This window comes from Vitis vinifera, chromosome 9 (assembly GCF_030704535.1).
Source record: "Vitis vinifera cultivar Pinot Noir 40024 chromosome 9, ASM3070453v1".
Classification (NCBI taxonomy): Eukaryota; Viridiplantae; Streptophyta; class Magnoliopsida; order Vitales; family Vitaceae; genus Vitis; species Vitis vinifera.
The window spans coordinates 20,663,257-20,735,345 of record NC_081813.1 but is presented as its reverse complement, the minus strand read 5'-3'; positions in this window follow the sequence as shown (position 1 = coordinate 20,735,345).

The window sequence follows — 72,089 nt, the reverse complement described above, 5'->3', positions numbered from 1 at the left end:
ATTGAATGGTTAAAACTTATGGATTTGTATTCGGGTTTTGAAAAATATAAATTATTCAAAGATAACTTCAAGATAATTTTCTATCAAAATATTTTTTTAGGGCTTGAATGTTGTATTAATTGAATTTAGATTAGGTATTCTCTCACTCCCTAAACCAAGTAGTTTTATCTAATAGACAACTCAGCTAGGTCTTTGCTTCTTTTCTTTTTTATTGACTCAAGGTTCGCTACAACCCCTTATCTTTTATGGAGTCGATATCGTAGTATAACACAACAGAAAGGTCCACCTTTGTATTCCAATTGTATACATTTTTATATCCTTTCTTTTTTTCACAATATAAAATTGAGGTGTTTTCTTGATTCTTAGTTAATAATAATTCCATGTCATGGATGACATTATATCATTTCAAATGTTCCTTCTCAGAACATCTGTTAAGAAAGAACGACAATAAACAACAAAACAAGAAAAGAACATAATAAGAACACAGATTTACGTGAAAAGCTTTAGACGAGAAAACCTATAGGTAGAGGAGAAGAAAATAGAGATTAGATCAATCTCATAATTTTACCTTCACCACATATGTCGCACTGTGAGCCTTTCGAATTGAACAAAAAAAAATTTGGATCACCAAACTCTAACAACATCTAATTTTCTTTTCTATTTTCATTAAAAAAATTAACTAAATAAAAACTTGAGAATAAAATAAAAATAAAAAACCTTGAAAAATACCATTAAAACTAAAAAACTAAAAAACTAAGTAGATGAAAATAAAATATTAATTCCCAAGACAAAATAATATTTTTATTTTTATTTTTATTTATTTATTTTATCTTCAATACATATTTTTTTAGCTAACTCCTTAGTTTTTCTATTTATAATTTTGTACATCTAACTCTATCGATATTTTTTTTTAAAGTTAAAGCATTCAAACTATCATAATTTAGTCATTTACAAAATTTGATTTTCGTATTTTTTTGGTTGAAGTATTCTTAAATTTATCTATTCCAATGTTATTTGAGATAAAATTACCTTTTATTGTAACTAAACCGAAACATATTATTTTTGTTATGAGGGTAACATTTCATGATAGTTTTGTGATAGCGAAATCAACATTATTTTTATTTTCATTTTCATTAAAAATGATGAGATGAAAATAATAGTAACATTAGATCATATAGAAAGAGTAAATATTACATGGATATATTTGAGATATCGGAGAAAATTAAAAATTTATTTTTAATTCAAAAATAAAAACAAGACAATAAAATAATATCATATATCATATAATAAACAAATTGATGGATTACCAATCTCGCAACAGACATTGTCCAAAGGTTCCCATGAGAGATGGTAACATGTCATTAAAAACCAAAAACCATTTTTTACTACCCAAAGAGTTGGATTTATATTCATTGTATAAAAAACAGAAAAACTGATTACTACCCAAAAAGTGTTATTTTGCGCCTTTAATTCATTATGTTTTAAGCACTTTTGTGTAGTAGTTCTCCATCTTTATTCCAATTGGCATGTTAAGGACCTAGCAATGACTTCTAATCATATTTGTGGCTAGTTTTAGTGTTTTGACAACTTTTTGGATCATTAAGACAAGCCAAGTAAAGGAGAGAAGCAAAGAAGAAAAACAGAGGAAAACAGAGGACAACAACTGTAGTCTTCCTTCGCACTTTTGGAGCACTTCCCGAAGTCCATTTTCTACATGCTATATACCATTTCAAAGCTTAGGAAGTCAATAATCCAATGCTTTAAACCGTGTATGATTTGGAGCTGAAATGAGGAAGATATGGCCTTTGGAAGACAACTGCACCAAGAATGTGCGAAATTCGCACAACACCTTCCCTTTGTGCAAAATTTGCACAACACCTTCCCCTTGTGCAAATTTCGCACCAGCCCATGCGTGGTGCGAAATCTCCTCTGTTCTGCCGACTCCACATGAGATCTTTTCTTTTAGATATTTTTTTATAAATTTCCATTTTTCTCTTTGTAATCCACCAACCATAAGATTTCTTAGCTAGGAAGGTTGGAAAAAATTCTCTATATATATTCCCTTGCATCCATTGTAAAATAGATAGATATAGAAGTATGTAAAATCGATCAATATATAGAATATACAGAGCCTTGCTCTGTTTTTCCTTCTTTTTTTTTTTTTTTTTTTCTTGAAAGCTAAACAACCTCTGAGGATGTTTTCCCAGAGGATGAGAGGCTAAACTTTAGTTTCTTGGAGTGAAGGAAGCTAGGTGAAAAGTCCAGATGCTAAAGTGGAAAACTCTCGTGCATTAAATACATGTAGTTGGAGTTCATAAATGAATTTTAAATCTAAAGTTTTGCTTTAAATCCCTTATAATCACTTTGAATGGCCAATACATGGTAAGCTTCAAGTCTCTGTGGATACTTATTGCTAGATCCATATCAGTCCATTAGTTATCATGTACGAGCCATTGGAAAGTGGCTCAAGGTGAAGACCCATAGTGTCTAAAGCCATTAATGGAACTTGACTATCATTTCTATTGACTTTTTATGGATTAAATCTTCATTGTTAAACCTATACCGGTTCGGGAAACAGCCATCCTTTATGTTGTTGTCCCCAATGCGAGAAGAAAAATCCGGAATTTCCCACTTTGCATTTTGAACTTGATCCTAGCAACCTCTAGCTCCGGGAGACTTTCTTTCTTCCATTTTTACTTAGTTTTATGTTAGTTTAGTTTCAAACACCACTTTCAAAACAAATTTCATTTTCTTTTAAACCTTAAGTTTTTGACAAAGGAACTCATCAGACTCAATTTCTAATCTTGAGTATATCACTGGTAGAATGAAAACCCATCCCAAAGTTCGACCCTAGAGTCACTATGCTATAGTAGCTTTGCTATGCTAGTATGAGGTCATAGGTTTTATAAATGTTTTTGATTAAAAGACCCGACTGGGCACGGATCAAAAACCAACCTATAATTTTTATTTTTGTGTGTACGGATGAATAAAACAAGTTTAGTCTATCATTTCAAGTTACTAAATAATGCTATGAAATATTTAGTTAGGAATTAAACTAAATTTTATAATGATATAATCTTCATGATCTGCTTTATTATCTGAAAATGGTATCAAAATTTCTTTATGGCATTTGCTGATTGAATTAACAAACAAATTTATATTTATTTTGCTTTTTATTTCATTCATATTCAGTTAAATCATTAACAGAAATAAGGTGGAAAATTGGAATTATTATTCAAATATTAACACTTGCCTGCCCATGGTAAATGCAATTGGCCTTTTCTTTGGAGAAAATGAAAATCATAGTATAGTTTTCATAAAATAAAAATCATTGTAAGGATCCTAAAACCAACTAGTTGCTATATAAAAATTGTTTTGGGAAAAAGGAATTTTATATTATTAGTAGTCAAATTTGTAATCATATTTTTTTGGGGAAAGTGAATTTTATATTATTAGCAGTCAAATTTGTAGGAAGGTTTTTTTTATTTTAAGAAGTTTCAATATGCATTCAATTTTTTTTCCCTTTCTTATTTTTTTGGATTGAAAAATAAATGTATTGGTTGAATTATCTTCCTTTTTTACTAAGTCACGTTTAATTAGTAAAATACAGTGATGGAAATAACATTTTCATTCCTATAACACCAAATATTTGGTTATGAAAACTATGAAGGAAAAAATAAAAAAGATTTTCTTATTAAATATGAAAAGGAAAAACGGAAAATATTAAAAAAAATTTCCTCATTTTCGTAGTTCCTAAAAAAATGTTAAGAAAAAGATAAAAAATGCTAAAAAAAAAAAAATTCATTTGGAAAATGATGACTGTTCCATGAAAAATACTAAGAAAATAAAATATAATTTAAAGTTTTCTAGAAATTTATGTACTTTCAAATTATTTAATTTTTATATACAAAATTTAAAATAAGTGAAATAAGTTTGAAGTAACATATACAAATAATTTATTAACTTTGCATTTATTTTCTCCTTTACTTTTTCTTTTCTTCTACTTTTCTTCTATATTTTCTTTCTCTTGCACTTTTCAAGAACCAAAAATAGCTTAAAATTATGTTTGATTTTTGGAAAGTATTAATTAAAGAAAAAATATATTTTAAAAAGTATTTTCTTACTTTTTGTTATTATATGGAAAATACAAAAGACAATTAAATATAATTAAAATTAGTCAGAAACTTATGTCTTTTTAAATTATTTAATCTTTATATTAAAGAATTAAAATAAGTTAAATGAGTTCGAAGTAGTATATAAGAATAATTTATTGACTTTAAATATATTATTTATTTATTTATTTTTTTTTTCTTCTACTTTTTCTTTCCATTTTTTCCTTACATTTTCTCACAAATTTTATGAGAACCAAGCACAACTTAAAAGTTTGAGGAAAGTGGAAGTAAAAAAAAAAAATCATTTATGTACTAACACATGTAATAAAAGAACATGACCTTTCATGGGAGTGAAGGTGACAACTGTTAGCCCCCTGACTCTAACACTACAATACTAAGGGCTTTAAGGGCAGGAACCTTGCATCCATGAGGGATCCTAGTGAAGAGACAAGGTGACTAAGGTTTGGAAGTCATTACATAGGCAAAGTGTTGAAGGAGGCAACACTTGTGTTGACACTACATGGTGCATTAGGCCGCACCAAGCCCACACACAGTCACACGCACAATCGTGTGTATAGGGCCCATGCACTAGGCGACACGCATTGCGCCCTATGCAGTAGGTCTTATGCACAATGCCTATGCTCTAAGGTCTCCTGCACAACCTATGCACAACAAGCAAGTTTTGTGCACAATAGTAAGGCATACCTCATGTGAGGCTTACGGGGATATGTTTATCTAATAAATAAATCCATTATTCCTCATCAAGCATGGTTGATGTCTTCTCAAAAAACTTCCAAAATGACTTAAAATGCTCTTTAAGGAGGGATGAGGTAGGTGACTCAAGGTGGACATTAAGGGGGCATTAAGGCATGGCCTTGGGAATGACCATGACATAAGTATGAGCATGCTAGCATGCACACATGGGCTCCAAGATATATGTGGCGTGCATCTCGCGCCCGCAAAAACACTGAGGCATGGTGAGACCTCTCCATCCTTGACATTGACATGAGGGTGCTAAACCTTGTGCACTGATGTGGTTTGATGAATTATGGGTACAATGCCATGGCATGTTGCTAAAACAAAGGAGGGCCTTGGACATGGGAATGGTATTGCCACAGCCACAAAGATGCCTTAGATAAGTAGCTAATGCATTCTATAGGGACGTAATGCCTTATGCACAGGAATAACAAACCATGGGTGTAATGTCATGGCATGTTAATGCACCCAAAAGGGTCTTGAACACGACATGGTATTGTTGTAGCAACAATGAGGCTTTGAATGAGTGGTTGGTACATGGCACAAGGGCACAATACCATGTGCAAATGAAAAGCATTAGATGGCATAGAAGCGCAATGTCCTGTGGAAACACATGATAAGCCATGGACACAATTACCATGGCTTACTATTACAATCGAGAGGGACTTAGGCATGCCATGGGGTGTCACTATAGCAACTAGATTGATACAAACATGGTAGTGCATGGCTAACACAAGCAAGGCAAGGAAAGGCCTTGCAATGGGCTGGTTCGTGACATGGATAACAAGTCTATGGTGCCATGGGCACCTAGACATGGCATATGGGTGGCACTAGTGCATGGGATGGAGCACATCAATGCATTAAAGGTGGACTGAACACCCGAGCATGGCTAAGGTTGGTGTCTTAGCATCGTGCATTTTGAAAAAAAAAATGATAATAGTTTTGTAGGGTATACAAGTGGTATTAAAGCACGACAAGGAAGAAATGGGCAATGGTAGTGCAATAGAAGCCTTAAGGAAAATAATTTCTTAGATTGAAGAATTGCTAGGAGAACAACCAAATAAGGATGACATTGTGGCCTTATGGGTAGAACACATAGTGGGGAAAATGCAAATACAGAGGAACATTTTGGAAACACACATGAGTTCTAACATTTTTACTTATATTTAAGGGTGTAACTTGAAAAAGTTGGTCTAGCCTAGTTTGATGTTTGGGCTAATTTGGGCAATCATTTTTAATATTTGGGTTGGGCTTGAATTATGTTTTTTTTTTTTTTTTTTAGTTTGAACTAAAATGGGTTGGACTTAGGCCAAGGTTCAATTAATCCAAGTTTAATCCAAACTTGATTTAATGTTACATATATATTTATTTATAATACATATTATCTTTTATAGTAATATTTATCTCCTTTTTATATTTTTAAGAAAAAAAATCAAATTATATTATATATATATATATATAGAAAAATATATAAATTTATTTTTAGTTATTTATTATTATTTTAAAATTTGGTCCTATTTGCTATTTAAATTTTCATATAAATATATAGAAAATAGTTTTTAAGAAACATTATACATGATTTTGAATTGTACAATCCGACCAACCTAAATCTAACCCAACAAATCCAAACATAACACAAGTTTAGAGAAATGAGGTTATGTTGGGTTGAAGGATAGACCAGGTTTGACTAGAGTTGATTATTTCTTAATTTCTAATCCGTCCAAGTTGCATCTCTAGTTTTATCTCTATTTTTATCACTATGTCATTTTAATTAGTCCTTTTATTTCTATATTTTTTTTATAATTATTGATATACGTGTTCAAATTAATATAATATATATATATTGCCATGATACATAATGATTTTTTATTTTTTAACTAGTATAAACAAATTTCTATTCTAAGTGACTTGAAAAATGACTTTAAGATAATTTTAGGAGTAATTTATCCTTTTAGTTTCAGTATATTTCAAATAATTAATAATATTTGTTAAATTAACTTTTTAAATAAATAATATTCTTAATTAATTTTTTCATAATGAATTAATTTATTTTTGTAATTAAATTTGCTCATTAGGTTGATTATAGATATGAAATATTAATATTTAAATTATGGTTTCATGATTGAAGCATGGTTAAAAAGCATGGTTAAAATAGTAAAAATAAATTATTTCTTTTTCATCCCTATTAGACTACCAAAAAGGGAAATAATTATTTTCATTTTAATTTCTTGAGGAATTTAAATCTAATAGGTCCTTTTATTTCAAACTCCGATTAGTTAAATTCATTAATTTCTATACATTTTGGTTCCCAGCCATAACAAAATTGATTCTTTTTAATAGTGCTTCTAAAATTCTTCTTAAAAGTATTTCTAGTAGAACTGTTATTAGTAATACTATTAAAAACTACAAGGTTTCTAATTAAAGTTACTAAATTTTGAAAGTCCTTGGCTGAAAAGGAAAGGCGATCCACATATTCTCAATATACTTTTTAAGTAATCTCGGCATGTGAGAATTTTAGAGTCCATTTGGCTGTATGATTTAAAAATAGTTTTTTACTTTTAAAAACAAAAACTATTTTTTAAAACTTCTAACACTGTTTAGTTGTTATTATTTAGAAACAATTTTTAAAAATAAAGTAAAATAGAGAACAATTTTTAAAAACAAAATAAAAATATGGACATTTTTGAGCATGTTTGCTAAAACTTGTTTTTAAAAACTGTTTGTTTGTTTGTTTGGTTTTTTATTTTATTTTAAGATTCTGTCTATTTTTGCGATATTAAACTTGATTTAGTGAAACTAATAAAATTATAAATTATGTTTAAAATTATTGACTACTTGTTCTCCCTTTCCTAATTTCAAGATCAAGGACATATTTTCAACTTCAACCAATTTTGTGCGAAGACAAATGTTTTGTGATGATAATAAGTTTATAATATATGATAATGTCACATAAAAGTTTTGTGATAAATTAGATAAATTAAAGGTTTATGATATTATGACACAAAATATTTATTATAAATAAATCATATTATTTTCGTTTCCATTTTCATCTCATATAATCAAGTCAAGAAAATCGTTAGGGGAAAGATATAGAAAAAGAGATTTCTTTTCTTTTCTTTTTTTAATCCACACAAATGTAAAGATATGAAATGGTTGAGATATTGGAGAAAATTACACCAAACTAAATGGGAACAAAATCGTTAGGGGAAAGATATAGAAAAAGAGATTCTTTTCTTTTCTTTTTTTAATCCACACAAATGTAAAGATATGAAATGGTTGAGATATTGGAGAAAATTACACCAAACTAAATGGGAACAAAATCGTTAGGGGAAAGATATAGAAAAAGAGATTCTTTTCTTTTCTTTTTTTAATCCACACAAATGTAAAGATATGAAATGGTTGAGATATTAGAGAAAATTACACCAAACTAAATGGGAACATGAAAGATACGAAAATATTTGGAATATGGGAGAAAAAATTGAGCTAAGTAAATTAAATCAGCCAATGAAAAGTAGGGTTTCAAGGAAGTGTTTTAAGTGATTTGAAACTATATTTGTTTTCTTAGTGAATGCAAGCAAAAATCTGGTCTTATCACACGCAAGTATTGAAATTGTTATTGTCATAACGACATTATTTTTATTAACAAAATAAAGTAATTTTATATTTAAATGAAACCTTAATAACATCAATAAATGTAAATCAATTAACAAGTTTAAAAAGCAAAAGTTAGATTTGTAATTGATGCTCATTCAATCTCAAAATTGTCAATTTTGAAATACATGAGTTCTATATATTGTGAAATCTAAAAAGATTTAGAGAGAAAAAAAAGAGAATAGAAAATTTAGTGTTTCTTATTATGAACTTTCTTAAAAATAGGTATAACACTATTATAGTCTAAATTGATGGGATAAAAAAAAAAAAAAAAGATTAACGTATCCACAAACACATGATATAGTTGCAAGGAGTATCAAAAGTTTGCCAATTAAAAACCTTTCAGAAAGATTAATTAGGAGCATAACCATACAATTTTTCAAAAAGTGAAAAATTAGAAGTGGGGAATGAGGGGATTTTAGTAATTAAGTGAACTGTAGCAAGAACCACTTACCCTAGAATTCTATTGAAACAAATATTTCCTTCATACAATCAATAAAATTAATTAAGTTTTAGGATATCTATAGAAACAAATACAATTACCTTAATAAAATATTTCCTTCATTCTTTTACTGAATCTGGTTGTTTTGAGTTATTTTATACTTGGATGAAACTTTTATATAGCAAAAAGTTTGATTTGTAATTGAGGCTCACTCAATTCTTCATGGGAATGGCTGAATCTATCATTTGAAATTGCTTGATGCTTGCATTCATGATAAAGAAAAAACAAGTATATTGTAATTTTATAAATTGAATGATAAATAGAAAAAAGAGGGATAAAAAAGAAAAAAGTACACATTATAAATAGATCGCTAAGCTGCGGTTTACATACATTTCTTATTTTTTTATTTTTATAAATGAAAAAAAATATTAACTATTGTCTAAAATATAAAAACTTTTTAAAACTTATGTTAAAAAGATACTGACTTTTAGATACTTTTTTTATTTTCTATTTTTAAAATGAAAAATAATATTAATTATTACCTAAAATATAATTTTTTTAAAGACTTATCTTAAAAAATAATGACTTTTAAACATTATTTAAAAAATTGAGATATTTAAATTTTTCATAGTAAAATTTTAAGGATATAAGGTAAGCCTATACTTTTTTATAGCTATTACTTAAAAGAAAAACTACTATTTTCTATTCTTAGTTCTAAAAAAACCCATAAATATTTTATTTATAGAAAACAATTAATGAGATACTTTTATGAAAAAAGGTTGTGTACATCTATATTATTAAATTTATTTTTACATTCTATGAAGTTTGAAACAATAGATTAATTTTTGCTAAAATGTTGGAGTTTAAATCTAGATGTGATAAAGTTTGATACCATTCATCAATATTATTTAACCCCAACATGTTTTTCGTGGATTTGGGTTATATATAGTTGTATTGAATCAAATTTGTATTAACTTGTACAACCCATTTAACCACAATCCATATAATATGAATTTGATTCAAATTGACCTATTTTATAATAGTACTGTGGACCCCGCATTTCGGCTCAATGCGTTTCCCACTCGATGGCGAAACTCGATTTTGGTTTGAAAATGATTTTATTTATTAAAAAAGAGTTGACTTGGAGTCGCCACTTATTTTTGTTTTATTTTTAAAAGGGTAAACAAAATAAGAAAGAAAAACCCTAAGTGTGACTCCTTACTTTGGAAAAGGTGGTCTGTGAAAAACCGGATCGGGTTCGGGGGTCAGGTTACTTATCGGGAAGGTACGGTAAAGACCATAGCACCCCTCTAAGTCCCTAAAGTCGGGTCTCTACTAATAAAATGAAGCAATCAATGGCAATTGACGAGGGAATCAATGAATACTCAGAGTGATCCTGCACATGTGGGAATCTAAACATGCATACAGAAAATGACCCAAGCGGGTGTAGATGCGTACCTGGGCAGTGATCCATAAAGCGCTATCAAGAAGTGAGGTTAGCGCACAATTAAGGAATAATTTCGAGCATGTCATAGAGCAAAATAAAATCGATCATGCATGGTAATTAAATCAAACAAATAATCAATCAATCATAAGGAAATCACATATGTTAGGCCCCACCAAAACCCGATTTATATTGCATGAATTAATCTCACGAATCCCATTATTTCGGAATTATGAAGATTCATCATTCTTGCTTGTGTAAAAATCAAAAGAAATAGAACATTATTTAAAAATCGGAGTGAAATTAAAACTATTCGAGAGAGAACTGGGTTTTTGAGATTTATTTGGAAATTAGAGTCTCGAAAATTATTTGAAGATTAGAGTCTTGAAAAATTAAATTTAAGAATTGGGATTTTGGATATTAAATTTGAAAGAAATTAGAATTTTGGAAATTGGAAATTAAGTTCAGAAATTGGAATTTTGAAGAATGTTTAAAATGGAATTTCGAAATAAAGAGCTTAAGTAATAATAATTGAATAGATTAATGTGAATTTTGGAATTTTGGAATTAGAAATTAAATTGGGAGTTGGAAATTTTAATGAATTGTTTAAAATGAAATTTTAGAATAAATAAATAAAATAATAATAATTAAATAGATTAATGTGAATGTTGGAATTTTTGGAATTAGCGGAAGCGGAAATTTTAATGAATTGTTTAAAAATGGAATTTTAGAATAAATAAATAAATTAATAATAATTAAATAGATTAATGTGAATATTGGAATTTTTGGAATTAGAAATTAAAATCGGAAATGGAAAATTTAACGAATTCTTTAATAATAATAATTAAATAAATTAATGTGAATATTAGAATTTTCAGAAATAGAAATTTAATTCGGAAGTCGAAAGTTTTAAATGAACTGTTTAAAATGGAATTTTAGAATAAATAAATAAAATAATAACAATAAATTAATGTGAATATTGGAATTTTTAGAAATAGAAATTTAATTCGAAAATCGAAAGTTTTAAATGAACCATTTAAAATAGAATAAATAAATAAAATAAAATAATTAAATAGATTAATGTGAATATCGGAATTTTTGGAATTAGAAATTAAAATCGGAAGTGGGAAATTTTAATGAATTGTTTAAAATATAATTTTAGAATAAATAAATAAAATGATAATAATTAAATAAATTAATGTGAATATTGGAATTTTCAGAAATAGAAATTAAATTCGAAATTCGGAAGTTTTTAAAGAATTATTTAAAATGGAATTTTAAAATAAATAAACAAAATAATAATGATTAAGTAAATTAATGGTGAACATTAGAATTTTTGGAATTAGAAATTAGGAAATTTCAAAGAATTGTTTAAAATATAATTTTAAAATAAATAAATAAGTAAACAAATAAAACAACAATAACACAATGCTAATAATAAATAAAACCCCTACTCTATGCTAACATCTTTGGCTCACACGTGGCTCCATTAAAACTCCCTTAAAAGAATAAATAAATAAAAACCTTTGCTTCCACACTTTCTTCCTGCAACCCCCCACTAACCCATTCTCAGAAAATGCCTCAAGCTCCAGTTCAACATAAGCCCAAGTCCATAAGCCAAGTCCAAGTCCATTCATTAAAATAGCTTTGGGCTCCATCTCCATCAAGCCCAAATCTATAAGCCTAAGCCCATGTCCATTTCATTAAAAAGAGCCCATCTCCATCAAGCCCAATCCATGAGATATCAATGGGCAAGCCCAAGGCACCCAATGCCTTCACAAACTTGGGCCTGGTGCCCCAACTCCAGCCCGAGCCCAAGCTTCAATCTTCTTCACAGCTTGGCTCCCTCCCCCGCGCCTGGCTTCAGCACCTTCGCCACCTTCCCACGGCAGCAGCGGCGATGCCACCATGTCGGGAAAAATTGCCAGAGAACGGCAGCCGACGCGCATCCTCTTCCTGGCGAGTCCATGTGCTCTCCTTCTTCTCCTCAACTACAAGGGCGGCGGCAGCAGCAGGAGCACCACCAGCAGTTGGAGCGGCAGCAGAGACAGGAGCGCCACCTCCACCGGAACCAATGTTGGCAATGAGGCGAACATGTAAGCGGGGGTGCAATGCCGGGTACCGCACTAGTGTAATGAACGGGTTAAGGATAGTGGGTTTAGGGGACATATATACGGGTAGGAATGATGTAGACTGATATGGGTGTGGTGTTAAGGTGGAATGGGAACATGAACAGTGAGCTTAATGGGTATTTGGATGAGTAAGACTGGCACACGCACGTGGGGCTTCAGGTGCAAGGGAAAATTAGCAATAACTGGGTAGGGAATACATGAAATGGATAGTGGCAGGAATCAAAGATGTGAGACGTGAGTGGTGTTGGGCATAATGGGTATGCACGGCCATGAAAAAAACAGAGCATCAACAACAAATGAGCAAACACTAAAACAGAGTATCCAAATGAACTCAAGAAAACAATTGCATGAGCCTCATCTTATATTGAAGTCAGAAGGTTCACGTACAGGTGGGAAAACCAGGTTGAAACAGGACCCGAAGATATGACTCAGGCATCCAATGGAGAGATAAAAAGGAATCGGGTCACTCTTAAATGAATTTCATATGAAGAACAAGGCACATATTATTGATAACACAGTCACAGCAATATCAAGTAAAACAACTGCAATAGGTATGTGGTCCAGAAAGTGCACCTGAAAGGCTTCCCTCCAGCAGAAAGTGAGCAAGGAAAATGCTGTGTTTTTCCCGCCCCCTCTCCCAACAGCCTTGCCCTCCTCTCTCTCCTTTTCCCCTGTTTGTCTTCCTTTGCAAGCCATCCTCGGCTGCTGCCACACGTCCCATCTGGCCGCCCCATCCCCTTAATTCCCGGGGTGGTCAGAAGATTATATACAAAAAAAAAACAATCTCAGCTTTCTTCTCTCTCCCGGGGGGTCTACAAGTACTAATTAAATTAATTTAATTTTAGACTATTGAATCTATAATTGACTTATTTGATAATAAATAGATTAATCGAGTTGTAAACAGATTTAGTTAAGACACTAATGATATAACATTATACAAAACCCAACTCAGTATGATTATTAAATAAAATGACCTAATTGTTAAATATGTCACACATATGTTATCTAATTATTAGATTGTGTTTAGGTTTATACTTTTAATCCAATTATTATTCATGTTATGTTTTAATTGACCTATTTAGTGGAATATTTGAGTTTTGACGTGATACGAACAATCGATTATGGGTATGAAATATTTCATTATTTCAATCTCCATAAATTGTGAATGATTCAAATGATCTATTTATATTTGTGTTAGGAAAAATATAAATTATTTAGAGATAAATATTTTTTTCCAAGAAGTGATCAACATATTAATTGAATTTAGATTTGAAAATTTTAGAATCTCAACTTAAATATGAAAGAAATGGTTCGTTTAATTTCCTCGAAGTCCAATGTTTTTTTTTTCTTCGAATACTTAATATAAATAATAATTCCTAATAAAATAACAGTGATGTTAACCTAATTTTTCATACTAAATTAAGTCAATTCAACATATTATGGTTGTGCCCATGTGACTTGTAATGATTTTGTTCTTAGAATTGAATTGCATGTGACATGTGCCAATGTTGTCTCAAAGGGGATTTTAAAACAAATACAGTAATTGAAAAAAATAATTTTTAAAATATATCAATTCAAAAAAATATTTACAAATTTACCATACCATTAAAAAAAATCATAATTTGAAAATAGTTTCAAAGCTATCATATTTTAAAAAATATTAAAAAAATGATATTTTTGTCAAAATCCTCTCTTACAAGTTAAGCCTTGGCCTTCTATACAATGCTTTGTCAATTTTTTTTTAATTTATATATATATATATATATATAAATTAGTGAGAGGGAAATGGATAAATTATTTGGCTTATAAATTATTTTCATAAATTGAATGGTTCAAAAGTCCAAATTATGGATTTGTATTTGGCTTCCGGAAAAATATAAATGATCGAAAGAAGAATCATATTTGGTTTAAAAAAAAAAATTATATTTGGTTCTGAAAAATTTGAAGGAGAATATTGAAGAAATAAATTTGGGGAAAAAGTGTAAGGAAATAAAAAGTAAAAAAAAAATAAAAAATTGATTCAAAGTTAATAAATTATTTTTATATGTCAATTTAAATGCATTTCACTGGTCTTAACTCTTAGATATAAAAATTAAATAGTTTGAAAATATATGTACTTCTAATTAATTTTAATTATATTCGATTTTTTTTTATAGTTTTTATAGGATAATAAAGAGGAAAAAATAATTTTTCTTAGAAATAATTTTCCTTCCTACCTTCGAGAATAAAAAATAATCTTACAAAATAAAGAAACAAACTTATAATTTTAATTGTTTCTAAATAAAAATGGATAAATAAACTATATTTAAACTAAATTTTGATGAGGTGAACTTATGGTCATCATTATAAAGAAATCTTCATTACATATGCTTATTGAATTAACAAACTTTTACTTCATATTCAGTTAAATCATTAACAAAAATAATAAAAAAAAGTGGAAAATAGTATTATTATTATTATTCAAATAATAACAATTGCCCATAGTATATGCAAATGGCTTTGGAGAAAATGAGAATCATAGTACAAGTTCTCGTAAATAAAAATCATTGCAAGGATTCCAAATCCAAATACTTGCTTGGTCATAATATTTTTGGAGAAGATGAAGTTTACTTTATTAGTAGTCAATTCGTAGGATGTTTTTAAGAAGTTTCAATTTTTTGTGGATTAAAAAAAAACCATATATTGGTTGAATTATCTCCGTTTTTTATTAAGTCTTATTTAATTACTAAAATAGAGTGATGAAAATATTTGGTTCTTTAAAACTATTAAGGAAAAAAAACTAGTAAGATTTTCTAAATTTTCCTCATTTTCTTAGTTCATGAAAAATGTTAAGAAAAAAAAAATGTTAATAAAAAAATGAAAAGAATGTTATTATTATTTGTTTGGATATCATAAAAAAAGACTGTTCCTTCCCATTTTTCTTAAAAAAGGGTAGGGAAAGTTTGAGGAAAGTGTATTCTTAATAAATTTAATTTTTCTTTCTTAAATTTTTTTCGTGGACAATTAAACAAGAGAGAAATCTTTTCCTTTTTTGTCTATTTTTTTAATATAAGTTTATAATTTCATAGAAAACATAATATTTTATTCCGAGAAAATATTAAGAAAGAAAAAAATATTAAGAAAAAAATGATTTTTTCCATCCATGGGAAAATGAAAGAAGATTAAATGTAATTAAATTTAATTTAAAATTTATACAATTTAAAATTCTTTAATCTTTATATAGAAGAAGAAAAAAAAGAAAAAAAAGTTTCAACAAGCATATAAAAATAACTTATTAACTTTAAATATATTTTAAAATTTTCTTCTCTATTTTATTTATTTATTTCATTTTCTATACTAAATTAAGGGAAAAGATAAGAAAAAAAATTACTAAAAGTTTAAGGAAAACGGAAGTAAAAGATTTAATAATCTATTTACCAACATATGTAATTAAAGAATATGACTTTTGTGAGAGTTGGGTTGACTCTAAATTGACTTTTGTGCATAAAAGTGTTTTCATAATTATGCAAAATTGTAAAAGAGTAAGTGAATAAGGTCTTTAAATTGGGCTAATTGATTAATTAGTAGGCTCTATTGGGTTAATTAATCAATTATAACTTGTTTTAGGCTAAATTAAGTGATTCAAACCCTCAGTGGGCTCAAGTCACTTAAGCCCATTAGAGAACCCTATAAATACTCCCTTAGGGATTAGGGTTTTTATAACTTTTTTCATAAAGTTGTGTTTCATCTTTAAAGAGAAAGAGAGTCATAGCCTTCACCCTCTCCTCTTCCTTTCCCTTCTCCCATCTATCAGAAGTGTACCAATATCAAGGAAAAGCCATTGAGTAGAAGATCATAGGTATATGGGGCTTCCAAGGACATCAATGTAATTCTTCAATACTTGGAATTTAAGGTTTGGGAACATCCAAACCTAAAGGTTAGTACTTTAATCCTAAGGATTTAAAAAAAAATAAAAATTGGTATTGCTTCCGTTACTTAGATCTAAGAAGCCAACATTTGAGTCTATGACCTACTATTCATTGTGTTTAGTCTCCTCATAAATTAGTGTTTGTAGTCAAACAAGGTAAAAGTTATCAAATTTTTGAGATTACCTCTACTATCCTTAAGTTACATATTCTCTTATTGTATGTTCAACTAACATATTTTAACTCTTCAAGAACTTATGTCAAGTTCCACTTATGAAACCACTACGACTATGGTTTACATGAACACACCTTCTTAGGATCATTCAAGGGGACACTCTATCTCAACCCTATAAAATATCATTGTATCTTTATTGAGAATACCTATTGCTACTATCTTCTATTAATAGTGACCCAATCCATAGGGAATATATGATCAACTTACGATCTCACCCATAGGTCAAAGTTATTGCTAATTTTAATACAAACTCAATTTTCTCTCAAGGTTGACGAACAATACAATGAAATAACTTGGTGAAATTATGACAACTTGATAACCTTATGTCATGACTCATTATAGGTTTTGTCTAATGCGTAACTGTACACACTAGTGCACTCACCATAGGAAAACTATCCCAATGACCAAGACCAGCATTCCTTTAATTAGAAGGTAGTATACTACAACCTTTAATAGGTTGTCTAAACCCAAGAACCAATTGTAAACAAATCATCTACTTGCAAGGAACTCATGACTTGAATCTTTCATGCAACTCTCAATGCATCCATGTCACATACAATGGAAAAGATGCATGCTAGAATGCTTACAAGACATAATGGATGGAATAAGGATAAATAAAAGTGAACTAAAAATTTATGAATGAATAATAAAATCTAAAAATTTATTACATCATGTTTTGCTTTTAAGTGCCCTTATCTTAACAATCTCCCAATAGCCCTCAAAGCATTAAGACTTTACAGCATACTAGCTACACATCTAATAAATATGCTATCCTCATGACCATCAAAGATTGTTCCTATTAGTGTATTGATGAAGGGATCCATCAGGTTATCCATTGAAGGTATCTTCTCAACCACTATATCACCCCTTTAAACTATCTCACGAATCAAATAGTACTTTCACTATATATGTGTTTATCTTTCCAATGGTTTCTTGGTTCTTTAGACTGTGCTATAGTCCCACTGTTGTCACAAAATAGCATAATGGGTTGTACAACCAAGGGTATGACCCTTAGCCCCATGAGGAACTTCATAAGCCAAATGACTTGCTTTGCTGCTTCAGAAATTGCAACGTATTCAGCTTCCGTAGTGGAATCATCAATACAAGATTATTTCACACTTCTCCAACTAACAATCATATTACCAAAAGTAAAAACAAAGTTGAAGGTAGATCAATGAGAATCCTTATTAGATTAGAAGTTTGAATCTTTATACTCTCTAGGCACTAACTTGTCACGTTATAACACAAACATATAATCTCTTATTCTCTTAAGATATTTGAGTATATGCTTAACAATTGTCCAATGTTCTAGGCCTGGATTTGATCGATTACTCACTATATCTACTACAAAGCAAATATTTAGCTTCGTTCATAACATCACATACATAAGGCTACCTATTGCAGAAGCATAGGGTATTGCTTGCATGCACTCTTTCTCCTTAGGTGTCTTAGGACACTGATCTTAAGAAAGAGGAATTCCATGCCTTCTTGGAATGCTGCATCTCATACTTGTCCAAGAGTTTGTCAATGTAGATGGCTTGAGACAACACCATTTTTCTATTCTAATGGTCTCTCAAGACCTTAATCCAAATAATAAATTGTGTTTCTATTAGATCCTTCATGTAGAACTAAGCAGACAACTAGATCTTAATTGATGACAATTGCCCTGCATCATTACCAATGAATAGAATGTCATCAACATATAAGACCATAAAGACCACCATGATTTCTTGCACTTTCTTGTACACACAAGGTTCATCATCTTTTGGATTAAAGTTAAAGGACTTGATTGCGTGATCAAAATGTTTGTTTCATGAGCGAAATGTTTGCTTTAATCCATAAATGAATTTATGTAATTTGTATACCATATCCTTTTGGTCTTTTGCTATGAAACCGTTTGGTTGCATCATATAGATGCTTTTGTTAAGACTGTTATTCAATAATGGAGTCTTGTCATTCATTTGCCATATCTCAAAGTATAGATGTGTCATAATGGATAGGAGTATCCTGATGGATTTGAGCATGACTACCTGCAAGAAGGTTGCTTCATAGTAAAACCCAGGTTTTTAACTATAACTCTTTGCTACAAGCTTAGTCTTAAAAGTTTTAACCATTCCTTGTTCTATTTTTATGTTTTAAAATGAACATTATGATAAAATAAATAAATAAATTAAATTAAATTTTTTTCTTACATCATTCCATGGTGTCCAAATATAATAAAACCATTTTTATTTTTTATTTATTATTATTTTTTAAAATCAAATGTAATCTAAATGTTTATTTATTGTTATAATTACAAACATCCTTGCTCTATTTTTAACTTTTAAAATGAACATTATGATAAAATAAATAAATAAATGAAATTCAAATTACTAGAATATCCCATTACAAAATTTGATTATTTTTTATTTTTTCCCAAACCACTATTAAGTTTTACATCATTCAATTCGTTATTCAGATTCTAAAATAAATTTTCTGAGTAAATTTTCATGACAGATGACGGCATGGGTAAAAGTTGTGTGATAAATGAATCATACTGTTTTTATTTTCATTTTCTTTAATACTGTTCTCAATATTTTTTTTATATCACCGTGTTTCCATATGAGAGAAACAAAGAACGTAAATGGAAATATTGAGATATTGGAAAAAACTATTTTTTTTAATATCACCGTGTTTCAGCAAAGTAATAGGATAAATGAAAATTTTTGAGTTACTGGAAAAACAGAAAATTCAATTAAATTTGTTTCTTGGATGGAATTAGATACAATAATCACAAAATCCATCATGTTTCCAATGATAATTTGGCTTCAGTTCTTGATATACTTAAACTGCTGTCTGACATATACTTAAATTCCTGTCTGAGAAAATGTTGTATTATAAATAAAGTTTTTTTCCTAAGTGATGTAGTACCTTCAAGCATAAAATCTCTATTCTCAAGGTAAATGCTATCTAATTTTACACTGTATGCATATTTAGAAAATATTTTTAAAATGGTTTTGAATATACACTAATTGAATTTCATAACTTCATCCAATGAGGTCTTTGTGGATAAATTCGTGGAAATCAAAATGGTACTTAATAAATCCTAAAGTATAAAATGATTTTAACAATCAATTTTTTACTTTCATATGATTTTTCATCCATTGCAATATTGAATTCTTAACTCAAAATCCATGTTATTTAGAAAACTTCTCAATTCTTAATAGCACCAAATTAGTCAAATAAATTACATGAAATAAGATTTGGAGTCTTGGACACACTACAATAAACCCTTTCTATTTTTTATTTTTTAAAAGTGAAAGTACTAATATTTACCTTTGGTTTTGATAAATCATAATTATTATTTTAGTTTTAATTGAGAGGTTATTCCTGATCTAACTTAAAAAACTCAATATAAGAATTAGGAAAATAATATTCATCATAAAAACTGGATTCATACTAATTAAAAATTTTAAAATATCAAAATTTAATTTTAGCTTCAATTTCTCATTAAAACTAAAAAAAAAAAAAAAAATCCAAATGAAGATTTAGTCTCGTTAATGGAGGGTTGAATATAGAATTTTAATTCTTGTCATTCCAAGATAAATAAGTTAAATGTTTCCATTTTTAATATTAAACGAATTACCCTCAATGTTATATTTTTGTTTTTATTTCTACTTCAAGATTTTGGTTAATATTTGAAAATGATTTTGGTAAAAATATTTTTTCCCTATAATATTTTTGTTAGTAGTACTTTTATTGTAAATTATATAAATCACACAAATACTTTTATAGAGAATCAATCATATTATGTTTAGTTTAAGAAAAATGCTAAGTATTTAGGAAAGAAAAAAATTATAAGAAAAATGATTTTTTCAAATTTGATTTATAATACAAAATGAAAATCAAATATAAGTAAAATTAGTTTAAAAATAATATATTCTTAAATCATTTAATTTATATTGAAGAGAGAAATAAGTAAAATGAGTTATAAACAATATTTTATTAATTTTAAATCTATTTTTTATTTTTGCTTCATTTTTTTTTCTTTCTATTTTTCAATTATTTTTTAGAAAGTGTTTTTAACTTAAAAAGTGTTTTTGAAAAAAAATAATAATTATGTGTTTGATAAAATTTAGAAAACAAATATAAAATTTTGAAAAATCAATTGTAGTATTGGAAAATCCTTTGTAATTTTTTTTTTAGAGAAACACTTGATATGCGATTCTCCTAAAAGCACTTTTAGATCACTAAAAATATTTTGAGTAGAAATATTGTCAAATATATTTTTAGTTCAAGAATCACTTTGAATGATTTTCTTGATCTTTAAAAATAATTTTAAAAAAATTGACAAACATTTGAAGCTTTATCATTCAACAAACAATTTTAAAAATAATTTTTAGAAATTTGACAAACAATAACTTGAAAAATTTTATCATTCGGGTGTTAAAAATATAAAAATGTTTTCTAAAATTACTATCAAATGAGTTTATAAAAAAAATGCTTCTAAGTATTGGAAAACACTTTAGACCCTAATCTGATCTCCTAAAAATAATTCACAAAACAGAAATTATTAAATCAAATTAATATATGTCAAATATCTAATAATATTCTCTGTGGATCGAATTATTATATATCAAATTTCTAAATTGATTCTAAGGTGAGAGATCCCTCACTACTGTGATAAAGTTGCTAGTAATTTCATAAAACCTCTATTTTTCCTCAAATAGTTAATAAACTAATAATAATTTATAAAGTAATTTTAAAGATATAACAAGGACACTTTACATTCCGCAATCAAGTAACAAAATATGTAGGATGAAAATGATAAAATATATATAAAGTTATTTGTAGGATGAAAATGATTAAAAAATTGAAGAATTAGCAACAAAAAGTAGGAAAATTAATTTTTTATTTTTAGGGCATATGTACATCCTTACTGCGAACTGCAACGAATTTTATGTGAACATGAATTTTTTTTGAGGCCATATATATATATCCGTACAGAGAAACTTCAAACAATTTTTTTTTTTTTTAATGGTAAAAATTTGATGAATATCATGTGATTTTCGTTTTTATTTTCATTAATATGGTGGTACAGGATACAAAAGAAGTTGATTGACAGAAAAAGAAAAAAATGTTCTAGTGGAAAGAAATATAAAAATGAGAACTATATTTGAGATATTGTAGATATCTCAAATAGTATATAAACATATGAAATTATGCTCAGAATAAGTTGCCATAATAGTATTTCTTGTTCAACTTGTACCTTTCTTATTGTTTTTCTCTCCAATAGATTCCTCCACCATGTCAAGTTTGAGAAAAAAGAAATTAAAATAAGTGAAAAGAAATGAAAAAAGTGGTTGAACTTCAATTCTCCATCCAATTTTTTTATTAAAAAGGGAAATCAGCCCTTTCATATGTATCTTTAAATTTCAAAATAAAAGATTGAGGACAGACGATACATAAATAAAATTCTTTTTTTTTTTTAATATATTATATGCGAAAAAATCATATTACCTTTTTCTTTAACCTTTCAACTTAGATCATCCCTTTCATTATTGAGAATACTACATTTTATTAAGAGTGAAAAACGTAGTGTGTTCCTCGAATGATTTAAAATAGATTTTATGATTTTTTTTTACTAAAAACTAAAAAAAAAAAAAAAAGAATGTTTAAAGATGAGTGAATAAAAAATCTAATAAAATTATAAAAATAACTGCAAGTGGACATTAGGTCATAAATGGAAAGTTCTTCCAATAACAAAAATCAAAATAAATTGTTTCTTCACAGTAAAAATATTTTTAGACTTTCAACAAGTTTTGTGTGAAGATTATAATTTTTCTAGGTAAAAAGATTATTTTTATTTTCATCAAAAAGAAAATGCTACAGAATTTAAATCTACAAATAGATGGAAAAAGTAGTTGTAATCAGTTAAAATTGATATGGGATGGAATTATAAAAATGAAAAAGAAAAAAGAAACCTTTAGATTCTAAATTTGAGATATTCAAGCTAATTTCTGTGTTTTTTTTTTTTTTTTGGAAAACTTCATTTGTATATGTTATTTTAAATCCTTTTTTTTATACTAAGAAAAAGAGTTGAATAGTTATTTAAATCAATTAAAATATTTTATCCATTAGAGAGAAAAGAGACATTTAGAAAATTCTCATATGATTTAGGAGATTTAATGACAATTAATTTAAATTTTTAGAATAATACAACCTTTCCATCCCACGGGTGAAAATGAATTGGTATTAAAAAATTATGCAAAGTGCTACCTTTATCCTTTCTTATCATATAATTACATTATTTGAATTTAAAAATACTTATATAATTTATTATAGAGAAAGAATTCGTACAAATTTTAACCTCTATCTAAAATAAAAGTGCGTTTGATAGTAATTTTAGAAAATATTTATAATATTTTTAACATACAAATTTTAAAATGTTAAAAAGTTTAAAAATTATTCATAAAATTACTACCAAACATACTTTAAATATATGATTTCTCTATAACATTTCTACTAGTAAATAAAAATAATATCAAAAAGTGCATTACAACATTCTACAACATTTGAAACACTTGTAACTATTCATAATTATTTTCCAAGGATTAAAGCTCACCATGACACAAGCCTCGGTATTATCCCTTCTTGATATTTGAAATTCCTTTAATATCTAATGCGATGTTGGGTGTTGGGGTAGCTTCAATACTATTACAAGAACGATGCTATCTGTTGGAAAGGAAATTTGTGGTTCGTAGCTTGAAGCACCTATGAATTCAAAACAGCACCATTGGGTTTGATTTTAGCATTGAGTACAAGAAGGGAGGAGATAATATAGTAGTCGATGCCTTGTCAAAGTGAAGCTGAACAAGTTGTCAAAGTACCTCATTGGGTTGATGTCATCAAAGAAGAGCCTAAGGCCACCTCTTCTACAGAAGAGATCGAATTCAAGTAAGTGAAGTCATTAGGCCATAAAAGATTGTGGACGGATTTATGTTGTATAAGGAAAGTGTTTTTCTTCCATTTGCTTTTAACCTTTCACATGATATTATCCAAGAGTTTCATGGAAGCACACATGAAAGGTAAGTGAAGACATTTCAAAGAATCAAGACAAATTTTTATTGGAAGGGAATGAGGAGACAAGTCAAAGAGTTTATTGGGTGTGATGTTTGTCAGCGCCATAAAACTGACCAAACTAAGCCTGCGGGATTGTTGCAGCCAATTCCAATTCCACAACAAATTTGGGAAGACATTTCAATGCATTTCATTGAAGGCCTAAGAAAAGTAGCCATTAAGATACAATTTTTTTTAATTAGTTCTCAAAATATTATAAAAAAAAATACTCAAAAATACTCCAAACTTACTAAAAAATTAACCTTGTTTTAGAACAAAATTTCAAAAATTCTTAGTAGCAAAAAAAATTTGTCAAAATATTTTTTTTTCTTCAAAATTTAGGATAATATTTATGTCATAAACAAAAAAAAAAATTATTTTCAAAAATAGTTTTCTCATATGTTTTCGGGTCAAGTCAGATGATTTGAGTGTCTTAAGGTATATAAATTATATAAAACATATCTCCTTGGAGCACATATTTTGGTTGCCATCATAACTTTCAACATGTTTTTTGTTATCTCCATAATTGTCATGTTCTTTTTGAGCTATATCATTTGTTGAGGTATATATTTAGCTATCAACTATCATCTATTCATTGGAAGTAAATTATTCTTCTTTATCAAATCTTAATATTTTAATATTACAACCACTTTATTTCTCAACAAAAACTTTGAATTCTCTGACGTTTGAAATGTATGGGATTTTTATTTTAATAAATAAATGATAAGGACCCTAATTTAGCATTCTAGAGGGGTTTTGGAACCTTTTTTAATGGCACTGAGTGCTTAAAACTCATCTCATACCAATGTTAAGTTTCTCATAGTATTTTGAATTTGATCCTCTTTCTTGGTGTATCAAAAATAACATTAAGCAATTTAGTGCATTAGAGAGCTTGAGTAATGCTTAATTGATTGGAGCAATGTCTAAGTTACGACAAAAGCTTTATAGAAAATTAAGGAAAATAAGAACACATTCATGTTTTCAGTTAATGTTCAGAGGAACTCACTAAGACACATGATGGTCAAGTAAAAGGGAGCCAAAGCAAGAAAGATTACAAGTAATGCTTAATTGTCTTTAGAAAGCCTTAGGATCCAGTGACTATCTTTAGAATTGTTTTCTATTCCTAAAAATAAAAAAACAATTTTCTAACTTAGAACTCATTTGACAAACTTTTGATAAAAGTCATTTTTTTTTTAATTTTTTTTGAAAATATATTTTTAAAGAATAAATTTAAAGTATTTTTAGTTATTTTTTGTAAGGTGCTCTAAATAAAAAAATTAATAATATTTTAAAAACTTTTGTTTTACACAAGTATACAATGATTTCATAGTAATAAGTTGAGAAAATTATTTTTCTTATTTGACCTAGCTATAAAAAAATATGATTAAGGTACAAAAAATATAGCTAAGATATGGAAAATAAGACAATGGTAATGAGGTGTGAAATTTATGATTTAAGTATGAAAAGTATGATAAAGGATACAAAAAATATAATCAAAAGTATAAATGTTTAATGAATATTTATAAAATAAATAAATAATTATTATCATTTAACAAAAAAATTATTGACATAATCATATTTTCATAAAATAAATTAAATAATATTACCCCAAGACGATGAGTCTCAAATTTATATTTTCTTCATCATAAAAATAAAATTCATCTTGATCACATACTGAACTATGAAATTTTTTAACTTTTCATTCTCCTTCTTACTTGTGTATGCACAAGAATCTATTAAATTTTGATATGTGTTAAATAAAATATATTCAATTAATTTTTAGCTTTCATTAATTTTTTATGTATAAATTATAAAATTGTATACAATTTTATCTTTGAAATAATAATTGACCAATTAAAAAAACAATTGTAAACTTTTTATATTTTTGAGATGTATGTAATTCAAATTCATTTAAACTTTTCCATTTGTATATTTTCAATTGGTATTTTAGTTTATTTATCTTTCAAAATACACTAGCTCAACTATTTCCGATTTTATATTTTTAATTGGTATTTAAGTTTTTATTTATCTTTTAAAATTATGGATATATTTGGTAATAATTTTAAAAAGAAATATTTGTGTCAAAGAGACAAGACAATTATCATTATTGGAAAAAAAATATCTCCACTTGTTGAAAATTATAAATATAGCCTTGATTTAGCATTTTTACCCTCATAACTTTTTTTTTCCCCTCCGAAAGGTGCTTGAATGTGAAATGAGCATAATAAATTGATAAAGAGTATTTTTGTTCAAAAAAAGTTACACTTCATGTTTTCAAAAGCCGAAAGTTATTCTTTTAAGATATATAATTATTTTATTCATATTAGTCAAATATGCCTTTTAAAAAAAAAATTAACTTTTTTTAAGAAGAAAAGTATCCATTGAGATACAGATTTTGATATTTTTAATTCGTTCTCAGAATATTATACAAAAAATAATAATAATAATAATAAAAAATACTTCAAAGTTATTTAAAAATTAACCTTGTTTTATTTGTCAATTTTTTTTTTCAAAATTTAGAATAACATTTTATGTCATAAACAACAAAAAAAATTATTTTTAAAAATAGTTTTCTCACAAGCTTTAAGGCTTTTGAAAAATGTACTTCTAATTTTCTAGATTTGTTTAGGAATATAAAGAGAAAAATCATTTACTTATAATTTATTTTTCATTTTTTCAAATTATTTTTTCTTATTTCTTTCCATGATTTCCAAATATAATAAAACCGTTTATTAAATATTTATTTATTACTATATTTACAAAACCACCCTTACTCAATTTTAAATTTTAAAAAAAAAATTATGACAAAATAAACAAATAAATAAATAAATGAGATTCAAATTATTAGATTCAAAAATTAAAAAATTAATTAATTTTTGTTTTCTCCAAACCATTATTAAGGTTTACGTTATCCAACGGGTTTAATATATAACCATTATTGAGATTCTTGGTAGGTTTTAAGCAAGCACGGAAAATTTTCTGAAATTTTTCAGAGTAAATATTCATGATGAATGAAGTTCCAGGTAAAAGTTTTGTGATAAATGAATCATACCATTTTTATTTTCGTTTTCTTTAATACCGACATATTCTCTACATGTTTTCAATGTTCTTACATATTTTCTTAATATCAACATATTTTCGATGTTATCACATATTAAATAGAGCAGGTAAAATGTGGAGATAAGAATATTTGAGATATTGGAGAAAATTGAAAATTTAAATTTGATTCATCACCAATTTCAATGTCTTGATGAATATTTAAATCCAATATGCAGGCGGTTGAGTTATTATGAGATTTTATTTAAATTGTACTTTAATGATAGGCCTTCCATAAAATTATAAAAGAAATTGTTTTTAGATATGGTTCTAATTCACGTAAAATCAACTTTGAATCAACTTTGAATTAACAACTTCAAAATGGAATTTCTCAAATGTTTTTAAAATACCAACCACTAATTTTGATTTTTGAGTTTAGAGAAATACTTGTATGATTTTGCATGTAACTAGCTATAAAAGTGTGATAATTTCAAATTGGAGCAACAAGCACTTTTCTTGTATTTCAATCTTCATGTATTTTTCTTTATATTTCAACCTTCATGTGTTTTTCTTTGTATTTCAAGTATTAAGTCAAAATAATTAACTTATTCTTAATCTCAAATCTTTTCAGTCTTATTTACCTATATTGAATGAGAATATATTTAATAAACTTCACATACATGACTCATTTTTTATTGTAAATATTTTAAGGTTACCTTCATTGAATATGGATGTTTTCTTGTGACTTATACTTCATAGAAGATTCAAGGTTCTTGCAAAGTCATACTAGGGATACCACAACAAATTATAAAGAAATACAAAAAGAATAATGACTTTTAACAAGTGGTGTAAAGCATATTTTAGGGTGTAAAGTTTAAGCTGTTTTTATACTTAATTAAAGAAGGTTTTTGAGATGAAGCACTCAAGTACTAGTGCTACGCTCAAACACTAGGAGTGCTCAAGCGTAATTGTCTAGCTCAAGCATTTGAAGGCCCAGTTTTCAAAATTTTTCCATATTCTAGAAAAAAAATGTTTTGGAAAATTGAGTTTTTTGAAATAGTCCAAATCCACCAGGGTTTTACCCATACATACAAACATACATACATACATACACACACACACATATATATATATACTAGAGACTCTCGAAATTGATTTGTGTTTCATTCTTAGGTTCATGAGAGAAATTTGGATCACCTTGAGGAGTTCACTAAGGAGTATGATGGTGTTGCATCATAGAAGAGAGATTAGGTGTAGGTTCTAAAGTGTAAGTCTCATGGAGTAGCTATTGCAAGATAAATATGTGTCTATTCTTTAGATTTAGTGGATTATACATCTGTGTTCTCTATGGATGGTTTTCCATATATATTGCATCTCTATGTGTGATTGGAATTCTTGTCTTAATTAATAGACCCCAATCTAATTGAAGAACTCATAAAAAATAAAATAAATTAGTAAACTTTCGACTAAATTGAAGACGTTTTCCTATTCACTCCCCTCTAGTAGTTCAATAACTGATATCTTAAACTTTCAATAAGTATCAGAGTAGGATGAAGTTTAAAATTCAAAATTTTTCAATCTTAATAAGACCTTAGTTCATAGATCTATAAAGAATTGGATCATTTATAAACAATCCACTCTATATTGATGGCAACAACTACCTAGACTTAAAGGCCCATATGAAGTTTAAAAAAAAAAAGGAGCATAGGTTTATAATTCAATCGAATCTAGATGATAATCTTCATTTAAATTGAGTGGAACTGGTAGATCCACAGGTGACTTCAAGCCCAAACATAAAGTGAAGTGAATGCTTGGGCTATCTATAACGTATTTAATCGGGTAAGTCTTGACATGCTTTGTAGTATAGCCACATGAAAATATGCTAAAGAGGCTTGAGACATTTTCTCAATCACTCATGAGGGCACTTCAATTGTAAAGTTATCTAAAATATAGATACTCATTGCCAAATTTGAGAGTAGAAGAATGTATGATGATGAGACTTTTTTAATTTCTATTCTAAATTAAGTAATATTGTTAGTTCAAGTTTTAACTTTGGGGAGAATATAATTGAATCTAAAGTTGTTAGGAAAAATTTTAAATCTCTTCTTGAGAGATTTAGACCCAAGGTTATAAGTATTGAAAAAAAAAGGGACAATGACTCTTTAAGGGTTGATGAACTTGTGAGATCCTTTCAAACATACAAAATGTCACTTCCTAAGTTAAATAAATCTTGAGGAACTATCTTGAAGGCATCTTCAAATGAAAAAGGGGAGTTTGAGTTATCTAATAGTGATATTTTAACTCCTGATGATCCGATCTTGTTAACTAAAAAAATTTAAAAACATTGTGAGGGAATAGAAAAAGAATTTTAAAAATTAGACTCAAGGAAGAGTAAAAGAGTTGATAGTTCACTTAAAGAAAAAGAAAAAGAAAAAGTTTCAGTCAAAGCAAAGAAAGTTGAATTATTTAAATATGGTCGGCTAAGACACATGACTACCAATTGTCCTAATTCCAAGGATATTAAAAAAGGTTATAAGTCACTTGCAGTGACACTAACTCAAGTGATAGTGAAACTTCAAACTCTAAAGATAAAAGGTATGAGAAAAATGAAAATTCCTTGCATTTTTTTGCTTATGTCAGTTTTGATTTTGATCTATTGAGTGACACTGAAGTTGATGAAAAGGATGAATCTAAATTTGATAGTTAAGCTAAGGCATATCAAACCTTGTTAAAATAGAATTTGAAAATAAAAGCAAAAAGTTTAAAAGTGAACAATAGATTCTTAGAAATCTCTACCTTAAAAAGTGAATGAAAAGATAAAATTTCTAAAGAATGAGCATAATTGTATCCGTAAGAAAAATAAATCTTTAACTATAGAAATTGAGAGATTGAGAAGAGACTTGGCCTCAAAGAATGAAAATTTTCATCCAGAGACTAAGGTTTTGAATGTATTCATAAGGGTAAGTCCGCTAGAGATAAAAGAGGCATAATCTAAGTTAACAAGGTTGAAACTTTGTTTAGTGGAAAAACAACCTTTGTTAAAGCCAGAAAAGAACCTTTAACTTTGGAAGCTCCATCTAGCACAACCTCCCATTGCACCATATGTAACAAGTCAAGACACATAGGTTCATCAATCTTCAGTTCACTTTCTTTGTTGGATTTTACAATGTATTTATCAATAATATTTTTATGTGAAGAAATTAAAACAAATTAGCTTTTGACACTCTCAACCCTTGAACAAAAAAATAAAAAGAACTAATAGCTAGTATAGTAGTTAGGCCATCTCCACAAGGAATTCTACTAGGCAATAATAAAGGTAAAGAACATAAGGTATGATTACTATTTAAGGAGCTTAAAAGAATTTATTTTAAAGATAGTGGGTGGAAACAAGAAATTTAAAGACAAAAAATTGAAAGAAAATAGATTCCAAGAGTTGAGATCCACTAAGATCACTATTTATAACTATAGTTTATACAAGACAATGAACCAATGCTTGTGACTTTAAATTTAGGCAAATGGTTTTATATTGAAAGGTCTTTGCTTAAAATGAATGAGAACCACTTAAAAAAGGTTTAAATTACTTTGATTGCTCTCTTTTGGGTTATCACAACTAGATGTTTTAGATAGGTTTCAATTCATCCTAGTAGATTTGTGTTCAACACAAGGAAATCAATACAATGATCCCTAGGTATGCTCCCAAAGTTGCTTGACTTATGACCCTCATTGCAACATCCATTTGCTTCCCATGGTTATTCCTTTAAGTCACTGTAACCATTGACAGAGGTTAGATCTACTTAAGTTGTATATAGCTTAAACTGATAGAGAGTTGAATTAAGATATGGAAATATCTCGACCTATTGAAATTTAAAGATCTAGAGAAAGAAATGTAAACTTGGAAATTGAAAATTAAAATTGATTTTGAAAAATAGAAATTTAACTAAAAAATGAATGCTTCATTTAATGAGTAATCATGCTTTCACTAAGCTTCTATGCTACATGTGTTAGGATAGAGCCCTTAAAAGTATGACATGATGTAATAAATTTGGAATACATTATTCATTTAATGATATTTCAGTTTCACTTTTATCTATTCTTAATTCATGCATTATACTTTATGAACATTCTGACCTAGCATTTCTTACATTGTATATGACTTGGATGCATTAGGAGTTGTATAGAAGATCCAAGTGTTGGGATTGAGCCCTTAAAAGCAAGATATGATGTAACAAAGTTAGACTTAACTGTCTCCTTGCTATCATTTTGGCGTATTGACATTGATTTGAGCATTCAACTCATGTCTTTTACATTGTACATGACTTGGATGCATTATGAGTTACACAAAAGATACAAGTCATGAGTTCCTTGTAAGTAGATAAGTTGTCAACAATTGGTTCATGGATTTGGACAATCCAGTAGAATTGTAGTGTACTACCTCCTAATTAGAGGGATGACTCATCTTAGCCATTGAGATGGGTTTCCTATGGTGAGTACACTAGTGTATGTGATTCACACTGGACATGACCTATGGTGAATCATGATGCAAGGCTATTAAATATCATGATTCACCAAACTACTATATTGCATGGACTCTCAACTTTGAGAGGATATTGAGTTTGTGCTAAAATCAACAAGATGTTTTGACCTATAGGCAAGACCCTAAAGTGGTCATATATCCTAATAGATTGGATCACTATTGATAAAGGTTGGTGGAAACAGGTATTCTCACTAGAGGCAACATGATATCTAATGGGATTGAGATAGTGTCCCCTTAGCTAATCCAAAAGACATGTGATCATGAAATCTATGGCCACAGTAATCCCTTTAGTAGAATTTGACATATGCTCATTAGAGTTAGAGTATGTCAATTGATCACATAATAAGTAGGATCTATAACTTCAGGATTTGAGAGGTAATCTTGATAGATGATAACACCTTATTAGATTACAAACATCATTTCATGGGGAGTTTGCATGCAGAGAATAGTAGGTCACGAACCCTAACACTTGGTGTCTCGTTGTAATATACATATGGTACTAGAGTGCAGTTGACTCTGTAATAAAATGTTGAGTTAATTTTAGAATTTGATTCTAAGGGAGCCAGTACTCCTATGGGTCTTAGTGGTCCTCACTCTGAGCTCATATACCATGGTGGCATAATTTATGAGGGTTGGATTGGTTTTAGGTTCATTCTTATGCATAATGGGGTTTTGGTAATTACGCAAGATTGCACAAGGGATAATGAATAAGGTATTTGTATTGGGCTAATTGATTAATCATATGGCTTTATGTGGTTAATTAATCAATTATGATCCATTTTAGACTAGATTAAGTGACACAAGCCTTGATAAGCTCAAGTCACTTAAGCCTAATGGGCAACCCTATAAATATCCTCTTATGGGTTGGGATTTCCTAATGACTTTCAGTTAGTCATCTTCCACCTCTAAAGAGAGAAACAGAGAGCCAAAGCTTCCTCCCTTCCATTACCCACACTTTGGAGTGTCAAGATCATGGTTTGAGTCATCGGGTAGAAGATCTTAGGTGTATGAGACTTCAGATTTTTCAGACATGTTCTTCATCGAATGGATTTTGATTTGGAACATCCAGATCACTAGTATGAGCTTTATATCTCTATATCTATAGTTAATAACGGTTTTTATAGCTATTTTATTCTGCTATGATAGATTTATATATGCTTAGGGATAAATGCATGTACCCTACGAGATCTAGGGCATGAGAATGGAGTAATCTAGGATTCCCAACAATTTAGTCCCACAGTGAAGCCTTCGACTATAATGGTTGTTATTATCTTGGTTGTTTCAAAAGGTTTTGGGATATTAAATAAGTTGATGAAAAATGCTTTTCTAAATGGTGACTTGCAAGAAAATGTTTTTATGATTCAACCTTAGGGTTTTGAAGACAAGGAAAAATTAGACTATGTATGTCAGTTACATAAAGTCTTATATGGGTTAAAACAAGCTATAAAGATTTGATAAGCTTAAAGCATATTTTCTGTAATAGGGTTTTAATAATTCTAGGTCAAATGCAAGTTTATTCATTTATAGAAAAAATTGAAAATCTATCTTTCTATTAGTATACATTGATGACATATTAGTTGTCGGGGATGATGCAAAGTTGATAAAGCAAGTAATAAGTGACCTAAACAACAAGCTTGCTTTAAAAATTCTAAGGTCACTCAATTATTTTCTTGGTTTTGAATCTTTCATAAATGCAGGACTTTATCATACCCAGTCTAAATATATTTTAGATCTACTACAAAAGACAAAATATGACCAATGCAAAACCTTGTCCAACTCTTATGGTTTTTGGTAATAAACTTTCTTTGAATGACAGTTCTACCTTCTCACAATCATTTCTCTATAATAGCACTATTAGAGCATTACAATATCTCACCATGATAAGGCCTAATATCTCCTTTGTTGTAAACAAGTTAAGTTAGTTACTTCATGCTCCAACAAATTGTCATTGACAAGCAAGTAAAAGGGTTTTAAGATTTGGTCTTCACTTCAAGCCTTGTTCTCATCTATATCTAAAGGGGTTTTAGATGCAAATTAGGCAAGCAGTTTAGATGATAAAAGGTACAACTACTGCATCTACTTGGGAAATAACATAATTCAATGGAGTTCAAGAAAACAAAAGATAGTGGCTTGTTCCAACACAAAATCTAAGGACTGATATTTGACTCAAGCTTCAATAGAAATTATTTGGCTACAACAATTGTCCAAAGAACTTGGAATATAATTGACTCAATGTTCAGTTCTTTGGTGTGATAATGTTAGTGTTGGATCATTAGTGTCAAATCTTGTGTTTCATGTAAGAACTAAACATATAAAGATAGATTTACACTTCATTAGAGAAAAAGTTCACAACAAGGAACTAGATGTTAGGTACATCTCCGTAGAGCAACAAATAACAAACACTAACAAAAACTCTATGCACAAATCTTTTTGAAAATTTAAGAAACAAGCTCAATGTAATTTCATCATCTTTGAGCTTAAAGGGGGGATGTTAAAGATTGCCATCTCTAGATAGCTTAAATATTTGTTAAGTTGTTATGCAACAACTAATCTCTGTTATGTTTAACAAACAAGTTGTTATCTTTTAATGTAAGAAACTCATTATAAATAAAGATTGTAATCTATAATTGTAATGTGTTAATGAATTATACCTTGTAGAAATACTTTTCTTCATCTTTTTTCTTTTCTTGTTTTTCTCTTTATTTGTCTCTATTTTTCATATCATCTTTTTCTTCCTTTTTGTCTCTATATTTTTCTTTCTATTTTTCTCTGTTTTTTAGCTATGGCTAAGCCTCTATATTCTCTTTAGCAACACAACCACCTCTCCATGTGTCATTTGAGACCACGATTTTCATCATTGATCATCTTCTCAACTTCCTACTACCCAAACACCACTCAACCACAACCATCATACTTATCTTCCTTCTCATTTTTTTTTCTTTTTCTTTTTCTAACCTTCACCATCATTGTACGCACATTGACCTCCACTCCTCTATCAGTCACCGCTACCACCTACCATGGTCATTCCTCGTCTAACTTATCATGGCACAATATAACACACTACCACCTTTTCCCTCGCAATTCTGGACCCACTCCTTCCAACCACTACCAAACACCACTCCATTTTCTCTCCATTCATGGTTGCTATTCCATTCTTCAAGAAACATGGGTAAGCTATATCTGATTTTTAGCATTGGTCTTTGAAAATTTGGGCTTGTTTATGGACTCTTATTTGTGCTTCTACTCATTGATTCATGTTCATGTTTTAGGCTATTCATGATTGTTATTTCATTCTTCAAGAAACATGGCTAAGTTATCTCTGATCTTCAACATTAGTCTTTGGAAATTTGGGCTTGTTTGTGGACTTTTATTTGGGCTTCTACTCATTGATTCATTTATTCATTTTATGTTATCTTTGAAAATTTAGGCTTTTTTGTGCACTTTTATTTAGGTTTCTACTCATTGATTCATATTCATGTTTTGGGCTGGCCTCATTGATTCATTTATGTTATTTGATTCATGTTTAATAATCATAATAATAACAATAAATTATTATTAAGGTTTATTACATTTTACTCTCCCAACCTATAGTGTGTTTTACATATTTCTCTCTCAAGTTCAAAATTGAGCAATGTGCACGTCATCATCTATAATTGCATGTAATGTGTATTTTTTTAGAGACAACGTTATGCTTTTGGATGGAAAGGTATGCACTTTGCACGTGAACAAGGGAAAAAATGTCATTTTTTTGTAAATGAGGGCAAAATGGTCATTATTATTTTAAAACCTTAAACTACAACTCTCATCTCCCATGTCAATCATTCCTTTCTTGTTATTGCTGGTGAAGCCCCAAGTCAAAGCCCTAGAATCCTAAGGAAGCTAATGCAGGGCTAATATCGAAGAAAAGACATGGAATTCAACAATATTTTTTTATCTTCCAATTTTTTTAGGGTTAGGGTTTCATTTTGATCTTTCAAAAAATTTGGGGAAATTTTGGGGAAATTATAGGAGAATAAAACTTGGCCAAATTGAGGGTTAGAGTTTTTATGTTATGCTTTCAGTTTAGAGTTAGGGTTTCATTTTCACGTTTCATAAAACTGAGGGAAATTTTAAAGCAAATTTTGGGGGGAATTAGGGGAAATTATGGGAGAATAAAACTCAGCCAAATTGAGGCTTAAGGTTTAAATTTTTATGTTATGCTTACGATTTAGGGTTAGGGTTTCGTTTTCATGTTTCAGAAAACTAAGAAAAATTTTAAGGAAATTATGGGGAAATTATCAAAGAATAAAACTCGAGCAAATTGAGGTTTAGGGTTTAAATTTTTATGTTATGCTTCCAATTTAGGGTTAGGGTTTTGTTTTCATGTTTAAGAAAACTAGGGGAAATTTTAGGGTAATTTTTTTATGGAAATTTGGGGAAACTAAATCTCGTGCTTAGCTTAGCTGTAGTTTGTTAGGGCAATTTTTTTTCCTTTCAATTAATGTCGCATTATTGATTTACCTAATACGAACATAGTTGCAATGTATTATGTGTTTGTAAATTGACCATCTCATTATTTTACCATAAAACTACATTATGGAGGGAGGTTTAGGGGCAACAAGGAAGATGTACCACAGATGAGTGATTTAATGGTTTAAATGGTAATTTCTTATTGTCTTTCCATTTGATTTCTATTTAGGCCTAACTATGTTTGATGGTTGAATATTAAATTGAGCTCTTAGTTTGGAGTCACTTAAATTTATTATTTGTCTGTAGCTACTGTTGCCTATGTAATCCATGCACTAGTATAAGACCACACTTCTGAGGTTTTAGCTACAGCTACCACTACCTATGCCACCCACATAGAGAGGGGATGTCTTCCATTTCCATTGTTCTTCAAGAGTGCATTATAGTCCAATAAGATAAATAGAGCCATATTTTCTAACAACTTATATATAACCAAATATTTTCTATTTAGGTCCAACTATATTTGATGGCTGAATGTGATTGTTTTAAATGTATTTTTTTTTCCTATCCATTTGTTTTCAATTGGGTTTTCAAATGTATGCATGACAGTATGTTTTAAGTTTTAAGGTTAATTTTTTGTGTTTTTCACTTTTTTATCCATTTTCTTTCTTTTTTGGGAGTGAACTAATTTCTGTGTGCAGGGGTTGGTGCATGCTATTGAGGAGTTGTTACCCAACTCAAAGCATAGACATTGTTTGAGACAGTCATACAACAATTTGAAGCAAAAGTTCAATGGACTAGCATTGAAAAATAGAGTCTGAAAAACAGTCACTATTTTAAATGTCCCTAGTTTTAGTAGACACATGGAGTGGATGAAAGACGAAGATAAAGATGCTTATAACTAGTTAGCCTTCAAGTCAACAGTTCATTGGTCAAGATCCCATTTCGGCACATCATTTAAGTGTGATATCTTACTGAACAATTTGTCTGAGTAATTTAATTTAGCTTTTTTTTAAGTAAAACAGAAGCCAACATTGAGTATGTTCGAGGTCATAAGGGTATATTTGATGAGAAGAATGAATGCAATGAGGATTTACATGACTAAGTGGAATAGATTGTTTTATCCCAATATTCATAAGATTTTGGAGAAAAATAAGGTTGAAGCAGTTGCTCCCATACCTACTTGAGCTGGTAGATTGCAGTTTGAAATCAATTTACATGCATGGTTCTAGACATGTTGTTGATCTTGCCAATCAACTTGCAAATGCAAAATATGAGACTTAACTAGTATCCCTTGTCCACATGCAATGGAAACCATATTTGATAGGGATTTGGAAATAGAAAACTTTGTGCATCTATGCTATCATGTGGCAGCATATAAGAGGGCTTATGAACATTTTCTCAATCCAATGGATGGAGTTGATATGCGGCTATAACAAGGACTACCTACAATACATTTTCCATGCCATCATGAACAACCCAAAAGGCCAAAGATATTGAAGAAAAGAGAACCTAATGAACCAAGTCAGAATGTGTCCACGCTAAAGAGGAATTATTTGGTGATGTAGTGTCGGGCATGTGGTAAGAAAGGTCATAACAAAAGAACTTGTAAATCAGAGAGAGGTTCACATGAGACACAATTGGAACATGGCACTCAATAATCAACTACAGCCTCAGGCATTGCACAGTGATATGGACTATTAGGAAGACAATTTTTTTTTTTTTTATAGGATAGTTTTTTGGCATATATTATATGAATGTATACAATTGTTGGGTTGGTTGAAAATGACAATAGTTAGGGAATGGTACTTTTCTATTACAGGCTTATACTTTCTTGGTACCATGGGAACATTTTTTTTTTTTACATATATATGTATATATATATATATATATTATCATAGTATGCTCTGTTTTGTAAGTAACACAAGCTATAGTTATATGCCATGAAATGCAAATGCATTACATGATTTTGTAAGTAACACAGGATGAACAACTTACATTGATTATATAATTAACACACTTTTTTTGCTATCAATATTTGGCATTGTTTGGTGTCGAAAGGTTTTTCTACTATGTGGGATTGGATGGTCTGTTTAGTGCAGGGTGTTTTTGTGTGTTGCGTGGTATTAGATGGCCTGTAGTTTAGTACATGGTGTTTTTTTGTGTTGTGTGGGATTAGTTAGTCTATAGTGCAAGTTGTCAATTATGCTTTGTATGTATGTCTAGTGCAAGCTATTTTTTTGTATGTCAATTGTGTAGGTTGTCTAGTGCAGACTAGTCTCTTAGTTATATATTTCTATGTTATAGTTTTGCACCGTAATTGCAGGCTAATGTCACAGACTATTTGTTTGGTGTCTGTGACCACAACGAAGGTGCTGATCAAGATAAGTATGTTGACTGGTTTGAGCATAATGATACAGGAATTGCTCCAAGGAAATGACGGTGTGTAAGTGATGTTGGAATGCTTTTTAGAGTTCAAGTAGGTCGACTCGATTAAGTTTGGGGAGTTTATCACTAATCAAGGACTTGACAATGAAGAGGAGTTTGATCATCTCCTACACAAATTGGTTGGGAACTGGAGCCATTCCCCTTATGAGTCCATGGTAGGACGAAACTAGTCAGCATAGTGGCATTGAAATGCATGGCGTGCAAGGTGAGCCCCTTTGATTCTTACCCATAAGGTTGTCACACAAGCCATACCGTTGTGTTGGAACTCTAGGCTCGTGACAAGTGGTATCATAGCAAGGCAAAAAGTTGAGCATTGTGGTGTTCCTTTATGATGATCTATGGTTGATGGGTTAGCTCTCCCAATGGCAATACAAGTGACATATGAAGCCTAACGTTGCAATGGTGTGAAGGTGGACACTGTGACGTGAATCGAAACTGCACTTATGAGAACTCATGAGGAAATATGGGTGCCTCCGGATCGTGAGGTGTCGCTAGTTGTTCTAATAGTGCACATGAGTGTTGCCTACTAGGGGTGGAAGTTGGTGTCTGGGTGCACACTTCTGGGGTGTTATCAAGTTAACACGATGAGTGGATGACACGTCCAAGGTGTGGACGTCCTCTTTGGCCTAGTGAGTGTCAGCAATGGACCTTTGGTGATTAATGGCTCGTGGGGAGCAACAAAATTTGAAGGCATCATTTGGTAAAGACATAAAGCTTTGCATAAGGGCGTGCAAGAGATTGAGTGGAGGAGAGTGTCATAGAATGTTTGTTTGGTGTGCATGACCGTCACAAAGGTGCTGATCAAGACAAGTATGTTGACTAGTTTAAGCATAATAATACGAGAATTGCTCTAGGGAAAAATAGTGTAAGTGATGTTGGAATGCTTCTTCAGAATTCAAGTAGGCCAACTCAGTTAAGTTTGGGGAGCTTGTTGCTAGTCAAGGACTTGACAATGAAGAGGAGCTTGGCCTAGACAAACTGGTCAAGAACTAGAGTTGTTCCCCTGATGAGTCCAGGGTAGGACGAAACCAATCAACATAATGACCTTGAAATGCATGGCGTGCAGACTAAGCCCCTTTGATTCTTACCTATGGGGTTGATGCATGGGTTGTGCTACTGCATTGGAACTCTAGGCCCATGACACTAAAGTCTCTTTAAATTATGCCTTTAAAGAAGGCAACATTTGTGATGAAATAATCCATAAATCAACTTTCAACATTTGCTCAAAATGAATAATGCAAAGTGACAAAATAAATCATTTCAAAACCATGAATTAAAATCAAAGTATAATAAACTAAAAATAAAATTTGTAATTCAATTTGTCCATTCTAATCAATTTTCTTAATTGCATTAACTTTAAAATAACACAGTAATTCCATCAAGGCCCATTCCAGTAAGGCCCTTTCAGAAGCTAATAGCAATATGAACACTTGAAAATTTGATGTAACTCAAGGAAACAAATCAAAGAGTTGTATATTAAACCTAAAGATGATCTATATATTCTAGAGAACTACATTTGCTCAAAATGCATATTGCACATTGCCGAAATAAATCATTTTAACACCATGACTTAAAAATCGAAGTGTAAAAAATCCAAAATCAAATTTGTAATTCAATTTGTTCATTCCATTAACTAAAAAATTACACAATAATTCCAAACCCTTCCATCAAGGTCCCTACCATAACTCCTCATCTATTCAAATGATTTCTACAAAATACAAAATTTAAGCCAATTAGGAAGCCTTCAATCATTCAAACAATTTACACAAAACAAAAAATTAAAACCAAGTTAGGAGCTTTCTAATTTCTAGGTAACTTTGGGAAGTCTTCATCCAAAAGACCACATTTTCTCTATACTAGGATGACCAGAAGAAACAAATATGTTGTCCATGATATCATCATCATCCAAAACATGCATTTAACTCTTCTTCAATTCATCACAACTTCATCCTCATTCTTCTTCACGGAATTCAACAATCCAGGGATTATTTGCTTCGATCTATCATAGATTGAACCATCATACCACAAGAAGAATCCACAACTTCCATACTTCTATACCAACAAATTAAACATATGTATAAAAAAACACCAAGGGTAAATCTAAAAAATTTGATAAACAAACATAATATTACCTTGTATTTTGGGGATCCCAGAAACCTTCTATTAGGATTTAAATTTGTCCACAATGTCATAACACAAGCCTCATTACCACAATAGCAATGGATTGGAGGATCCATTAATCTTCCAACTGTTGTTTGCTTTTATAAATCGATTACTAGCAATCCTATTATTATATTCTTTTACATTAATAACTTAAAATCACAATGATAAAACAAACATGTCAAATCTGATTGCTATGTTTTATTATCACCTTCAAACTCATCAAAGTCTCTTCTTAGAGATATTTTAAACATCTTATTCTTTGTCAGTTGCACCCTTATAATCGTCTTCTTATTATCAACCTCATGATAGATAATCATAATATGCTTTCATATGTATATATATATATACTAATTGTTCCATGCATAATAAATTCTCAAAAAAATTTGGAACAAAAATACATTTACATTAATACCATCTTATAATGAATTTTAATATTATATTTTCCTATGATTAAAATTTTGGATTTATTTCTAAAATGAACTTCTCTTTTAATTAATACATCCAATCATTTTTTTTTGGCAACACATGGGGTTGTTGTATCACTGATTAAGGTACTAAACATCTTTGTGCCATACTTTTGTTGTAGCTACATTACAAACCAATACCAAATCATGATTTATTTCAATTGCATTTGCCTCTACACTTGTTTATAATGACCCCTTCATCTCAACCATGACCACATTCTTCATCGGCTTGTTGGTGATTAATAATTTCTATCCATATTCTACTTTATATAGTCTCCTTTGAAATAGTAGAGCTAATTTTTTGATTTATTTGTCGTTCATGCAAACACAATGAACTTATCAACCATTCAATTATTCTTAAAAACTATCTTTCAAAACTATTTTAAAAAACAATTACCAATCAGGTCCTTAGTGTTTCTCACTTTTGTTCTAGTATTTTACTATTTCAACAACAATAACAATAATAATAAAGATGTAAATACTTTTCTCCATATATTTGTTGATTCAAAATACTAAAGGGTTAAAATTAACAAATTAGAACTAAACTAAGCCCAAAACACCAAAAGACAAGATACAAGAAAAATGTTTATGAACTTATTGGATTAGGTTGGTTGAGGCATGATAGAGCATTGTCATTAAAGTAGATTTGGCATCTTCTAAGATCAATCTCGGTGTGGTAGAGATTTGAAATCTTACCTCTAAGATTCAACAACTAAAAGCCTTATCTAAGGTGTACCCCTAGACAAGGTATGATACAACTCGAACAATAGGAAATTCCTTTAGAAAACATAAGGACAGAAAGTCGGCCATAGGAAAATTATAGCAGTGGGGTATGGCTGCAGGAAGATTATAGCAATAAGTATGGCTATAGGAAGACTATAGCAATGTCCAACAAACAATGACATATCAATACAAGATCTAATGCTAACTAGACTGAAACAATGAGTTGAATGATGATTATAGAAATTGTTGAGAACAAAGAATCAATTGAACCGTTTTTAATTGTTGTATTTGATGTTTTAAAAATATGGAGGTTATTATCCATTTTTATTTAATAACCCTTTTAAAAACCATTTTCAATTGAACAAAGTTTTGCTTGAGAGCTCAAATATGAAAATTATTTTTCTTCACTTATTCTTTGTTAAGATTTCATTTAGTAATGTTTGTGGACTCGTATTTTTCATGATGTGGTCCCACTTGAACAATGAGACTTGTTTTTTTTTTTTTAATGAAAAACAAATTTTTATAAAACAGAGGAGTCATCACTTACTTTTATTTATTTTTAAAGGGGAAATGAAATAAGAATAAAAAACCCCTAAAATGACTCCTGACTTTTGGAAAAGTTGTCTACAAAAAACTCGAGTTTGGGTCCGATGATCGGGTTATCTATTGAGAAGGTACGTACCTTAAAAGGTAGCACCCCTTTAAGCCTTAAAATGGTTTCTACTAATTAAGCTGAGAGAAATATAACAATTAGTCGATTGATTATGGATACCTAGATGGGTTAAGATGATTTGATCAAGCAAGATCAACAAGACATTAATCCAAAATTAACGCATAACAATCACACACATAACTGTGATGAACATTCAAGAGCTTATATAATCAATTAAGCTAATTAACTAAAAATAAGAATTTATAATAGAATCCATTAAGGACCAAAAATCAACAAATTTCAAGCATGACTAAAATAATGTGAGATCATTCAAACTTATTAACCAAGATTCTAAGAAACTAATAGATTGAATATAATGAATCACAAATTTAAATTAATAAGTTTGGAACATGAGAATGATAGCATGAGATTAACTAAACTAAGTAGCTAAGATCCTAAAAAAAAAAAACTATAAACTAAATAAGATGGATCAAGACTAAATCAAAGCGAATCTAAAAATGCAAACTTTAACACATGGGATCAATCATACTAATGAACTAAAAATAAAATAAAACACTTAAACTAAATAAAGTAAATCAATTAAATCTAAACCAACCCAAAAACATGAACTTTATCACATGGATTAATCAAACTAGCAAATTAGAAAACTAAAAAAATAAATAATAAAAAATCTAAAGTAGAAAATTAAAGAAATTAAACCAACACTAAATTATTAAACTGACTAGAAAATACTTTTGCTTCCACAATGCAACACATTATCGAAATATTTCTCGAGAATTTATTTGTGTAAAAAATTTTGATCTCCAATTCAATGATTTTAATTTATTTTATTTACAAAGGAAAGTTTCAATTTACTTAACAAATTTGCTTTAATTTCATTTACAAAAAATGTTTAAAAAAATTGTTTACTTTTATTAGAAAATGAATGATTCAATATGATTCCATTTAAGAAAATGTTTCACTTTGACTTTATTAACTAGGAAATAATTTTGATAAATTTCATTTTGAAGAGAATTCTTCTTAGCTTAATTCTAGTTTATGTACAAGAGAGAGAATTTCACAGGCAATTAAATAAGGAAAAAAGAAAAAGAAAAAGAAAAATAATTAATTAAAATAATGTAAAAAAATTACAATAATAATAAGATATTTTCAATCAAACTCCAAGTACAAAAGACAAATTCACCATTTTTAATTTTTTTTAAACAAAAAAATAAAAATACATATTTTATAACCTTATTTAAAATATGTTTCTTTTTATTTTTTTCTTAAAAAATGTTTTTAGATTTTATTTTTGTTTACAAGAGAATTATTTTTACAATTTTTATTTAGGAAGAAAAATTGTCAAGATAATAAGTTTTTATATAAACAGAAATTTTATACTTTAATCCAAGACAAAAGCAAATTACCTAGAATACCATATTCACAATTTAAATGTTTGGATTTTTTTTATGCAAACAAAGTTATCATAAATATTATTATTATGATTATGATTATTATTATTATTAGCTAAATAAATTTATTCATGTTATTTCCTTATTTGGCATCACTTGTAAATCCTTTAGAATGAAGCCAAACTACAGAACAAGGCAACTATATCAACCTAAAATATATATATATATATATCAAAACAATTATTTCAAAGAAATTGATTTTTCATTCTTTAGTTTAAAACAAAGAAATCACAAACTCTTCAATGCTGCCATATCTCCACACACTCATTTCATTTTTCTTTATTCAATAAACACCCAAACTGCCAAATACATACTCCATAGCTAACATCTCTATTGATTTTTCCGTTTTTTTTTTAATTCCATCCAAACACACCACCGCTAGTCTTTATATTTCCACGACACTTGCATGAATCTTTACATTCAACCCCATTATAGCTGGCCATGAACTCATTTCATTGATTTAAAAAAAATAAATTGAAACAATAAAACAAAACATGCCAATGACATCACTCACAACATAACCCACAATTTATTCACATTCATGACTTAAAAGAAAAAACAAAAGCAAATATACCATTACATTCATTCTTACAATCAACCATATTTTCAATCACATTTATGTTTCAATTTCAAAAAAATTCAAAAACCATTGACAAAATTTATAGTCCTCCACCCATTTTCGCATTCATTTGCATTTTTAAATCAAACAAAATAAAATCAAAGAGCAACATCTCTCATTCACACCCAAAGCTATACTCATAACCAAGGCATCATACCCAGAAGAATTGCATGGTAGTAAACCACCTTATGCACACTACAAGATGGACACCAAAACTAAAGGAAAACAACAATAATATAGGAACAAAAGAAACAAATTATTTAGTCAGTAAATGAATCTTCACCTCATGGATTTATAGGCTAGGTGAGAGAAACCATGATTAATTCTAAGCAAAAAAAAAAAAAAAGATTATCTTTAAGCATCACACAACAAAACTAAACCAAATCTATATTATTCATTCAGCATAAGCAAATAAACAATAGCTGGAAATAATAGAAACCAACTTGCAAACATCTCAGACTTTAATAAACAACATATGGTCATCTACTACCCATACCTCAAAGCGACAAATAGATATCTAGGGACAACAAGAAATGAATGAAGAATAGGGTAATAACGAGAATGAATAGGAAACTTGGAATAGTCAAACCTCAAGGTGTCCCTTTGATTCTACTCCTTTGTTTTGCTTCTCAAAACTCTCTCTACTAGAATCTCTCAATCTCCTTGAAAATCAGAAGATCTCCTATTTTTCTAACATGTTGAAGGTTCTCTCTTAAGGTTTTTTTTTTTTTTCTCTTCTATTTGCTCTCCTTCCTTCCTAAAAACTTTTTAGAATCTCCTTTTGTAATCTCCACCAACCTCTCCTTCCCAATGATCCCTTTTCACTTCCGCACCAAAACTTTTGAATTTTTCCCAAAAAAAATCCAACACATGCCTTCTTCCCCATGGTCATAGCCAGAAATGGATCTTCTACTATCAATACAGCCAACAAAGTTAGAGTTAAAAAACCCTATGATCTCTAAATGATCAAATCTTCGATATGTGAGCATGAAATTTTTTGTCGTCTATAAATATTGTGTGACTCATTTTGTTACCTTCCAATGAACCATTCTATCTACCAAGCATACCAACTACGTATGTAATATCCGGACATGTACAAATTTGAGCATATAGGAGAGTCCATACTATTGATGTATAAGGGATGTTCTCCATCTCTTTCTTCTCAATTTCGTTCCTTGGGCATTGAAGCAAACTAAATTTATCACCCTTAACAATGAGGGTATCTTCTCGTTCACAATCTTTCATGCCAAATCTACTAAGCACTTTATCAATATATGCCTTTTGTGATAAGCCAAGAATACCATGAGATCGATCTCGATAAATCTGTATGTCCAACACAAATGATGCATTACCAAGATCTTTCATTTCAAAATTATTTGAAAGAAATCTCTTCGTTTCATGCAACATACCTATATTGCTGCTTGCTAGCAGAATATCGTCAACATATAACACTTGAAGGATAAATTTACTCTCACTGATCTTATGATAAATACATTGATCAATAGTGTTTTCCTTAAAACCAAAAGAGGTAATCACTTTATCAAACTTTCAATACCATTGAAAAAATGCTTGCTTTAAACCATAGATTGATTTCTTTAATTTGCATACCAGATATTTTGACTCTTTGGATTCAAAATTCTCTAGTTGCACCATGTATATAGTTTCTTCAATATCACCATTGAGAAACACAATCTTCACATCCATTTGATGTAACTCCAAATCATTGTGAGTTACAAGTGCCATAATAATTCTTCAAGAGTCTTTCATTGAAACTAGAGAGAAAGTTTCTTTATAATCAATGTCTTCCTTTTAAGTGAAACATTTGGCGACTAGATATGCCTTATATCTTTCGAAATTGTCTTTTGAATCCTGCTTGGTTTTATAAATCCATTTACAACCAATCGATTTTGCTCCTTCAAGCAATTTGACAAGATCCCAAACATCATTGTCTTTCATTGATTTCATCTCATCTTTCATGGTTTCTATCAATTTATGGGAGTTTACACTTTGTTTTACTTGACTAAAAGATATTGGATCATCTTCTAGTCCCATATCAAACTCATGTTCTTAGAGATACACAATATAATAATTTGGAATCATCGTTCTCCTCTCCCTAGTGGATCTCCTTAATGGCACTTCCAATTGAGGTTATTGTTGTTTTTCCTCATGAATAGGAGTGAGCTCTTTAGTATGAGTAAGAGATAACTCAAGAGTGTCCTGATTTTTTGGATTTGCATCTGGAATAATGTTTAGCATAATTACCTGATCATTTTCAATTGCAACTGTAGGAATAATAACATATTCCTCTTCAATCCAGTACTCCCACCATATTCAACATCCTTAATGTATTTAGCATTGCCCGTCTAAAAAAAGGACTTGCTCGAGGGATCATAAAACTTAAAACCCTTTAACCTTTTAGATTACCTAACAAAGTAACAACTTACTATTCTTGAGTTTAGTTTTCTTTCATTAGGCCTATATGGTCTTGCCTTAACTGGACAAGCCCAAACATGAAGATGCCTAATACTAGGCTTCTTTCCAATCCATAGCTCATATGGGGTTTTAGTTAATGCTTTGCTTGGAACTCGATTAAGGTTATAAACTATAGTCTTTAAGGCTTCTCCCCAAAGTGATTATAGCAAAGACAAATGATTTATCAAACTTCTTACCATATCCTTCAAGGTTCGGTTTCGTCTCTCAGCGACACCATTTTGACTTGGAGTCCCTGACATGGTGTACTAAGGAACAATGCCACATTTCTGTAAGTATTTTGTAAAAGATCTTGGACACTGTTCACCTGCTCCATCATATCTACCATAATACTCACCACCATGATCAAATTTAATGGCTTTAATTTTCTTTCCAAGTTGATTTTCAACTTCATCTTTATAGGATTTGAAAACGTCCAACGATTAAGACTTCTCATGAATCAAGTATAGGTACCTATAGTGAGAATAATCGCTTATGAAAGTAATAAAATATTGTTGAACATTCTAAGAAGCCGTAGGGAATGGACCACAAATATCAGTATGAATTAATTCCAAGACACTTGAACTCCTGTTAGCACCAACTTTTCTGATGTTTGTTTGTTTTCCCTTAATGCATTCAATGCATATTTTCAAATCTAAAAAGTTAAGGGAATCAAGAATTCCTTTTAACACAAGTCTTTGTATCATTTATTTAGAAATATGTCTTAAACGCTTGTGCCACAACATAGAAGAATTCTCATTAGTTAATTTACGCTTTGTACCATAATTACTTGCATGCAAGGATTCATTAATATGTGAGACATCAATATCCAATTTCTATAGATTATCAACCAAATAACTTGTACCAGTCATATTTGAATATTGAAAAAGACTATTTTTTTCATTTCCTAATAAACAAGAGTAACCAGATTTGTCCAAACGAGAAATAGATACCAAATTCCATCTAAATGACAGTACATAAAAAGTCTCATCCAAATCCAAATAACAACCAAATTCTAATAGCAATCTAAATAAATTAATCACCTAAATAAGAGCTTTGCTTTCATTTCCCATATAGATGAATCTCTCAACATCAGTTGGCAATCGGCTCCTTAAACAACCCTACATTATCACACTTATGTGAGTATCTATTCGCCAAGTGTGATTTGGTATTAAAGTCAAGGTAACTTCATAACAAACAAAGTTGAGAAGTTTACCCTTTTTGACAAGCCATGTTTCATACTTAGGACAATCCTTCTTCACATGTCCATCTTTCTTGTAAAAGAAAGAAGTGATGACCTTATCTTGTTTCTATTGCACCTTAGGTTGTAAGCTCCCATTGTCTATGGCTCCTTTTCCTTTTCCTGATGGCAGCATTGTTATGAGAGATAGTAGCTAAGTGAACACTTACTATCTTTTCTTATTTCAATCTCTTATTCTCTTACACACATTGAGCAATGAGCTCATTAAGAGTCCATTTTTCTTTTTAAGTATTATAACTTATCTTAAAAAGACTAAAGTGTGCAGGGAGAGAGATCAAAACTAGGTGCACAAGGACGTCATTAGACAACTCCAACTTTAGTGCCCTCAATCGAGTAAAAAGATTAGACATTTCCATAATGTACTCTCTTATGTTCTCTTTGCCTTTGTACCGCATTGAAATGAGCTTAGATAAAATGGTGCTTGTTTTGACCTTTTCAAATCCAACAAATCGATCTACTATTTGGCTTAGAAAACCCTTAGCATTTTCCTTCTCAGGCATTGCAACCTTGATGGTATATGGAATAGAGTGCTTCATGATCATAAGACTCATACGGTTAGAACGCTCCCACTTTTTAAAGTTAACCCTTTGTTCCGTAATACTATCATTAGTAAGGGTGGAAGGTCGTTCAATCTGGATCAAATAGTCTAGATCCATCTATCCAAGTAAAATGGTAATGTTTTCTTTCCATTTTCTGAAGTTAGTGCCATTAAGCACTAGAATGTTGTTTATGTTGGCAGATATAACGGAAACATTGACTGTATGCAAGATAAAATCATAAGCTTACAATAAACAACAATGTCATTTTCTTTAAGCATATAAGATGTAAATAAAATTAACTACATGTATACATATGGCATAAAATCAATAAGATGGGCTCTTATAATATACTTAACACAACATTAATATTTAGTCTTTGGACAAATGACAATTCGTAAATGTTACTATTATAAAAAAAATATGTAGTTAATAAATTCTAATAACAAATCCTACCAATAATATGTCTATCTTTGGATCAACTTATTGCATGCATGGACATTACCAAAATATCACATATTTACTACTATAAGTGTCTAAAATCTGACAAAAAATAACATTTCTTTGGGCCAATTATTTTACGCATAGATTTAGATACTATTCGTAGAATTCCTTAATAAAATTCAAATACTTCAAGATAAATAAATTTATATAATAGAGGTCACTTTGGTGACATATAATTTCAATTTAATTTATATTGAAATATTTGATTTTAGACATGCAAATATATATATATATTTGTCAACAATCAAAGTCAATGGTCAAACAATTAGGTTAGTCAAACGGGTCAGTCAAAGGTTTGATCCTACCCATCACTTGACCCAACTTAAATGGACTTAGGTTTAACAATCCAAAATGACTCAATATATTAAATGACTTAGGCCCAATATCCAAATGACCCTATAGATTAAAAGATTTAGGCCCAATGTCCAAATGACCTAAGAAATTAAAAGATTTATCAAAATGTAACAAGATAAAGATGAAAAATAAGTCATTATCACCCAATCGCTTCATCTTTATCCCAAAAATTCTCAAAACACATATTTTATATCGAAAATTATGCAAACAATTTTTGAGAAAATATCTTTTGATAAAAATATTGATATTTACTAGAAAAATTATTTATAAAAAAATTATTTACAACAGGAAATATGGGGAATCTACTTTAAAAAATAAATTCCTTACAACCAAACACAAAAAACAGTGGTGGATAAATGAATGAAAATCAGATTCAAAAACTCCACCCACCATAAAACATCTTTAATTAAATCCTAATAGATTTAACAAGTGTGGCTCTAATACCAATTATGAGAGAATCATAAATCATATAGAATGATTATAGAAACTAATCATCATCTAGATAGGATAATCATCATCCAAAATATCATGTTAAATCAATAGGATAATAATATCGAAAGATATACCTAAATTCATTGAGATTATGTATTTGGCTCTTATCTTTCACGTTTGAAACGAGTATTGTAGCCTCAAATAACTGATCGATGGGGTGTGAATAATAAGCAATTTTTCTATCTACTCATTTAGACCGGGAACCATAACCCTATTTATATCCCTTATTATTTTATTTTATTTATTCATTCATCATTAATAAATAAAATAAAATTGATCTCTACATATTGCAAAGCTCATACAATATATATATATATATATATATATCCTAATGTACAATGTTAATATGTAGGCCCATAATTACCAAAATACCCAACATTTGTTTCATTTCATAGTGTAGAAAATTCATACATTCTGATTTTTTTTTTTCTCCATAGTTTTGATTGAGATTGGAAGGAGATTGAAGCATTTGTTGGGCCCAAAACAGATATCCAGGTAATTTTAAATAAAGATTGACTTGTTGCGGGATAAATTTGTTTCTTTTTGAAATATTGTAAATTTGTCTAACTTGCCAAAACACATCACGGTTATTATAGTTGATTTAGGTTAATGCTTGAGACTATAATTTTCTCAAAACTGATTCCAACAGTTCCTAAAGAATGCCTACTAATGTCATACTATTAATGCAATAATTGTTGTGAATGTTTTTTTTTTTCCATGGAGAGTGCAATCGTAGAGTGTCATAATGATATGAGGCTGCATATGCATTTTATAGTGAATATGCTAAATCTAAGGGGTTTTAATTAATTTTTTATAAGTATAATGCTACTATGTGACTAATACTTGGTTTCAAACCACGATTAAATTTGTACACACAAATTTCTATTTATCGAATTAAATAAAAAAAAATATTGATAAATTTATATTTAAAAGAAAAAAAAAATACATATATACTTTTTTAAGATACTCTTTAAAGTAAAGAATATATGTGTGATTTTTCTTATTCCGTTTCATACCCGAATAGGACAACATTACCAAAATTCTATCTAAATCGTTTTTTCCTTTCTTTTCTTTTTTTTTAAAAAAAAAATAATAATAATTTCTTTATTTATATAGAATTATAGATAAAGATTTATTGATTTCAAATGCAAATAATTATTTAAATTTAAATTTTAAGTTTTTATTTTTAAATATAAAACTTAGTTATTTTCTAATTATGTATGTGTCATCAAATTGGGGTTTACCCCTTTGTTTGATGTTTATAAATGTCTCTACTTTTATATATAACTTTAATATTTTTTTTAGAAAATTGTAATTGAAGTGTAATTTCTTTTTATTTTAATTTGATAGGAGTTAGAAATCTCATGTGAGTAAGATCATTATTTTAGTTTTTAAAAAAGTTTTGAAAATATTGTTTCTAATAAATTTTAGTTAAACATAATTAATAATTTTTTTTATTTCTTGATTTTAAAAAAAAAATCAAATAAATAATAACAAATGTTTATTTATTACTAATCTTAAAATTTTAGCAAATTTGAAGTCATATTCACTAGCTCGAAAAATAATAACGTAGGCTTATTTATTAAATAATAAAAAACTAATTAATTATTTTTAGTTTGATATCTATATTTTTTATTATAGAATAAATATATTCATAGAATTATCATGATGCTATAATATCTTTTGGGAAAATTACCCTTTAGGGTGGGCAGGGGTAAAAAATTACAGAGAAGGGTATGTAAATGTGATAATTCTTTAGAGGGCTTAACATTTTTATTTGATCAATTTACGCTTGAATTAAATTATAAAATTACAATTTTTAAAGAAAAAGACAATTGAAAAAAAAAATTATCATTCTAATGTCCTTCCTCTAAAAGCTTCCATTTTGCATCCTTCCCGTCAAGGCTTCCCTTTCACATCATCGGGGTGTTTTCATGGTGGTATCGTATTGTGTGGCATATTGAATCTCATGTAGTCGTCTACAGCTCCATTGTTCTAATGGTGTCTCCATTGAAGACTTCCATTTTGCATCATCGTTGGTGTGTCTACATTTTGAACATTGTGTCTTCGACAACATCCTCAACTGCATCTTTTTTTCATTATATGTGAAATACTTGAATTTTTTTTTTCATTTAAATATGATAAATCTTATATTTTAGTTTCTAGGGTTCATTTAAATTTTTTCATCATATGATTTTAGTTTCTAGGGTTTATTTGGGGTACCTATTCACTAAACAATTGGATTATTGTGATGTTATGTTCTTCGATTTGCAAGGGAAATGGAAAGATAGAGTATGAATGAAGTTTGATTGCGTTATTTGAATTGGTTATTTGGGGAAAACCAATTTGACCTCTTATTAAAGTTGTTGTAGTTATTTTCGTTATTTGTTGTAGGTGGTCATTGAAAAATCTAGACATGAGGGAATTTCACTGTTACTTATTTTAACCAGTAGTTTGGTGTTTGGTTATTGCATATGAGGAGATGCAAAAGAATTTGTCACAAGAGTAGGAACACTATCTCTACTCTAGCATTTCTCATTTTTCTTCTTATTTATTTATTTAATTTTTAATGTTTGCTTTATTTTGAGAAACGAATTATTTCTTTAATTTTAGCAATGGTATAAAAATTGGTATAATTTAAAAGTGGAGTTGTGATTGCATATTGTTTTGGGTTTAAATTGATTTCTCTGCTATAAGTTATTAAGTAGATTTAATATATTTGGTAAAATAATTTAATATCACAACTTAAAGTTAAAAATGACTTTATGTATTAAGTCAAAACAGTTAACTTATTCTTAATCTCAATTTTTTTTTGTCTTATTTACTTACATTGAATAAGAATATATTTAATAAACTCTTCTTGTGACTTATACTTCATTGAAGATTCAAGGTTATTGCAAAGTCATATTAGGGATACCACAACTAAGTATAAAGAAATACAAAAAGAATAATGACTTTTAACAAGTGGTGTAAAGCATATTTTAGGGTGTAAAGTTTAAGCTATTTTTATACTTAATTAAAGAAGGTATTTAAGATTAAGCACTCAAGTGCTATGCTCAAACACTAGGAGCACTCAAGCGTACTTGTCTAGTGCTCATGCATTTGAAGGCCAAGTTTTCGTAATTTTGTTTTGTAAATTTTTTTTATTTTTTTCCATATTCTAGAAAACATGTTTTGGAAAATTGAGATTTTCAAAATAGTCCAAAAATTGTCCAAATCCACTAGGGTTTCACCCATACATACAAACATATATACATACATACATACATACATATATATACCCGAAACTCTCAAAATTGATTTGTGTTTCATTCTTAGGTTGTGAGAGAAATTTGGATCACCTCAAGGCATTGAGGAGTTCACTATGGAGCATGATGGTGTTGCATCATGGAAGAAAGATTAGATGTTGGTTTTAAGATGTAAGTCTCATGGAGTAGCTATATATTGCAAGATAAATATGTGTTTATTCTTTAGATTTAGTGGATTATACATCTGTGTTCTCTATGGATGGTTTTTTCCATACATATTGCATCTCTATGTGTGATTAGAATTCTTGTCTTAATTAATAGATCTCAATCTAATTAAAGAACTCATAAAAAATAAAATAAATTGGTAAACTTTTGGCGAAATTGAAGATGACTTCCTATTCACTCTCCTCTAGTAGTTCAATAACTGATATCTTAAACTTTCAATAGGTATCAAAGTATGATGAATTCTACAATTCAAATTTTTTCAATCTTGATAAGATCTTAGTTCATAGATCTACAAAGAATTGGATCATTTATAAACAATCCACTCTATATTGATGGCAACAACTACCTAGACTTAAAGGCCCATATGAAGTTTCAAAAAATAAGGAGAATGAGTTTATAATTCAATGGAATCTAGATGGCAATCGCCATTAAAATTGAGTGGAATTGGTAGATCCACGGGTGACTTCAAGCCCAAACATAAAGTGAAGTGAATGCTTGGGCTATCCATATCATATTTAATCGAGTAAGTCCTAACAAGCTTTGTAGTATAGCCACATGAAAATATGCTGAGACTTGAGACATTTTCTCAATCACTCATGAGGACACTTCAATTGTAAAGTTATCCAAAATATAGATACTCCTTGCAAAATTTGAGAGTAGAAGAATGTATGATGATGAGACATTTTAAATTTCTATTCTAAATTAAGTAATATTGATAGTTCAAGTTTTAACTTTGGTGAGAAAATAATTGAATCTAAAGTCGTTAGGAAAAATTTAAAATCTCTTCTTAAGATATATAGACCCAAGGTTATAAGTATTGAAAAAAGTAAGGACAATGACAATTTAAGGATTGATGAACTTATGAGATCCTTTCAAACATACAAAATATCACTTCCTAAGTTAAAGAAATCTTGAGGAACTACCTTGAAGGCATCTTCAAATGAAAAAAAGGAGTTTGAGTTATCTAATAATGATATTTTAACTCTTGATGATCCGATCTTGTTAACTAAAAAAAATTAAAACATTGTGAGGGCATAGAAAAAGTAAAAGAATTGATAGTTCACTTAAAGAAAAAGAAAAAGAAAGAGTTTCATTCAAAGCAAAGAAAGTTGAATTCTTTAACTATGGTGGGCTAAGAAACATGACTACTGATTGTCCTAGTTCCAAAGATATTAAAAAAAAAAAAAAAGTTATAAGTCACTTGCAGTGACACTAACTCAAGTGATAGTGAAACTTCAAACTCTAAAGTTAACAAGTATGAGAAAAATGAAAATTACCTTGCATTTTTTACTTATATCAATTTTGATTTTGATCTATTGAATGACATTGAAGTTGATGAAAATGATGAATCTAAATTTCATAGTTGAGCTAAGGTATATCAAACCTTGTTAAAAGAGAATTTGAAAATAAAAGCAAAAAGTTTAAAAGTGAACAATAGATTCTTAGAAATCTCTACCTTAAAAAGTGAAAAAAAAAATGAAAAAATAGAAAATCTAAAGAATGAGCATAATTGTATCCTTGAGAAAAATAAATCTCCAACTATAGAAATTGAGAGATTGAGAAGAGACTTGGCCTCAAAGAATGAAATTTTCATCCAAAGACTAAGGCTTTGAATGTAATCATAAGGGTAAGTCTACTAGAGATAAAAGAGGCATAAGCTAAGTTAACAAGGTTGAAACTCTGTTTAGTGGAAAAACAACATTTGTTAAAGCCACAAAGGAACCTTCAACTTTGGAAGCTTCCTCTAGCACAACCTCCCATTGCACCATATGTAACAAGTCGAGACACATAGGTTCATCAATCGTTGGTTCACTTTCTTTTGTTGGATTTTAAAAAAGTATTTAGCAATGGTATTTTTATGTGAAGAAATTAAACCAAATTACTTTTTGACACTCTCAACCTTTGAACAAAAAATAAAAAGAACTAATAGCTAGTATAGTAGTTAGGTCATTTCCAAAAGAAATTCTACTAGGCAATAATAAAGGTAAAGAAAATAAGGTATGATTACTATTTAAAGAGCTTAAAAGAATTGATTTTAAAGATAGTGGGTGGAAACAAGAAATTTAAAGACAGAAAATTGAAGGAAAATAGATTCCAAGAGTTGAGATCTACTAAGAGTATGTTTGGTGGTGATTCTAGGAAGTGTTTTTATCATTTCTAATACTTTAAATTTTTTATTTTTCAAGTATTATAAATATTAGAAACACTTCCTAAAATCACTACCAAATGCACTCTAAGATCACTACTTTTAACTATAGTTCATACAAGACACTGAACCAATTCTTACGGCTTTAAATTTAGGCAAATGGTTTTATAATGAAAAGTCTTTGCTTAAAATGAATGAGAACCATTTCAAAAAGGTTTAACTTACTTTTATTACTCTCTTTTGGGTCCTCACAACTAGATGTTTTAGATAGGTTTCAATTCATCCTAGTAGATTAGTGCTCAACATAAGGAAATCAATACAATGATCCCTAGGTATGCTTGTAAGGTCACTTGACTTGCGGCCCTCATAATCATTGCAACATCCATTTGCTCCCCATGGTTATTCCTTTAAGTCACTATAACCACTGACAGAGGTTAGATCTACTTGAGTTGTATACAACTCAAACTAATAGAGAGTTGAATTAAGATATGGAAAAATCTCGACCTATTGAAAATTAAAGATCCAAAGAAAGAAATGTAAACTTGGAAATTAAAAATTAAAATTCATTTTGAAAAATAGAAAGTTAACTGAAAAATTAATGCTTCATTTAATAAGTAATCAAGCTTTCACTAAGTTTCTATGCTACATGTGTTAAGATAGAGCCCTTAAAAGTATGTCATGATGTAACAAATTTGGAATACATTATTATTTAATGATATTCTAGCTTCACTTTTACCTATCCTTAATCCATGTATTATATTTTATGAGCATTCTGGCCTAGCATTTCTTACATTGTATGACTTAAATGTATTAAGAGTTGTATAGAAGTCCAAATATTGGGATTGAGCCCCTAAAAGCAAGACATGATGTAACAAAGTTAGGCTTAACTATCCCTTTACTATCATTTGATGTATTGACATTGATTTGAGCATTCAACTCATGTATTTTACATTGTACATGACTTGGGTGCATTATGAGTTACACAGAAAATACAAGTCATGGGTTCCTTGTAAGTAGATAATTTGTCCTTAGTTGGTTCATGGATTTAGGCAATCCAATAGAGACTGTAGTGTACCACCTCCAAATTGGAGGGATAACTTATCTTAGCCATCAAGATGGGTTTTCTATGGTGCGTGCACTAATGTATATGATTCACACTAGATAAGACCTATGGTGAATCATGATACAAGACTATCAAATATCATGATTCACCAAACTACTATGCTACATGGACTCTCAACCTTGAGAGGATATTGAGCTTGTATTGAAATCAATAAGAGGCTTTGACCTCTAGGTAAGACCCTAAAGTGGTCATATATCCCTATGGATTGGGTCACTATTGATAAAGGTTGGTAGTAATAGGTATTCTCAATAGAGCCAGCATGATATCTCATGGGATTGAGACAGTGTGTCCCCTTAAGTGATCCAAAGGACATCTGATCATGAAATCTATGGCCACAGTAATTCCTTTAGTGGAATTTGACATATGTTCACTGGATTTAGAGTATATCAGTTGATCACATAATAAGTGAGATCTATAACTTAAGGATTTGAGAGGTAATATTGATAGATAATAGCACCTTGTTAGATTATGAACACTATTTCATGGGAAGTCTGCATATAGGTCATGGACCCGAGAACTTGGTGTCTCCTTGTAATATACATACAATATTAGAGTGCAGTTGACTCTCTATAATAAGATATTGAGTAAATTTCAAAATTTGATTCTAAGGGAGCTAGTACTTTTATGGGTTCTAATGGTCCTCACTCTGAACTCATATACCATGATGACACGGTTTATGAGGGTTGGATTGGCTCTAGGTTCATTCTTATGCATAATGGGGTTTTGATAATTACGGAATTTGCATAAGGGATAATGAACAAGGTATTTGGATTGGGCTAATTGATTAATCAAATGACCCTATTGATTAAAGCCAAAATATGTGCTCTAATGGCATATATCTGATATGATTGGTGCACCAAAGAGCACTCAAATCACCCAACTTGTCCTAAATTGATGCTAAGGCCCTAGCCATGAGTTTAACTTGTATTTTGGAGATTTATTTCAGGTTCAAGGGAAGAAAATGGTGTAAATTGAATCACTTTAGATTTTGAAAGATCAAGAAATGGTTAAATGAGGAAATAAGCGAGTCAAGACTCATAGACCATGTGAAAAGGTAAGACGAGGATGTCATGAGTTTGGGAGATGAGAAATGACCATTATGGAGTAAGAAAGAGGGCAATAAAACATAAGAAATGATGCATGAAGCAAGATTCAACTGCATGAAAATTTAGAACTCAAAATCTGATGGCAAAAAATTTGAAGACAAATTTGGATCACTTTGTAGAGTCCATTTTATAAATAATATATGTAGTTTCTAAGATCAGGAAGTCAGGAGTCCAACACTTCAAACGTTGTGCAAATCAGAGTTGAAATGAAGAAGTTATGGCCATTAGTAGACAACTGCGCAAAGTTGAAGAGCCATTTCGAAATGATTTCGAAATTCAACTTATGAATTCGAATTCCAACTTATGAATTCGAAATCCAATTCGAAATGACCCCAATTTCGAACTCAACCACTGCCACTTTGATGTTTCGCCTCTTTTACCTCGGGAATTGCATCTAATGCACTCTATTCGCCCTAAGTGCGACTAGAAATCACCATTTTATTATTATTATTAATCATTTTTAGGTAATTATTTTGTAATAAGTGGCCAATGAGAGTATGCCACATATTAGGTAATTGATGATATTATTTAAACTCTCTTAGTTCTAGGTTTTGGGCGATCTTGGATTTTTTTTCCAAAGAGTTTGACATTGAATGTGGAAGAAGACGAGAGCTTTGGTTTATTTTCTTTTTCTTCTTTTTTAAATATAATTGTTTTTAGTTTCTTTTGATTCAAATTATGGATTTTTACCCTATTATGGATTGTAAATGTGACATCACCCCCATGAGAGGCTAAGAAGCCAACTTAGGGCTTGAAACGTGAAAACCTAAGGGCTAGGAAACCTATAGGGACAATGGGTAAATTATTATAACAATGAGATTAATTATTGGTTAGGTGACAATTTATCATTTTTTTTTTTGTCCTATCCTTGTGAGTTAGTTTAGGGAATGATACGGTAGGTTATTACCCAATACTAGTGATTATTGATAATTCTTGATCATTAGTTATTCTGGTCTTCCATATCGTTATTTGCCACAAAACAAAGCTATGAGAAGTATGAAGGGTTAAAAATCCAAATCTTAAACTGGTAATCAATCCCATTTATTTGATGGTTTTAGGAATTTGTTTTAAAAATGAAAAATTAGGTTTTGGATGCAATTTTGACTTATAGAACTCAAGTTGATCGCAAGCGGCCAAGGATCCCAAAACCCTAAGATCACTTTACTTAAGAAACCTTTGTTCTTTCTATTTCTATACCTTAAGTTGGATTGTGGAAAGCCCCAAACTTGAATCAATTGAATTAAAAATCAATATTTGTTTTTTTATTAATTTAGTTCTTTTACTTAGTTTCATTTCATTCACTTATTATTTTTCACTTTAGGATTTAAACAAAAGCAATTCATTTATCCTAGTATTGACAATTTCCATAAGTCAGTCCCTAAGGACGATACCTAGAGTACTACAAAAGTTGTAGTGACTCTTTCTCTAGTTTTTCTTTACCAGAGTTACTATGTAAAAAAACTAAGTATTTTGGTACAACAGAGAAGTTCGGTCACCTATGTGGTTAATTAATCGATTATGACCTATTTTAAGCTATATTAAGTGACACAATCCTTGATGAGCTCAAGTCATTTAAGCCTAATGGGCAACCTTATAAATACCTTCTTAATAGTTTAGGATTTTCGAATGACTTTCAGTTAGTTATCTTCCACATCTAAAGAGAGAGACAGAGAGCCAAAGCTTCCTTCCTTCCATTGCTTACACTTTGGAGTGTTAAAATCGTGGTTTGAGTCATCAAACGGAAGATCTTAGGTAAACGAGACCTCCAGATTTTTCAAGCATGTTCTTTATCGGATGGATTTTGATGTGGAAACATCCAGATCATAAGTATGAGTTTCATATCTCTATATCTATAGTTAATAATGGTTTTTATTATTATTTTATTCTACTATGATAGATTTAGAGATGTCTAGGGATAAATGCATGCACCCTATGAGATCTAGGGCATGGGAACAAAGTAATCTAAGGTTCCCAACAATTTAGTCCCATAGTGAAGCCTTCAACTATAATGGTTATTCTTAGTTTGGTTGTTTCAAAAGGTTGGGATATTAAATAAGTTGATGAATAATGCTTTTCTAATGGTGGCTTGCAAGAAAATGTTTTTATGATTCAACCTTACGGTTTTGAAGACAAGGGAAAATTAGACTATGTATGTCAATTACATAAAGTCTTATATGGGTTAAAACAAGTCATAAGGGCTTGGTTTGATAAGCTTAAAGCATCTTTGCTGCAATGGGGTTTTAGTAATTCAAGTCAAATACAAGTATATTCATTTATAGAAAAAATTGAAAATCTATTTTTTTTTGTTAGTATACATTGATGACATATTAGTAATCGAGGATGATACAAAGTTGATAAAGCAAGAAACAAGTGACCTAAATAAACAAGTTTGCTTTAAAAATTTTAGGGTCACTCAATTATTTCCTTAGTTTTGAATCTTTCAAAAATGTAGAAGGACTTTATTATACTCAATCTAAATATATTTTAGATCTACTACAAAAAACAAAATATGGCTAATGCAAAACCTTGTCCAACTCCTACGACTTTTGGTAATAAACTTTCTTTGAATGATAGTTCTACCTTCTCACAGTCGTCTCTCTATATAAGCACTATTAGAGTATTACAATAGCTCACCATGATAAGGCCTAACATCTCCCTTGCTGTAAAGGTTTTAAGATTTGGTCTTTCAATTCAAGCCTTGTTCTCATCTATATCTAGAGGAGTCTTTAGATGCAAATTTTACAAGCAGTTTAGATGATAAAAAGTCTAGCTACTACATTTACTTGCAAAATAACTTAATTCAATGGAGTTCAAGAAAACAAAAGACAATGGCTCATTCCAACACAGAATCTAAGTACAGATTTTTGACTCAAGCTTCAATAGAAATTATTTGGCTACAACAATTGTTCCAAGAACTTGGAATAGAATTGACTAGGCATTCAGTTCTTTGGTGTGATAATGTTAGTGTTGGATCATTAGCGTCAAACCTTGTGTTTCATGCAAGAATTAAACGTAAAAATATGGATGTACACTTCATTAGAGAAAAATTTCTCAACAAGGAACTGGATGTTAGGTACATCCCCACAGAGCAACAAGTAGCAGATACACTAACAAAAGCTCTATGCACAAATCCTTTTGAAAATTTAAGAAGCAAGCTCAATGTAATTTCATCCCCTTTGAGCTTGAGGGAGGATGTTAAAGATTTCCATCTATAAACAGCTTAAATAGTTGATAAGTTGTTATGCAACAACTAATCACTGTTATGTTTAACAAACGGGTTGTTATATTTTAATGTAAGCCTTCTAGAAATGTGTTAAAGAATTATACCTTCTAGAAATATTTTTCTTTATTTTTTTTCCCTCTTTGTTTCTCTCTCTATTTGTCTTTGTTTTTTAAATCATCTTTTTATTCTTGTTTGTCTCTCTATTTCTTTTTCTTTTTTTTTTTTTGTTTTTTTAGCTATGGTTAAGCCTCCACTTTCTCTTTAGTAGTACAACCACCCCTCCATGTGTAGTTTGAGACCACTTTTTTCAGCATTGATCATCTTCTCAACTTCCTACCACCCAACACCACTCAACCACTACCATCATCCTTATCTTTCTTCTTATTTTCTCTTTTTTCTTTCCTTCTCTTTTTCTAAACTCCACCATCACTATACTCACATTGACCTCGACTCCCTTCCCAGTCACCGCCACCACCACCACCCACCATATATGTGTTGGCGTCTTAGATCTAAACAGTGAAAACAATACCAATTATTTTAAAAATTGATCTTTTAGGGTTAAAGTACTAATCTTTAGGTTTGGATGTTCCCAAACCTTAAATTCCAAATGTTGAAGACGGCTTTGAAGTTATTGGAAGTCTTGTAAATCCACGATATTCTACCCGATGACTCAACCTTGTTTTTGGCATACTTCTAGTGGGGAGGAAATAATGGTGAGTTATGGCTTTTTTTCTCCCTAGATGGTGGAAAACAAAGATTATGGAAACCCTCACCCCTATGGGATATTTATAGGATTCCTAATTTGGCTTAAGTGATTTAAGCTCACATGGGCTTGGATCATTTAATCTAGCTCAAAATGGTTCCTAATTGATTAATTAACCCAATAGGGTCTACCAATTAATCAATTAACCCAATCTAGAGACCTTGTTCACTTACCCTTGTGCAACGTTACATAATTACCAAAATGCCCTTATGCACAAAAGTGAACCTAGAGCCAATCTAACCCTCATAATCCATGCCAACAAGGTATTCATGCTCAGAGCGGGGACTATTAGGACCCATAGGAGTATTGGCTCCCTTAGAATCCAATTATAAAGTTTATTCAACATCCCACTACAAAGAATCAACTGAACTTCAGTATCCTATGTAAATAACAACGAGACACTACGTACTCAGGTCTATGACCTGATATCCATTGTGTTCAATTTTCCCATGAACTGGTGTCCATAGTATAAAAAGGTGAAAGTTATCAGCCTTTCAAGACTACCTCTATTATCCTTGAGTTATAGATCCTCCTATTGTGTATTTAATTGATTTGTCTTAACTCTTAAAAAGTCTATGTTAAGTTCCACTTAAAGAAACACTATGGTCTGTTTCCACGAACACACCTCCTTAGGATCACCCAAGAGGACACACTGTCTCAATCTTACAAGATATCATGGTGTCTTTATTGAGAATACTTATTACTACCAACTTCCATCAACAATGACCCAATCCATCAAGAGAATATATAATCAGCTTACGATTTCACCCGTAGGTTAAAACCACTACTAATTTTAGCACAAGCTCAATATTCTCTCAAGGTTGAAAGACAACACAATGAAGTAGCTTGGTGAGTTCATGACTACTTAACAGCCTTTAGTCATGACTCACCGTAGATCATATCCAATATGCAATCATACACACTAGTGCACTCACCATGGGAAAACCATCTCGATAGCCAAGATCAACCATCTCTCCAATTAGGAGGTGGTGCACTACAACCTCTAATGGGTTGTCTAAACCCATGAAATGGTTGTGAACAAATCATTTATTTGTAAGGAACCCATGACTTAGATCTTTTGTGCAACTCCTAATGCACTTAAGTTACGTACAATGCAAAATATGCAAGTAAGAATGCTCACAAAGTATAATACATGGAATAAGGATAGATAAAAGTGAAACTGGAACATCATTAAATAAATAACGAATCCCATATTTATTACATCATATTATGCTTTTAAGGACTCTATCCTAACAATAAAGTCGTACCTCGTCCACCTTGTCATGGCATAACATAACACACTACCACCTCTTCCCTCGCAATTCTGCACCCACTCCTTCTCGCCACTACCAAACACCATTCCATTTTCTCTCCATTTATGGTTGCTATTCCATTCTTCAAGAAACATGGGTAAGTTATATCTGATTTTTAGCATTGGTCTTTGAAAATTTAGGCTTGTTAATGGACTTTTATTTGGGCTTCTACTCATTGATTCATGTTCATGTTTTGGGTTATTCATGGTTGTTATTCCATTCTTCAAGAAACATGGCTAAGTTATCTTTGATTTTCAGCATTGGTCTTTGAAAAACTAGGCTTGTTTGTGGACTCTTATTTAGGCTTCTACTCATTGATTCATGTTCATGTTTTGGGCTTGGTCTCATTGATTCATCTATTCATTTATGTTATCTTTGAAAATTTGGGCTTTTTTGTGCACTCTTATTTGGGCAACTCATTGATTCATGTTCATATTTTGGGTTTGGCCTCATTGATTCATTTATTCATTTATGTTATTTGATTCATGTTTAATAATAATAATAATAATAATAATAATAATAAATTATTATTATTAGGGTTTATTACATTTTACTCCTCCAACCTATAGCATGTTTTACACATTACCCCATCAAGTTCAAAATCGAGCAATGTATCCGTCATCCTTGATAATTGCATGCAATGGGCATTTTTTGAGAGACAACGTTTTTTTTTTTTTTTAATAGAAAGGTATATGTTCTTCACGTGACCAAGGGAAAAAATGTCATTTTTTGTAAGTGAGGGTAGCAAAAGGGTTATTGTTATTTTAAAACCCCAAACTACAGCCCTCATCTCTCATGTCATCCGTTCCTCTCCTATTACTACTAGTGAAGCCCCAAGTCAAAGCCCTAGAATCCCAAGGAAGCTAATGCAAGGCTAACGTCAAAGAGAAGACATGGAATTCAACGGTGATTTTTTATCTTCCAAATTTTTTAGGGTTAGGGTTTCATTTTGATTTTTTAGAAAATTTGGGAAAATTTTAGGAAAATTATAAGGGAATAAAACTTGGCCAAATTAAGGGTTAGGGTTTTTATTATGCTTCTGATTTAGGGTTAGGGTTTTGTTTTCACGTTTCAAAAAACTGAAGGAAAATTTAGGGAAATTTTGAGGAAATTTTAAGGCGATTTTTTGGGGAAATTAAGAGAATTTATGAGAGAATAAATCTCAGCCAAATTAAGGGTTAGGGTTTAAATTTTTATGTTATGCTTTCGGTTTAAGGTTAGGGTTTCGTTTTCATGTTTCAAAAAATCGAGGGAAATTTTAGGAATTTTTAGGGAAAAATTATGGAAATTATCAAAGAATAAAACTTGACCAAATTGAGGGTTAGGGTTTAAATTTTTATGTTATGCTTCCAATTGAAGGTTATGGTTTTGTTTTCATGTTTCATAAAACTTGGGGAAATTTTAGGGCAATTTTTTAGGGCAATTTGGGGAAACTAAATCTCGTTCTTAGTTGTAGTTTGTTAGGACAATTTCAAATTTTTTTTTTCCTTTCAATTAATGTTGCATTATTGATTTATCTAATACAAATATAGTTGCAATGTATTCTGTGTTTGCAGATCGACCATCTCATTATTTTACCATAAAATTGCATTATGAAGGGAGGTTTAGGGGCAGCAAGGAAGGTGTACCAAAGGTTAGTGATTTGATGGTTTAAGTGGAATTTTTTTATTGTCTTTCCATTTGATTTCTATTTAGGTCCAGCTATATTTGATGGTTGAATATGATTGCATCAAACTCATATTAAATTGTGCTCTTAGTTTGAAGTCACCCAAATTTATTTTTTGTCTATAGCTACTGCTGCTTGTGCCATCCATGCACCAGTATAAGACCACACTTCTGGGATTTTATCTGCAGCTGCCACCACTTGTGCCACCCACATCCGAGTGTCTGGGGGACTTATGTACAACTACTGTTGCTTATGCCACCCACATGAAGGGGGGATGTCCTCCATTTCCATTGTTCTTCAAAGGTGCATTACAGTCCAACAAGATAAATAGAGTCATATTTTCTAACAGCTTATATATAACCAAATATTTTCTACTGAGGTCCAACTATATTTCATAGTTGAATTTGATTGTTTTAAATGTATTTTTTTTCTATCCATTTGTTTCCTATTGGGTCTTCAAATGTATGCTTGGTACATTGTTAATTTTTATATGAATGGCAACATGTTTTAAGTTTTAAGGTTAATTTTTTTGTGCTTTTCATTTGTTTTCCGTTTTCTTTCTTCTTTGGGAGTGATGTAATTTCTATGTACAAGGGTTGATGCCTACTATTGAGGAGTTGTTGCCCAATTCAGAGCATAGACATTGTTTGAGACACTTATACAACAATTTCAAGCAAAAGTTCAAGAGACTAGCATTGAAAGATAGAGTCTGAAAATCAGTCACTACTTTAAATGTCCCTAGTTTTAGTAGACACATAGAGAGGATGAAAGAAAAAAGATAAAGATGCTTATAACTAGTTAGCCTCGAAGCCGATAGTTCACTAATCAAGATCCCATTTCGACGCATCATTTAAGTGTGATATCTTATTGAACAATTGTGTGAGTCATTTAATGTAGCTTTTGTTGAAGTAAGACAGAAGCCAATATTAAGTATATTGGAGGTCATAAGGGTATATTTGATAAAAATGATGAATGCAATGAGGATTTACATTACTAAGTGGGATAGATTGCTATGTCCCAATATCCACAAGATTTTGGAGAAGAATAAGGTTGAAGCAATTGCTGCCATACCTACCGAAGCTAGTGCATTGCAGTTTGAAATCAATTTACATGCATGGTGCTAGATATATTGTTTATCTTGCCAATCAAACTCATAAACTTATATCTTTTGTATGTATAATTAATAACAATTTTTAAAAAATCCAACCATAATTATGTGAATGGAAAGAGGATCAATTGAATAAATATGGTAGTGATATACTTATCATTTCTATTTTTACATTCATTTCCTTTATGGATCAAAGAGAAAAGATGAATGTGATTACTATTTTAAAAATTGGACCGATAAACATTTATGTTAATTTTTTTTCAAATATTGAACCACTTCCAACTGTATTTTTAATGTCACACACCACTTTAATTATTTATTTTAGGGTTGTCCCCACAACATAGTAACCAGATGGGTCCCGATCCTTTTTGTTGGGTTGATGGTTTTAGTAATATATTTTTAGATTATTTACTATTTAGAATTTTACACATACCTTTGTACTAAAATTAGGTAACAAAATCATAAAATTATAAAATTGATGAAATACAAATAAAAATGATAAAATATTCAATAATAAATATTAATAAAATAAATAATTAAATTATATTTCATTCTTTGATATATAAATTATCTCTTTTGATATATAATTTATCTCCTTAATACTTTAATATTATAATTTATTATTTAATAAAAAAGCTATTAATTTATTGACATTTTATCATTATCAAGATTTAATATAGTAACATTAAAAATAAAAATGAAATATTTTAAGTATTTAAATTTGTTATATATAATTTTAATTTTAATAATTTATAAATTTTATATTTATAAATTCTATTGATAATTCGAGAATGATTCAACCTCAACTGTAAACCAGTTTGATGACTTGTGCAATTCTAAAAATATTGCATTTATTTACCATCACTCATTGTAAATTTATACTTAAGGTTTTTAAAATTATTAAAATAGACTCTTATATATATATATATATATATACCAACTTTTTTCTAATAAAAAATTGAATAGGTAACGTGAAAAGATGATGAGATCTTCTCATGAGAAGCTCAAAACCCTAACGTGTCAATTTCATTTATTTTATTTTATTTTAGTGTTCTTCCCTTCAAACTATATAACTATAATAAAAAAACGTGCTCATCCACCACGCCAAGTTTGAAAAAACAAATTAAATAAGAAAAAAGAAAAAGGAGAAAAGGGAAGAAAAGAGCAGTTTAACGTCAATGGCTTGTTTTGAACCATTTTTGTAAATAATTTTTTATTTTAAAAAAAAAATACATCTGACAACTAAAAGTTATTTTATACTTTTCAGTCTTTAAAAATAAAAAATAAGATGTTTTCAAATAACATCTTTGAATTATTTTATATTATTTTTATTTATTTTTAAATTATTTTAAGAAATAATTATATAAACATATAAAATAATTAAAAATAAAATGTTAGATATAAAAATTATTTTTAAAATATATTTAAAACATTAAAAATAGTTTTAAAACATTTTAAGTTTTCAAACAGACTTTTATATTATAAATATCATAAAATGGTTTTCAAAAACTATTTTTTAAAATTATTTTCAATAACAGTTACCAAACATAGGTCAAGTCTCCATTCAATTTTTTTCTTTTTTTCCCAAAATAAAAAAATCAGTTCACCTCTAAGATTGAGGTATATTTTTTAGTACCTTTTTATTAAATAGGGAAATAAGTCTTTTCATACATATTTTTAAATGTCAAAATAAATAATTGAGAACATCCATCTTAGAGGATATATAAATAAAATTCTTGTCTATATATTTAACAGACTATATGTGAAAAAATCATATTACCTCTTTCTTTAACCTTTCAACTTAGATCACCCCTTTCCATTATTGAGAAAACTACCATTAACTTAAAAATCTCTTGAATAAATTATTTTATTAAGAATGAAGTGTTCTTCTAAGTGATTTAAAATAGATTTGGCGTTTTTAATCAATGAAAAATTTAAATTTAAGTTTGATGAAATGAAGGGCATAGTGAGGATGTTTTCCATCAATGAAAAATGTAAATTTAAAATTGATGGTTCAAAGATAAAGAATAAAAGTAAAAGTGTGTTGAACATCGAGTGATTAGAAAATTTAATAAAACTAAAAATGACTATAAGTAGACATTAGCTCATAAATCAAAAATTCATTCGATAACAAAAATCAAAATAAATTGTCTCTTCATAGTAAAAATATTTTTAGACTTTCAACAAGTTTTGTGTGAAGATTAGAATTTTTCTAGGTAAAAAAATTATTTTTATTTTTCATTAAAAAGAAAATGCTGCAGAAGTTAAATCTACAAATAGATAGAAAAAGTAGTGGTAATCAGTTAAAGTTGATATGGGATGAAATTATAAAAATGAAAAAGAAAAAGAAAAAGAAATCTTTAGTTTTTAAATTTGAGATACTGAAGCTAAAATAAAAATTAATATACCCTAAAGCCTTTCCCATTTCCTATATCTGGTAAATAAAAAATAAAAAAAAAATAAAAAAGTGCATTCCAACATTCAAAACGCTTATAACTATTCATAATTATTCTCAAAGGATTAAAGCTTGCCATGACTCAGTATTATTACTTCGTGATTTTTCAAAATCCTTTACCATCAAATGCAATGTTTCCGGTGTTGGGGTAGGTGCAGTGCTATTAAAAGAATGACCCTATCTCACAGGAAGGAAATTTGTGGTTCATACAGATCATCAAACCTTGAAGCATTAAGTACGTTGACTATACGATCAATGGGGTCTGATTTTAGCATTAAGTACAAGACGGGAGGAGATAATATAGTTGTCGATGTCATGTCAGGGTGTTATGAAGCCGAACAAGTTGTCCAGTCTATTTCGGCATCTTGGGTAGATGCCATCAAAGAAAAGGCCAAGGCCGGCCACCTCTTCTATGGATGAGATCAAATTCAAAAAGTGAAGCCGGCCATAAAAGATTGTGGATGGATTTAACCTCTTCTATGCATAAGGAAGGTGTTTTTCTTCCATCTGCTTTAAACCTCTCATATGATATCATCCAAGAGTTTCATGGAAGCACACATGAAAGGTAAGTGAAGACATTTCAAAGAATCAAGACATTTTTATTGGAGGGAATGAGGAGACAAGTCAGAGAGTTAAGACATCTGAATGGACTTCATTGCAAAAAGTATCCATTAAGATACAGTTTTTTTTGCATATTTTTAATTAATTCTCAAAATATTATACAAAAAATACTCGAAAATACTGCAAACTTACGAAACAACTAACCTTGTTTTAGAACAAAATTTCAAAAATTCATAGTAGCAAAGAAAAAACAAGATGTTTTTTTCAAAATTTAGAATAATATTTATGTCTTAAACAACAAAAAAAAATTATTTTCACAAATAGTTTTTTCACATATCTTAAGACTTTTGAAAAATATACTCTTTTTTTCAAATATCTACATTTGTTTAGGAATATAAAGAGAAAAATATTTTATTTATCATTTTTTTCATTTTTAAATATTTTTTTCTTACTTCTTTTCATAATATCCAAATGTGATAAAACTATTTTTAAAATATTTTTCTTTTCTTGTCTTCTAAGAATCGAAATATAATTTAAATATTTATTTATTATTATATTTACAAAACATCCCATCGGGTTTAATATATAACCATTTGAGATTCTTAAAATGTTCATGATAAATGAAATCTAGAAAATTTTTAGAGTAAATGTTCATGATATAAATAGGTAAAAGTTTTGTGATAAATGAATCATATCATTTTTATTTTCATTTTCTTTAATACGTTAGCTATATTTTCTTAATATCAACATATTTTCAATATTCTAAAATATTAAATAGATCATTGTAAACTGTGAAGATAGGAAGATATTTGAGATATTGGAGAAAATTGAAATTTTAAATTTCATTAATAACCCTTTTTTATATTTTTAAATTGGTAAATTTCACTACACTTCCATTTTTATATTTTTAACATGTAACCATGAATATTTAGATGGTGGACTTGTTATAAGATTTTATTTAAATTACATTTTGGATAATGCCATATCTTATTCATATTTTCTAGTACTAAAGTAGTAACATTTTAATCTGGTTTTGTTGGAATAAGTTATACAGTTTGTTTTTAGAATTAATAAATGCTTTAATATTTGTTGGATTATTTAAAGAGTTTATAACTTTGAAAAAATAATTAATATAACAAGTCAATAAAATGGCATTTCCCATTAAAAGTATATTTCATGTTTCAATGAAATTTTTAAGGCCTGAACATGTCTCATCCTTCCACCGGATTTTATAGTTTGTTCCCTTATATTCAAAACTTAACATTCTATTCCAAACTTGAAAAATACTAACACTTCACCTCAATTATAAAACTTGCATAAAATTATAAATGAAACTATTTTTGTACATTGACATTGGTTGAAACTTTGGTTTAAATTTAGATAGAACCAAATCTGAATAATTAGGATAATATATGTTTTTCTTTGTATTTGAATTTTATTTCTCTACTTAATAACTTGTTTATTGATTTTTTAATAAGTTAAAGAAAAAATATCATTCTTTAATAATTTTGAAGGGTAAAATATTGTTTTTTAACAAATTTGAGACCCAAAGTTTTTTAATATAAAGGGCAATATGTAAAATACACTAAAAGATTGAGAGGTAAAATATATTTGACCTCATTTTTAAAATATGAATGTTAATTTGAATTTAATTTCCATTTTAATTTTTAATTAAAACAAAATAAAAATTATCCAAGACATCTTCTCGGATTCTTAGTATAGAAGATGAAGATGGGATTTTAATCTGCAACCAAATAAAAGGTTAATTATTTTTATTTTTAATATTAAACAAATTACACTTATGGGGTGTTGGGTACATGGGAATAGAGAATGAAAATGAATTTTTTTTTTTTTTTTTGTGAAAGCAAATTAATTTGATAATTTCATTTCTAATGCTTTGATGAGCCTAGGAATTCAAAATTGGAATGATTATTTGTTTACATTGTAATGTTTGGTAATAATAGGAATTAGAATGAAAAATAAATATATTGACAATAATACCCTTACACAGAGTTTAAAATAAATTTTTTATTTAAAAAATAAATAAATTTTGAGAATTTTTTTATAAGACTAAAAAAAATAGTCTTATTATGGGATGAAGAGACATTGAGACTTGATGAATGAAATCGAAGGGTAAAATAATAATCTTAGACTATTTTAAATTTTCTTGTGAAATGAATGAATCACAATACCACCTATTTGCGATAAATTGAAATCCCACTTAAAAGTGGGATTTGATTTCTATCAAAATTATTTTTTATATATTCTCATCTTCATTCTTCATTCTCACATACCAAACAGTATCTTTTATATATATATATATATATATATATATATATATATATATATATATATATATATATATAAACCACAAACGTACTTTTCATGGTGTTTTTGGTAATATGTTATATAAAAAAATGATGGTAAAAACAAATGTACCCCCATGCTAGTTCAAAAACTATTTTAAGTGATTTTAGAAATTTCTAGAATTTTGTCAAATGCCTAATTTAAATAAACTTCAAACATTAAGAAAAGAAAAAAATAAGAAAAAGAAGAAAAAAAAACTACTTCTAAGTTTCTAAAAATCACTCAAGATGAGAAAATACTAAATCAAATCCATATAAATATCAAATAATATTCATGTAAATTGATAGTAAGATATTAGACTTAATGTCTCATCCCAAGTGTGATACTATAATTTTTTGAATTTTTAAGATTTGACTTCATTAGCAAACGTTCTTATCCATTCAAAATCAAAACCCCCCTTGCATTATTTGCATGTCTGATCTGCTTTCTCAATTCCACTAAATAAAACTTGACTATAAAAAAAGAACTTTAAAATTTTTACCTCTATACCTTTTTTCTATGAAATATTTGGTTTAAAATGATTAAATAATTCAAATTGTGAATTTAACCCTCCTCATGTTTTTTCTTGAAAAGTAAACTTTTATTTTTACATAAATGTTCTTTTATCATTTCAAGTAGTTATAGGTAGGTTTTAAAAGAAATAATTATTTTTACAAGAAAATAATAAGGGTATTTTTGATCAAATGAGGTCAAAAAAGGGATAAGGGGTCAAATTTCAAATTTTGGATTTTCAAAAACCCTTTTAATCAAATAACTTTTTTTATTATTATTATCAATAGTGTTTGAAAGTCTACAAAAAATTAATGGAGATAATTTTTGTCAAGAAAATTTATATTA